Source organism: Gossypium hirsutum, chromosome A11 (assembly GCF_007990345.1).
Source record: "Gossypium hirsutum isolate 1008001.06 chromosome A11, Gossypium_hirsutum_v2.1, whole genome shotgun sequence".
NCBI classification, from domain to species: Eukaryota; Viridiplantae; Streptophyta; class Magnoliopsida; order Malvales; family Malvaceae; genus Gossypium; species Gossypium hirsutum.
In genome coordinates, this window is record NC_053434.1 from 3,638,973 (window position 1) to 3,692,501 (window position 53,529).

A 53,529-nucleotide genomic window follows, 5' to 3' on the forward strand; every position below is an offset into this window, starting at 1 on the left:
CTTACTGCTGCTGTCCCAAGTAGATTATTACCAATTCACTCTTTCACACATTCTTTGCATACATATTATTTAAGCATGTATCTCACCAATCAATTTCATCATATATATATCTATAAATTTACTTATACATAATATCAATACCACATTGTGCTCAAATCATTTTTCAAGTTCAATTTCACCAAGCTTCAACCTAACTTAACCTATAATAGTTCATAACACATTTAAAGCACATACCTTGCTAAATTTTATCATAGTCCACAATCAGCCATAGTACATTCGGCCATGGCATAGACACAATTACATTTAACTTGATTTCTTCATGAAAATTAAGGCTATAACCGAATAGTCTTTAACCATTTAAACTACAAAACACAATTTATAACTTCAATTTTACAAGCTTATATCATAAGAGTTTCTCCATTAAAATTTTCAATGTATATTCGGCTATAACACAAACACTTAATCTTTACAATTACAAATTCAAAAATTTAACATACTTTTATAATCTCAACCAAATAGAGTACTTTTATTGATTCACAACAAAACATCAACATAACATTTCTAAATGAAAAATCCTCTCATGACCGATTGCTCCTATAGCTACCAAAATGAAAATTTGCACATAGGTTATGGAGGAATTAAGAAACTATCCTAAAACACACAAGAAATTTCTATCAAAACACTTCAAACATACCTTAATCAAGGCTAGGAAGGGGTAGCCGAATGTTTGTTTTCCCCCCTTCTCTTCTTGAAATTTTCGGCCAAAGAAATCAAAGGATGAACCAACTTTGGTTTCTCCTCCCCACTAAGCCATTATTCTTTTATTTTTATTCTTTAATTCATTTAGTTTAAATTAATATTAATATAATATACATATAATATATATGAATCAACTACATGGCCGGCCATTAAAGAAAAATGGATAATTTGACATGCAAGTCTATTTTTTTTTAACATGCATTAGTAGACCATATTTAAAATTACCTATCACATTTCACAATTGTCTCACATAAGTCCTATTTAATAAATTTTACATACAATTGACAAAATTAAAGCAAGAAACTTTCACGCATGCAGGTTCACATACAATAAGCATAAGATATAACGGTTAATTATTTTTGTGACTCGGTTTTGTGGTCCCAAAGCCACTTTCCGACTAGGGTCAAAAATAAGGCTGTCACAATATTTGCCTACAATTTTACAAAACATAATTAATACTAATAAACTATGAGCTTATTAGAACTATTTGGTATTTAATGATAATTATTACCTTCTGGAATTCTTAATCCTCTTGGGCGTGAAAGTGCATCACTTAAAATACGAGAATCATGTGCACTACCTTCCCAACCAGCTAGAACATAGGAAAATTTCAAATCAAATGTAATGGTAGCCAATACATTTTGTGTCGTCCCCCCTTTACGGCTACGAAATCTTCCTTCAATGCTAGGTGGAACGGATGCACGAACATGAGTTCCATCTAATGCTCCAATACAATCTTTAAAATAAGGATAAAACCTTCGATTTTTCTGATTTCACTAGGAGTTGACTCATCAGGTGATCTAATAACTAGTTTATACAATTTCAAAATAGCTCTCAATACAATCCTAAAGTAATGGTGAATTGTCTCAGTTGATCTATAATATCTAGATCCAATCACTCGAAACCTTACATTATGACCAATTATATGTAAAAACATCACTACTTGCTCCCTAATATTCACAGATTTTGTTGATTGTAATAAACTATTCCTACTAAGAATATCACACAAATTAAAAAAGGCAATCAGTCTCATCCTTATCATATTAATACAATGTTGGTCACCACTATGTAAAATACTATTAATATAATTTTCTCTTTTATAATCTCGATTCACACGAGGGTGAGAAGTAATTTTCTTCTTAATTTTTAATTTTTTAATCCAAAGAGCCCCAAAAGCTAAAACTGAAGCCACTACTGCAGCAATTACATTTTGATGTTGACTACGATCCATCTACACAAAACAATGCCACACAAATATTTGATCACTACAAAAAAGGTGCAAGCTTTTCATAAGATCACATATATGAATAAAGCTACCATGACTAAAGTGCATACATACATATATGAAAATTGATATCTAATACACTAGTAGCTCATGAAGATATCCAAAAGTCAAGACTTTAAAGATATATATTTATTAAAATAATTATAACAACTGAAATTATTTTTTATTAATTAAAAAAGTTGAAAAAAAACCTTTAATAATGTCGAATTTTTATTAAATCTATGTTAGTATAGATTATTTTAGGTTAACTTATGGTTACTGTTTATTTATTATATTTAAATTTATAAATTAAGAATTAATATTTATATTTTAATTTGATATTATTTTATTATTTTATTTTTATAATATCATTAATTCATGCTAAATGTTATTTTATTTTATTATTTTCATCTAATACTAATACAACTAGAATTCATGCTGCCCCAATAGAGAACTAGAAATCAGCTAGCATACACCCAATATCAGTCTCTGATCAATACACGAGAGTTCTCAATACCATAGTGAATATGAAAATCTCAACACAAAAAAATCAAAGAAAAGCTAGAAATACAAGGACAATTAGCACATATTTTCACAGCTCACACATTACTACAGCTCACACATTACACAACTCGCACATCATTGTAGCTCACACGTTACACAGCTCACACATCACTATGACTCGCAAATTTAGCACATATTTTGCCAAAGCAGTTTACACATACCTTATAGTAGCTTTCTACAAGACAGCCACAGGTGTTGAACAAAAAAAAAAATACAAGCCAGCCACAGCCACAAGATACACAGAAGATTAAAATATGTCAGTAATTTTTATAAACTTGAAATTTACACTCTATACTTTTAATTTCAAGAATTTAATACTTCTCCTTTTTCGATTTAAAAATTCAAGTCCAATTATTAATATAGTTAAATTTATTAGTGTGATATATTGAAATTAGAAAAAAGATATTTACTTGATAAGCATGTAACTAAAAAAATAATTTTGACAGTGTTGAGTGTTAACAATTGGACTTAAATTTTGAAATCTAAAAAGTAGAGATACTAAATTATTAGAAATAAAAGTACAAGGATTAATTTTCAAATTTATGAAAAGTACATGGATTTTTATGGCTATTTTAACCAGATAAAAATCAGCATTGGAGAAAGTAAATGACAAAACCAAACCTAGCAAGCAAAAATCTAAAGCTCCCCCAGCAACGTGGTAAACAAATCTGGCTTAGGCCTAACTGGAAATCGTAGCATGATTGCACGATATGAATTAACAAAAACATCTTTAAAATAATATGATTTACTTTATCAGATATAACCAAAGCTTATATTTCTCCCTGCAGTGGATATTTATCATCCTATGCATACAAGCCAGAAAATACCAATACCAGGTAATAAACATTTCAAAAACATATAAATAAGAATATAACTGTTAAGAAATGGCTTAAAATTGGTAGTGGATTGTTGTTGTTGGTAGTGGGTTGTTGGTGGTAGTGGATTAGTGGATGGTTGTTGGTGTCCATTTTCAACCACAAATCTTTGCCAAAGTTTTGGACAATTATGTCCTTGAACTCTCTTATAAATAGAGAGGTTCATTAGCCATATTTATCATCCCAAACCAAGAGAGAGCAAAGCTTGTTCTTTGAAAGCTAGGATTTTAGCTTTCGGGTTTTCTATAGGGGTTGAGAGTTGTGAGGTTCTCGGGTTGTGTCTTGAGTGTAAAACACTTGTAATCTTCATCTTGTTATAGTGAAATTTCTTTTCGCCTCTGCCCGTGGACGTAGGCATTAAAGCCGAACCACGTAAATCCTTGTGTTCACTTTATTTTTTCGTTCCGGTCAATTTACTTGTAGTCATATCGGAGTTCTCGAATCGATCCTTTCCGCAACAAATTGGTATCAGAGCGTAGTTGAAGGAGTGATAATATTTTCTGAATTGCCCTGTGACTGCAGCTTTGTCTGATCTTTCACATCAGGAAGAAAATATTATCATTCATTCAAAGGTTCCAAATTATGGCTACAAGTGTTTCATCGACTAAGTATGATGTCGAGAAATTTACCGGGAAAAATAGTTTCAGTTTATGGCGCATCAAGATGCGGGCAGTGCTGGTTCAACAAGGATTGCTAAAAGCATTGTCTGGTAAAGATAAATTACCAAGCACGCTTTCGGAAGAGCAAAAGGATGACATGCTAGAAAGAGCACATAGTGCTATTCTGCTATGTCTAGGAGATGAAGTGCTACGAGAAGTAGCGGATGAGAAAACCGCGTCCGGTTTGTGGCTCCGGTTAGAGAGCAAGTACATGACGAAGTCATTGACGAACCGGCTCTACCTCAAGCAAAGACTCTATGCCCTGAAGATGGAGGAAGGTACACCTGTTTCCCAGCACCTGGATAAATTCAATTCCATTATCATGGATTTGAATAATATCGATAACAAAATCGATGATGAGGACCAAGCAATAATTGTTTTGTGTTCTTTGCCTCCCTCGTATGAGAATTTTGTTGATACAATGATGTACGGTCGTGATGACCTGACTCTAGAGGAGGTGAAAAATGCCTTAAGTTCCAGTGAGTTGAGGAAGAAAATCACTGGTAAGGTGGTCGAAAACAATGAAGGCGAAGGCTTGGTTGCTCGAGGAAGATCCAAGGCAAAGGGTGGAAGTTCAAGTAAAAGCCATCCTAGATCGCAGTCCAAGAAGAGAATACAGTGCTACTACTGTAAGAAGTACGGGCACATGAAGGTAGATTGTCCGAAAAGGAAGGAGAAATCAGAATCACAGGAGCAACAAAATGATCGTGCGAATGTAGCTGATGCAGATTCTTCAAGTGATGCCGAGATCGTTCTTGCAGTATCCGACTCTTACGCTGGTGGGAGATGGATTCTTGATACGGGAGCTACATTTCATATAAGTACTTCGAAAGATGCATTCTCAACATACGAGAAGCATTCTGGTTCAGTACTAATGGGAAATGACCACGCATGTCAAGTCATGGGGATTGGCACAGTTCGTATAAAGATGTTTGACGGTATTGTTAGAACTCTAACTGATGTTCGGCACATTCCAGAAATGAAGAAAAATTTGATCTCTTTGATTACGTTGGACAAGAAAGGCTTTCGGTACTCTGCTGAAGGTGGAGTTCTCAAGGTATTCTCGGGTGCTTTGACTGTGATACGTGGTAATTTGGAGCGGGGCCTTTACTTCCTCGATGGTTCCTCGGTTACAGGTGTTGCGGGAGTGTCATCATCAGATGATCTAGATTCTGACACCACGAAGTTATGGCATATGCGGCTCGGGCATATGAGCGAGAGAGGCTTATCGGTGCTAAGCAAACGAGGATTATTGTCTGGGCAGTGTACAGGAAAGTTGAATTTCTGTGAGCACTGCGTCTTCGGTAAGCAGACTCGGGTAAAGTTCAGCACTGGGATTCACAAGACAAAAGGCACAGTGGATTACTTCCATTCTGACCTTTGGGGGCCTTCTCCGACAATTTCTAAAGGTGGTTACAGATATCTGCTTACCTTTATCGATGATTACTCGAGAAAGGTTTGGGTGTATTTTCTGAAGAGCAAGTATGAGGTTCTCATCAACTTCAAGCAATTTAAAGCTTTGATCGAAAATCAAACAGGAAAGAAGATCAAGCGATTCCGGACGGATAATGGCTTGGAGTTTTGCTCAGGTGAATTCAATGAGTTCTGCAAAAATGAAGGAATAGTGAGACACCGCACTGTTCGTCGAACACCACAACAAAATGGAGTTGCAGAACGCATGAATAGAACTCTCTTGGAGCGAGCTCGTTGCATGCGATCAAATGCTGGGCTCGGTGAAGAATTTTGGGCTGAAGCTGTTAATACTGCTTGTTATTTGGTTAACAGATCTCCGTCAACAGCTATTGAGCTGAAGACTCCTGAGGAAGTATGGTCTGGTTCTCCTGCTGATTACTCTGGTTTAAGAGTGTTTGGCTGCCCTGCGTATGCTCATGTAAATGAGGGAAAACTCAAACCGAGGGCGAAGAAATGCATATTTCTTGGATACGGCCAAGGGGTGAAAGGATACAGGTTGTGGTGTCCTGATCCGGTTTCGTCCAAGTTCATCATCAGCAGAGATGTGACTTTTGATGAGTCATCCATGCTTCGATCCACCACAAATTCCCGGGAAAAGGAGGAGTCAGATAGAATGGGAGATCACGGTGTTGAGAAGCAGGTGGAGTGTCAGGTGGACGCTCCAATTCCTACGGAAGGTACTTCAGTCCAGGATGATCAAGTTGAGGTGCAAGATTCCGATGAAGATGAGTCACCTCAAGAAAAACCATATAGCATTGCCACTGGAAGAACGAAGAGACAAATCAAACCAAATCCGCGTTACGCTAATCTGGTGTCTTTCGCGCTCAGTGTGGCGGAGTCCATTGGTATAGAACCTTCCAGTTATAATGAGGCTGTCACGTGTGATGAGTCGGCACAGTGGGCAATTGCTATGAGTGAGGAGATAGAATCTCTTCACAAGAACCATACTTGGGAGTTGGTTAAGCCGCCAAGTAACCAGAAGATAGTTGGTTGCAAATGGGTCTTCAAGAAAAAGGAAGGCATCCTAGGGGTTGAAGCAACTAGATTCAAGGCACGATTGGTTGCTAAAGGCTTCACTCAGAAAGAGGGGATTGACTACAATGAAGTTTTCTCCCCAGTCGTAAAGCATTCTTCCATTCGTGTATTACTTGCCATGGTGGCCAAGTCTGATCTAGAACTTGAGCAGCTTGACGTAAAAACGGCGTTCTTGCATGGTGAGCTCGAGGAAACAATCTACATGCGTCAACCAGAGGGTTTTACAGTTCCTGGTAAAGAAGACCATGTCTGTCTATTAAAGAAGTCTTTATATGGATTGAAACAATCCCCAAGGCAGTGGTACAAGCGGTTTGATAGCTTCATGATTCAGCATGGTTACACAAGATGTGACTATGATGCTTGTGTCTATCATCGGAAGCTCTCAGATGGTTCGCACATTTATTTGTTGCTGTATGTTGATGACATGTTAATTGCTTCCAAAAACATGTCGGAAATCAACAAGTTAAAGTCGCAGTTGAGTGGTGAGTTCGAGATGAAGGATCTGGGTGCTGCCAAGAAAATTTTGGGCATGGATATTCACAGAGATCGCAAGGCGGGCAAGCTTCGTGTGTCGCAGAAGAACTACATTGAAAAGGTTCTTCAACGCTTCGGCATGGATAAAGCGAAAACTGTGAGTACTCCGTTGGCACCACATTTCAAACTCTCTGCAGAGTTGTCACCACAATCTGATGAAGAAAAGCAGCAAATGTCTCACATTCCATACTCGAGTGCAGTTGGAAGCGTGATGTATGCAATGGTTTGCACTCGTCCAGACATTTCACATGCAGTTAGTGTGGTCAGCAGATACATGAGTTGTCCTGGCAAGGAACACTGGCAGGCCGTGAAATGGATTCTCAGGTACTTGAGAGGTTCTGCAGATTTATGCTTGGTATATGATCAGAGTGACTGCACTAGCAGTGTCACGGGCTATGTGGACTCTGATTATGCTGGAGATCTGGACAAAAGAAGATCTCTGACGGGTTATGTTTTCACTTATTCTGGAGGAGCCATTAGTTGGAAAGCTGTGTTACAGTCTACCGTAGCCTTATCTACGACTGAGGCGGAATATATGGCGTTAGCAGAAGCAGTGAAAGAAGCATTGTGGATGAAAGGTCTAGTAAGCAGTTTGGGTTTACAACAGGATTTCACTGTTGTATTTTGCGATAGCCAGAGTGCCATACATCTGACTAAAAATCAGATGTTTCATGAACGGACCAAACACATTGATGTCAGATATCATTTTGTTCGGGAACATGTTACGCAAGGTGACATTGTTATCAGCAAGGTTGCTACCGAGAAGAATCCTGCAGATATGTTAACTAAGGTGATCCCTGCATATAAGTTCAAGCATTGCTTGGACTTGATAGGTATTCGGGATTGATTAGCGCCAGAGAGGCGTTTGGAAGAGGTGATCCAGTTCGAGGAATTCACTATGATGTTCAGCTTGGTAAATTTCAAGCCAAGGTGGAGATTTGTTAAGAAATGGCTTAAAATTGGTAGTGGATTGTTGTTGTTGGTAGTGGGTTGTTGGTGGTAGTGGATTAGTGGATGGTTGTTGGTGTCCATTTTCAACCACAAATCTTTGCCAAAGTTTTGGACAATTATGTCCTTGAACTCTCTTATAAATAGAGAGGTTCATTAGCCATATTTATCATCCCAAACCAAGAGAGAGCAAAGCTTGTTCTTTGAAAGCTAGGATTTTAGCTTTCGGGTTTTCTATAGGGGTTGAGAGTTGTGAGGTTCTCGGGTTGTGTCTTGAGTGTAAAACACTTGTAATCTTCATCTTGTTATAGTGAAATTTCTTTTCGCCTCTGCCCGTGGACGTAGGCATTAAAGCCGAACCACGTAAATCCTTGTGTTCACTTTATTTTTTCGTTCCGGTCAATTTACTTGTAGTCATATCGGAGTTCTCGAATCGATCCTTTCCGCAACAATAACATTAAAGCAGTACAAGCTTTGTCCTACAAATTTTCATTTCATTGAACTGCATCCATCAAGAGGCATTTGTTAACTTGATACTATCCTACAAATAAATGGGAAGGATCTGCAAGCAACTTGTCACAAAATATGCCTAATTTGTCCCTTGATAAACTAAAATCTGCAGTACCATACATAAATAAGAATTATACAACAACCTTCTCATCCATGTTTTGCCTGAATGATGTTATAAGAAAACATGCAGCAATGAATAAATCTTGGGATGAAATGGGCTCCAAAACACACATCGTAGCACTCAACATAAAGGTGAATGTCTTTGAAAGTTTTTTATGTTTCCTATTAACATGTTGTTAAGATATATATATAAACCAAAATTATATGGTATACCACTATATGTTATTGTTATGTTCATTTGTTTATACATGCAAAAGACAAGAGCATCTAATCTGTGAATCGTAGTGAAAGAAAGTTGAGAACATGTAGAAAGGTAAAATTAATTGTATATGCAACAAGACAACCATTGACATTGCTTTAGAGAAAAATACAATTGAATGCTAAAAACAGGGCAGTGAATCTTTCTATTTCTCTTTACAATCATCCTAAAAACCCAATGGATCAAAGATGCACAAACTTTTCTTTTGTGCATGCATTCCCTATGGACAAGATAATTTTTGTACAAAAAAAAAGAATGAAATCGATAAACAAGAACCAACCTAAGGTACAGCAACATGGGTTTTAACGAGATTACAAAGCATGGATCAAACACAAAGGAAAAATGAAATGTGTCATAAATTTATCTTGGAGGTTTAAAAACCTAGCATTATGCTGCAAAATGATTTGTGATACATTACTGAACCAAAATCAGAAACGCAAACAACCCAAACCATTTCTTCTTCCATGCAACAAGCACAAAGAAAATATGAAAAGAGAAAAAGGAAACACTTGAAACACAAAAACACAAAAATTATTAAGAGGAATCCATGAAGAAGTTGAAGACATTTACAACGATGGAGAGGCTGATACTGTAAAAAAAAAAAAACCTTTCTCTACTGCTCACAGAGAAACATGTATTTCACGAAATTTTACCCAAACCCAGAAAAAAAAAGAACAATATCGTACCTTAGAAAGAGAGATTTGCCTTTGCAGATTTGCCTTGCCTGAGAAAGAGAGAAAAAGAGGAATGTGATTTGCAAAAATAGAGAAAGAGAGAAAGAAATGAAGAATGGAAGGAAGGGAGAAGATTTTACCTGGATGAAAAGATGGAAAATGTCTTACGGAAAAATAAGGGTCTGTTTTCAGTGTAAATTATTTTCAGGCTTCCAAACAGTGTAAAATGTGGAAAACATTTTCCAGAAAATCAAATACATTGGGTTTTTAGGATGATTGTAAAGAGAAATAGAAAGATTCACTGCCCTGTTTTTAGCATTCAATTGTATTTTTCTCTGAAGCAATGTCAATGGTTGTCTTGTTGCATATACAATTAATTTTACCTTTCTACATGTTCTCAACTTTCTTTCACTACGATTCACAGATTAGATGCTCTTGTCTTTTGCATGTATAAACAAATGAACATAACAATAACATATAGTGGTATACCATATAATTTTGGTTTATATATATATCTTAACAACATGTTAATAGGAAACATAAAAAACTTTCAAAGACATTCACCTTTATGTTGAGTGCTGCGATGTGTGTTTTGGAGCCCATTTCATCCCAAGATTTATTCATTGCTGCATGTTTTCTTATAACATCATTCAGGCAAAACATGGATGAGAAGGTTGTTGTATAATTCTTATTTATGTATGGTACTGCAGATTTTAGTTTATCAAGGGACAAATTAGGCATATTTTGTGACAAGTTGCTTGCAGATCCTTCCCATTTATTTGTAGGATAGTATCAAGTTAACAAATGCCTCTTGATGGATGCAGTTCAATGAAATGAAAATTTGTAGGACAAAGCTTGTACTGCTTTAATGTTATATTCTTATTTATATGTTTTTGAAATGTTTATTACCTGGTATTGGTATTTTCTGGCTTGTATGCATAGGATGATAAATATCCACTGCAGGGAGAAATATAAGCTTTGGTTATATCTGATAAAGTAAATCATATTATTTTAAAGATGTTTTTGTTAATTCATATCGTGCAATCATGCTACGATTTCCAGTTAGGCCTAAGCCAGATTTGTTTACCACGTTGCTGGGGGAGCTTTAGATTTTTGCTTGCTAGGTTTGGTTTTGTCATTTACTTTCTCCAATGCTGATTTTTAGCTGGTTAAAATAGCCATAAAAATCCCTGTACTTTTCATAAATTTGAAAATTAATCCTTGTACTTTTATTTCTAACAATTTAGTATCTCTACTTTTTAGATTTCAAAATTCAAGTCCAATTGTTAACACTCAACACAGTCAAAATTATTTTTTTAGTTACATGCTTATTAAGTAAATATCTTTTTTTAATTTCAATATATCACACTAATAAATTTAACTATATTAATAATTGGACTTGAATTTTTAAATCGAAAAAGGAGAAGAATTAAATTCTTGAAATTAAAAGTATAGAGTGTAAATTTCAAGTTTATAAAAATTACTGACATATTTTAATCTTCCGTGTATCTTGTGGCTGTGGCTGGCTTGTATTTTTTTTTTTTTGTTCAACACCTGTGGCTGTCTTGTAGAAAGCTACTATAGGGTATGTGTAAACTGCTTTGGCAAAATATGTGCTAAATTTGCGAGTCATAGTGATGTGTGAGCTGTGTAATGTGTGAGCTACAATGATGTGCGAGTTGTGTAATGTGCAAGCTATGTAATGTGTGAGCTGTAGTAATGTGTGAGCTGTGAAAATATGTGCTAATTGGCCTTGTATTTCTAGCTTTTCTTTGATTTTTTTGTGATGAGATTTTCATATTCACTATGGTATTGAGAACTCTCGTGTATTGATCAGAGACTGATATTGGGTGTATGCTAGTTGATTTCTAGTTCTCTATTGGGGCAGCATGAATTCTAGTTGTATTAGTATTAGATAAAAATAATAAAATAAAATAACATTTAGCATGAATTAATGATATTCTAAAAATAAAATAATAAAATAATATCAAATTAAAATATAAATATTAATTCTTAATTCATAAATTTAAATATAATAAATAAACAGTAACCATAATTTAACCTAAAATAATCTATACTAACATAGATTTAATAAAAATTCGACATTATTAAAGGTTTTTTTTCAACTTTTTTAATTAATAAAAAATAATTTCAGTCGTTATAATTATTTTAATAAATATATATCTTTAAAGTCTTGACTTTTGGATATCTTCATGAGCTACTAGTGTATTAGATATCAATTTTCATATATGTATGTATGCACTTTAGTCATGGTAGCTTTATTCATATATGTGATCTTATGAAAAGCTTGTACCTTTTTTGTAGTGATCAAATATTTGTGTGACATTGTTTTGTGTAGATGGATCGTAGTCAACATCAAAATGTAATTGCTGCAGTCGTGGCTTCAGTTTTAGCTTTTGGGGCTCTTTGGATTAAAAAATTAAAAATTAGGAAGGAAATTACTTCTCACCCTCGTGTGAATCGAGATTATGAAAGAGAAAATTATATTAATAGTATTTTATATAGTGGTGACCAACATTGTATTAATATGATAAGGATGAGACCGATTGCCTTTTTTAATTTGTGTGATATTCTTAGTAGGAATAGTTTATTACAATCAACAAAATCTGTGAATATTAGGGAGCAAGTAGTGATATTTTTACATATAATTGGTCATAATGTAAGGTTTCGAGTGATTGGATCTAGATATTATAGATCAACTGAGACAGTTCACCGTTACTTTAGGATTGTATTGAGAGCTATTTTGAAATTGTATAAACTAGTTATTAGATCACCTGATGAGTCAACTCTTAGTGAAATCAGAAACAATCGAAGGTTTTATCCTTATTTTAAAGATTGTATTGGAGCATTAGATGGAACCCATGTTCGTGCATCCGTTCCACCTAGCATTGAAGGAAGATTTCGTAGCCGTAAAGGGGGGACGACACAAAATGTATTGGCTGCCATTACATTTGATTTGAAATTTTCCTATGTTCTAACTGGTTGGGAAGGTAGTGCACGTGATTCTCGTATTTTAAGTGATGCACTTTCACGGCCAAGAGGATTAAGAATTCCAGAAGGTAATAATTATCATTAAATACCAAATAGTTCTAATAAGCTCATAATTTATTAGTATTAATTATGTTTTGTAAAATTGTAGGCAAATATTATCTTGCTGATGCTGGATATGGCATCCGAAATGGATTTATTACCCCATATCGTGGTGTCCGATATCATTTAAAAGAGTTTAGTGCTCAGGGGCCTGAAAATGCAAAGGAACTCTTTAATCTTCGACATTCGTCATTGCGAATCACTATTGAACATGTTTTTGGGATTTTGAAGAAACGGTTTCGTGTATTAGATGTTGAACCATTTTGGAATTTTCAAACTCAAGTAGATATAGTTTTGGTTTGTTGTATCATTCATAATCATATCATGGGAGTTGATCCTAATGATTTACTTAATCAAGGATTATACGAGGAGTCTGAGTCTAATTTGCTAATACCAACTCTTACGGAGCGAGAAGAAAGAGAAGAAGTAAGAGAATGGTCTGCTAAGAGAGACGAAATTGTACAAACTATGTGGACTGATTATATGGCTAGAAATATTAGGTAGGTTTAGGTCTTAGGTTTGTTGTTTCTATGTTATGTATGTTTTAGTATTAAATTTTTTTTTTGTTAATGTTTGTTGGATAATGATATTAAAATTTTAGTTTGTTGGATTTTGAAATTATTATGTCTTGAATTTGTTAGATATTGATTATGTTAAGCTTGCTAGATATTGAATTTATTATGTTTTAAGCTTATTGGATATCGAAATGATTGACAATGACAATTATTAATGTAGAATGGGTAAGGGCAACAAAGAAGGGACCTCCAAGCAATTCAGGTGGACAAAACCGATGGAACATGTTTTTCTTGAAATTCTAGCAGAGGAGGCCCAGAAAGGAAATAAGCCTTCTAATACTTTCAAAACAGTTTCTATTAAACGAGTTGTCGAAGCTATTTCTGAAAGATTCCAAGTCCAATGCGATGCGAAGCATGTGGAAAATCATTTGAGGACTATAAAAAACCAATGGCAAATTATATGCAAAATTTGAGGTGAAAGTGGTTTTGGATGGGATGATAACATGAAAATGATCACATGTGATAGAGCGACATATGATGCAGCAGTGATGGTAATATATGTATATATATGTTAAGTATATTTCAATTATTTTATACTTGTTATTCTAATTGTGTATAATATCCAACAGGCACACAAGAAGTATGAACCATTTTTGAATAAAAGCATTGATCATTATGATAAAATGGCTTTGGTTGTTGGCAAAGATATGGCAACAGAGAGTTTTGCCAGAACATTTGCTGACATAGATTTGGATGATGGTAACCAAGATTCATTGCCTCTAGACTGCTACAATGAAGAGGATGAAGAGGTAAAAACAAATATATCTTCATCTGGCACATCCAAACGTAAAAGAAAAAATGTTCAAGAAAGTGTCGTTGATGAACAAGTTAAATTTATGGGTGAACAACTTGGCAAAATTGCTAATGCTTTGGAACAATTTACTGCGGATAAGACACCACAGCTTTCCGAACAAGTGATGTCGATGGAGGAAGAAGGATTTCATGATGACTTCTTGTATTCTGTGTTTGATTATCTAGTGAGTCATGAATCCGAGGCCAAAGCTTTTTTAGTTAAAAATAAGAAGCATAAAAAAATTTGGCTTCAAAAATTTTCCCAATGTTGAAGATATTGATACTTTTATGTGGTGTAATATTTAGTTTTGCACTTGGACAATGTTGTTATTATGTGGTGTACTACTATAATTATGCAGTTGGATAATATTATTAATTTCTAGTATTAATTGTGGTTTGGAAGCTAATTTATAATTATTTAATCCTTGTTTTTTTATTTTTTTAACACAATTACAAATAATTTATTTGAATTTGGTTGTTTTCAATTTATGAAGGTTAATATTGTAGCTTAATAATTGAGTATTATTATATATTTAATTTAATTTATTTATTTATAAATAAATCATTGCAATATATGTAAAAACAATTTAAAATATAAAAATTTATTAATATGTATATAAATTTATTAATATATGTAATAAAAACAACTTTTACGGAAAATATTTTCAGGAAATCTGCCAAACAACAGAAAATATTTTACACAGCTTCATCCAAACACCAGAAAATATTTTCAGTAAATCATTTTCCAAAAAAGTAAATCATTTTCCAAAAATCATTTTCCGGAAAATATTTTACTGGCAAACAAACAGACTCATAATGAATATTTTATTGTATTAAATATAAATTTTAAAATTTTATATTTTTGGTTGGGTTATTTAGTTGGATAAGTTATTTTTAGGTTTTGAATAATGAATTTAATTGTTATTTAATTAGTGATTTAATATAAATATATATAAATATAATTATTATTTAACATATATAATTAATACAAATATTTTTTATAATATATTCGGGTCAAACAAAAAAATATTACCCAAAATTAGTCTCATATAAAAAACGGGCCTTAAAATTTTACTCAAGCTTATATTTTGGGCCTTATAAATTTATTTATTTTTTAAACGAACCTTCAAACCTGATGAATAATCTAACTTATGAGCAACTCTAGTAAGATTACAAATCAATTAACTCTCTAATACAGCACTGACAACAATGGATTTAATCAGTTCATTGTACGGATGCTGGAGAGATGCTTAACCCAATCGGATTACTTTCTTTTGTCACCATTGGCATGTCTTTGTACCGAAGAAAGGCACCTTTGCTTAACAATTTTCACTTCAAATGAAAGATCCCCAAACTCAAATATTCATGGTATTCGATCCCATATTTTGATGCTTTCATTGTAAGAAAAGAATTTATCATTTCTCTCATCTGATTGAAACTTTGCTCTTTCTACTGTTTCCATACTCAAAGCATCCCAATTCCAAAGCCAAAAAAAGTATATAGCTAATATAATTTATAAAGTGAGTGTCAAATACTTATTTTAAAAATTATACCCATAATTATATCCGAATACAAGTAATCTAAAGGGGTCCTTCGTCACTTTTACATACCAAATATATTTATAGGCTTCTATTGATGTTCCATTGCATTGTTCGAAAGCATTTCTTGTGTTTGTTGTTTTAACCGAGAGAGTTTGCATTGCAGCAAAAATTCACATCAGCTAGAAGGTACTAAAGCAATGGTGGATTGGGCGCCCGTTCTTGTAGGCTATATGCTGTTCATACTGCTGTCTCCTGGCCTTCTCTTCCAGCTTCCAGGGAACAACCGAACTGTTGAATTTGGTAACTTCCAAACAAATGGCAAAGCGATTGTTATCCACACTCTCCTCTTCTTTGGTCTCTTCACTATCCTCATTTTGGCCCTGGGCATCCGCATCTACGCTGGCTAACCTCATTTATTGTTTTGACATTATCTTCTTCTTATTCTTTTATATATATATATATAGTTTGATTGTGTTTCAATTCATTGTTCGAGTTCGTTTATCTTTTGAACTTAGCCGAAACAAAACTACAAATTATGTTGTTTTTTTGGTTTTCTTTTTTGTTCATTTTGTAAAAGTTGTTACTTCTAGTAACCGAAATTTATACGTTATTCATTTAAAAGGGCCTGTGTTCATCTGTCTAATAGAAATTATCTCATTATTCATGCTAAACTTGAAAGTTGAGAGTCAATTATTGGTATCAATGGCCAATGTCTTTTTCAATAACAATTATAGATAATAAATATATTAATTTAAAAAAATTATTAGGCTAACGAATTATTAAAATTACAAATAAAAAAATAAGAGTTTTAAGAAGAGATGAAACATTATCTAATTATACAAATTATTACAACTTGTGTACTTGTAATTATCTAATGAATAGATAGATCTGAATATGGATTGCATTAACAACTTCCTATGTGTATTTTTATTATTTTTGTGTTTTACTTATTTGTGTACGATTTGATGTACTAATATCACATTTTATTATCAATTCTGCATTTTGAGTTTATATTGGGTTGATTAATTCCAATCAATTTGATTATTTTTATTTTTAATTAGAGTTGTTCATGGGTTTAATTGAATCTTAATAAAATTTTAGGTTCTTTTGATAGGTTTGGATCCTGCTCGAAAAATGGGCTTAAATTTTTGTCAAAGCTTGACTTAGATTGTAGATGCTAAATTCGAGCCTGAACCGTATTAAAATTTTAAAAAAGTATTTTATTATATAATATACACTAAAAATAATAAAATAAATGTTTTAAACAAATTGAAAGTACATTAAAAAGTCTTTATACCAAGATGTTGCAACTAAAATAGTAGCAAAATTAACAATAAAATAAATGTTCTAGATAAGTATTCGGGTCAAGCCCAAGCCAAAAAAGCTTACTCAAGTCCCGATCTGTTTAGAAAATGAATCTTGTTTTTTGTTTAAGCTTATATTTCGGACCTATATTTTTATCCAAATTCTTCTATATTTTAAAGGGTCTTTGATCCTAATCGGATGACCTAACCCGACAATAACTCTAATCTAAATTGATGTTTGATGAATACAATTACAGTGTTAATTGAAATAAAATAAATTGACTGTTTATTCTGTAATACTTTTCTTTGAAGTAATTTACAAATATAATTACAAATAAAACTATAAGTAGAATATAAATTACAAATAATACAAATTTCGTCATTTAGAACAACCAATTGAAAACCAAAACCTCAAAATTTACCAACTACAATAATTTCGAGAACCCCAAGACAATCCCAGCCGTTGGAAAATCAGAAAAACAAACAGCGGAAGCCGCTCACGTGATGTCTCGCTTGTCGTGTCACGTGGCCACGACATCCGAGAAGGATCCTGAATGGATGCAAAAACTGTCGTATTTCGTCGTCTTCTATGCTATCCCCCAATCCCCATCTCCATTACTCTCTATTCCCACACTTGCTGTCAGAATCTTCACAACAATATGGAAAGAAATCTTCTTTACTTGCATTCCACAGAATCAAATACAAGTTTATATAGCATGCAGACGTACAACTATTCAAAAACTGAAGGTATTAACTGTTCCCTAACTAATAACAACTTAGTAACTGAAACTGTTACTCCTAACATTCCCCTTACTAATCAGCTTTTGTCATCAGTAGCCATTTGTTGACTTAAATCATACACACATAACTGTTCTCGAAACTTAGTGAAAACTCCTACTGATAGTGGCTTTGTCAATACATCTGCAATCTGATCTGAAGCAGAAACGTGACCGACTTGAATAACACCATCTGCCACCTTTTCCCGGACAAAGAATAGGTCCATCTCAACGTGTTTAAACTTTGAGTGAAGGACAGGATTCCCTGCTACAGCAATTGCGGCTGAACTATCACACCAAATCAAAGACTTCTTAGGAATTGACACATTCAACTCAGTCAGCAATGACCGGATCCAAACCAACTCAGCAGTGAGATGAGCAACACTCCTGTATTCTGCTTCTGCCGTCGATCTAGAGACTACTTGCTGCTTTCTTGAGCTCCAGGAGATTGGATTTCCCCCAAGAAACACACAGTATCCAGAAGTGGATTTGCGATCATCCACATCAGAACCCCAACTGGCGTCCAAGTATCCTTCAAGAAGGAGGTTTGACGATCGAGTGAACGTCAGTCCATGATTCAACGTCCCTTGTAGATACCTTAAAATTCGTTTGACAGCCTTAAAATGAACATCCAAAGGTCTGTGCATGAACTGACAGACCTTGTTAACAGAAAAAGCAATATCCGGTCTTGTGATAACTATATACTGCAAGGCCCCAACAATGCTCCGATAATGATGATCATCCTCTACTGGGCTGCCAGAAGTAGAGGAGAGATGACACGTAGTGACCATTGGTGTTGGCAGGCTATTCGACCTGTCCATGGATGCCCGTTGGAGAAGATCCAAAATATATTTTTTCTGGGAAAGAAAAAGTCCTTGCGAGGTGTAACGAACTTCAATACCAAGGAAGTATTTCAGCTTGCCTAGGTCCTTTAATGAAAACTTCGCATGTAGGTGATGGACAAATTCTTCTATGGCCTGAGCATCATTCCCAGTGATGATAATATCATCGACGTAGACCAGCACATACACTAACTGGGACTCAGACTGAAGAATGAATAATGAGTTATCTGCTTTAGAAACTACAAACTTCATGGACACCAAGAACTCTCTCAACTTATGAAACCAAGCCCGAGGTGCCTGTTTCAGACCATACAAGGCCTTCCGGAGCTTGCAAACTAACTTCTCACCATTGGTCCCTTGTTGTTCGAATCCTGGAGGCTGCACCATATAAATTTCCTCCTTCAAATCCCCATTTAGGAAGGCATTATTAATGTCAACCTGCCTAAGGGACCAATTGAATGACAGTGCTAGTGCAAGAACAGTTCTGACTGTAGTTGGCTTAACAACAGGGCTGAACGTCTCTTGAAAATCGATGCCCGCTTCCTGTAGGTATCCCTTGACGACAAGCCTACCCTTGTATCGAGCAACTGATCCATCAGCATGTCTTTTGATCTTAAAGATCCATTTACAACCAACCGCCCTACGCCCTTCAGGTAGAGGCATGAGATCCCAGGTATGGTTGGCAATTAAGGCATTGTATTCAGCTCGAGCAGCTTCTGTCCAAGCAGGACCTTGAAAAGCTTCGGTTATATTCAAAGGCTCATTCTCCATCATAACGGATGCTAAGACTTTTGGCTTAAAAATTCCGCTCTTGGACCTAGTCTGCATGGGGTGAATATTATCTATTTCTGGAGCTTTTGTACTACACTCAGTCTGATCACATGAGGGAGACATGATCGTTTCAGGAGAACTGTGAACTAAGGAATGAGACGGTGTAGACCTTGGTTGTGCTGCAGAAAAAGGTACCTCAGTAGTGTTGCGGACCGGTGCTACTACACTGCCAGAAGAATTGTGGGAGACTACAACCGGAAGCATGGTCTGTTTTTGACAAGAATCCCTTGAGGAATCTGCAGGAAACTTTGAACAGAAGCCGTCATGAAATGGAAATCTATCTTCATTGAAGTGAACATGTCGAGTAAGGTAAACACGACCATCTTCATCAAGACACCTGAACCCTTTTACATTCGAAACACCCCCAAGGAAAACACAAACTTTAGATCTGAAATTTAGCTTGTGTTGTTGAAAAGGCCGCAAATCTGGGTAACACGCACAGCCAAAGACACGAAAATTACCATAGTCAGGCTTGCGATTATAAAGAACTTCATATGGACTTAATTGGTGTAACACAGGAGTAGGGGTCCTGTTTGTTAAGAAAACCGCATGCGCAAAGGCATAATACCAGTATTTCAACGACACGCCAGACTGAGCTAGGAGTGATAACCCCATATCCACAACCTGCCTATGCTTCCGTTCAGCAACTCCGTTCTGTTCAGAGGTGTAGGGACACGTGATCCTATGTAATACCCCTAGACGAGAGAGTTCCTTAGTTAAAGCACGATACTCGCCTCCCCAATCAGTTTGTAACATCTTAATAGATCTACCAAACTGAACTTTGACCATCTGATAAAAGTTGACAAAACAGTGAAGAACCTCAGATTTGTTTTTGAAGAAATAGATCCATGTGTATTTACTATGCATATCAACAAACGATACATAGTATGAAACCATTTGAAGGCATGTGAGCTGGCCCCCAAACATCAGTGACCATAAGTTCAAAAGGAAATTTGTATACAGTATGTGACAGAGAGAATGGAAGTTTGTGAGCCTTGCCCATCTGACAGGCCGTACAAATACGATCCAGATGACTTTGTACAAAAGGAACTTTACACGATTTCAATACTTGAGCCAAGGCAGTAGAACAGGGATGTCCAAGTCTGTTGTGCCAAAGAGTGGCAGTTGAGAATTGAGCACTGTTGACTGAACACGATCTAGACTTCAAACCCGAACTGTCAATACCAGAAGCAGTCTTGGAAAACTGAAACCTGTAGAGGCCATCATGCATGTGGCCCTCGAGAAGAATTTGCCCTGTCTGAAAATCCTTCACAAAGCACAAAAAAGGATGAAATTCAAAGAAGACTCCATTATCTTTAGCGAACTGCCCTACCGATAATAAATTTTTACACACAGTAGGTACATGTAAAACACGTTGAAGGCGTAGAAGTCTAGACCCAACCACAATAGAGGAAGAACCTATATTAGCTATAGAGGCAGACTTACCATTGCCCATAATGACTTGTCCTGTACCTGTATAAGGAGAGACAGACACTAGATTAGAATTGTCAGGTGTAACATGATTCGTGGCACCCGAGTCTGGATACCAAGTCTGACCAGAGGTTGTAGATGACGAATAAGAACATGAGCCAGAACAATGAACAGGAGAGCATGCTGTGGCAGAAGCCAACCCTTGAGCTTGATGAAAATTAACCGAAGTGTTTTGACCAAAGAAGTCTTCATCAAACCGATGATAACAGTTTTGCACAATATGACCAACTTTGCCACACAGTTGGCATTGAGGTCTCGACCGAGACCAACCACGGCCACCACCTCTGGTTCTTCCACGCGACCAGCCACGACCTGAACCACGATCCCCTTGCCTGAAGTTTTGAGAACGATGAGGTTTCGAAGCTGCTGAATCATCTTGATATTTGGTTAGGTTAGCCTGCACAGGAACTTCTGAAAGTAGAGCCAACTGTCTAGTCTCACAATCAATAAGCATGTCAGTCAGTAAATCTAAAGAGATGGAAGTGGCAGACGCAAACACTCGTATGGATTCATATTCAATGGGAAGTCCAGATAGTATAACACTAATTTGTTCCCTTTCTGTGACCAAACTACCAACAGCCGTTAAGCTATCACACAAATTCTTCACCTTCGACAAATACTCTTTAACTGTCAAACCAGCTTTCTTGATTGAGTATAATGCATGACGCAAACTCGAGATCTTGATATCCGACGTAGTGCCAAACCGTCGCTCAATAGTATTCCAGAGATCAACACTTGTTTTAGCTTTGGTAAGATGAACCAAAACTTCATCCGTGACAGTTGAAAGAAGCCAGGAAGCCAGAAACTTATCTCGTTTTTTATGAACACGGAAGGCCGGATTGGCAACAAGACGTCCATCAGCTTCAGCGATAGTCACAGGAGGAACCGAAACAGTTCCCAAGATAAATCCTTCAAGATCGTAGCCTTCAAGAATCAGCAACACCTGATGTTTCCACAGCAAGAAGTTGTGTTCTGCAAGTTTGACCGTATCATGTTTCTGAAAATAATGAACAGTCGACGACCCACCATTTTCAAGATCAGGCAACTGGGTGGCCGCACCAGTGTTGGAGGAATGACGCGGAGTCTCATTCCCTGCTTCAGTATTCATGGAAAAAGAAGAATGATTCGAAAAAAAAATCAGAAAAGAAAAATATTGGCTCTGATACCATGTCAGAATCTTCACAACAATATGGAAAGAAATCTTCTTTACTTGCATTCCACAGAATCAAATACAAGTTTATATAGCATGCAGACGTACAACTATTCAAAAACTGAAGGTATTAACTGTTCCCTAACTAATAACAACTTAGTAACTGAAACTGTTACTCCTAACACTTGCTTTTTTTTTTCTTCCCCTCCCCCCATTTTCATTACTTTTTTGTTTTCCTTCTGGGAAAAAAAAAAGAGAGACAAAGGCAGCGGTAGCAAATGGCAGACTGGGGTCCGGTCTTAGTAGCAACAGTGCTGTTCGTATTGCTTTGTCCTAGACTTTTGTTTCAAATACCTGGTAGGAACAAGGTTGTTGAGTTTGGTAACATGCATACCAGTGGAGCTTCCATTGTTGTCCACGCTATTATCTACTTTGGTCTCATTACTATCTTTTGTATTGCAATTGGAGTTCATATCTATGCTTCTCAGTGATCTTTGTTTCTCTCTTTAATGGCTTCTTTGCTTTTATGTTAGTGTTTTTTTTTTGCTTCAGCAGTAGTACTGTTTGGGCTTTTTTGCTCTTTTGTTCTATCTGTAAGATGAAATGAAACCATGTAATTGACAAGGTCCGAATCGAATCAAAACTGCAAATTTTCATTTATTTACAGCTTTTGTTTTCAAGGCAAATTAGGATTTAAAATGACGAATGCAAACGAGCTTTCAGATTCAGATTTGATATCATAAAGGAAAAGAAAAACAAATAGATCATAATAAAATAAACGACAAATATCAACTTGGTTGGGCTTGGAAGTTTACAGGGTCCAATAGTTCGAGCCGCCTCAAATGATTGGGTTTAGCCTTCCTCAGAAAGCTTCATCAAAAGTTTCGGTTTATAGCAAAAGAAAATCAGACCGGTGATCAAACAGGTCAATGTATTAGTTTATCGGTTTAATTAGTTTAATCGATTAGATTAAATAAATTATTAAAAATAAAGATGTGGTTCAACCGATTTTTAACTTGATTCAACTAGTCAAATATATTTTTCCAAATTAATACCTTGAGCAATGACCAATTTGGTTCGTTTCAAACAATAATGATTTAAATATACAAATTTTTTAGGAGTTTGTGATTATCGTTTCTAACAACGATATCTTCAAATTTTGAATAAAATTTTATTTTTAAGAATATAATGTAATTTTCTATTACATTTAATAATATTTTTTGTCTGAATTTTAAAATTCATTAGAAGTTGAATCTTAAGAGATAAAAAATGGGTTTTTTTATAATGGGTTGTCAAATTGTACTTCCTTCGCAATTGGCAAAGTAAAGTTTGCATTCCCTTCCATTATTCATAAGATAACCCTCTTTTATATATATATATAAAATATATTATTTAGTATTTGAGTTTAGTTTTCATATTTATTTTGTTATCTAATTTTTTTGTTTTAATTTAATTTCAATGTTCACTTTAATACTAAAGTATACTTGAGTTTTCTTTTGTCCGACTTAAATATTTGAGTTTGGTTTCAATTTTTAATTTGGTATCAAAGCTTTTGTTTGATCCAATTAAGTGTTTATATCTTTTTAATAGGGTATACGTGCAAAATATTCATTAGACCACATGATACTGCTTAATTTAGACACCAATTTGAATATTAAAATCAAATTTAAGTACTAAATGATAAATTAACCAAATAAAAAGAAGAGAATTTCAGTGCACTTTCGAATGGAAATTAAAATTGGGATTTAACTTTTTTCATTTTAGTACAAAAAATGATATCACCTGAGATAGGGAAAGAGTTGTGGATGAAGTTCGAACTTGAAATCTATTAAATGTCTGCCTTTAAAAAATATTGTATAAATCTATTGAGTTTTTATTTTTATTTCTTTTAGAAAAGTATAAATATATACTTTGAATTTTTCATTTTTTAACTTTATTTAAACACAAAAAATTGCGAAATAGATAAACTACCCATCAGTGGTGGAGCCTAAATTTTTTTAGGAGTTGAAACTTAATTGTATATTTTTATAATAATAAAAAATATAATTTCATCATCTTAATAACCTATATCTTTATAACTTTTTAAATGGTTAAATGAAATTTTTATTATTTTTAAGGAGTCAAAGTATAATTTTATCATTATTAATTTAAAATTTTATAAATTATAAAAAGCTTAAATTTAAAATTTAGTGTCATGACCTTGGGTCTCTACTATGCTACACAACTGACTACCATAATCATCTAAATAGCAAGGTTGCATGAAAGCGATGCTTCATTTTTCTAGAATTTAAGAGAACAAATCATTCATTTTATTAATTATTCTTAAAGGGGTTTTTTATACAAATTGAGGAGAGGATTACATTAAGAGGACTTGAACCCTGATTACTAATTAAGATATTATAATAATTTAAATTTATATTCAAATAAATACTAAATTATTGATAGTAAACACAAATATTGGGGAAAAAAAAACTATGTATTCCAATAACAATGGTCAATGAACATGTTAATATTCCTTACAACTTGGAAAGCAAAACATTAATGGTTGTACAAGGTTTCGGGTAATAAAAACCATAATGAGGGATTCGCCAGATTTCTGGCTATGTAGTGACGTTTGGGTCCTTCGATCAGCCGAATATATTTCGACACCTGTCTTACCAGTTCCCCAAAACTTCAACATCACCTTCATTATTTTTCAACTTTTCTTGTCAAAAAGGACATCATATGACGTTTCTTCACTACTCAACTTTCGATCTCCATAAAAAAAAACCCCTCCAATCCCAATTTAAATACACGGTATTCAATCAATCAATCTTACAGGACACTTGTTTGTGTCTTGTTGGATTCACCAGAATCTGTGATTGTACCATGATCCATACGTGTCGATTAGCTCATACCTTGTTTGTGAAAATGCCTAGCAGGGGACTGTTTACTCCAAACTGTCTAGCCTCCACATTGCTCGACACAGATTGCCTGTTGTACCCGGTAACTGGCACCCACTACCTCTAACTGACCAGCCCTGTAGCCTGATTGTTGGTTCATATATGTGCCACCTCACCCTACCATGGACTTTAAAAAACAAAGTCTTTTGCTTTTTTATCTTCTTTGCAAATCATTTTATAGTTGAATTTGTCACCATCGTTTTCTTCAACCATGTGTCGGCATCTCAGTTGTCTATAAGCAAATTAAGGGTAAGGGTCTTCCAACGTATTGGCTTTTTCACGATTAAAAATACATGATACATTATTTGTAATTGTAATATCTAGATCTCTTTCTCGTCATGTATATCTTGTACATATTTTATTATCAAAACATGATTAATAGAACATATATCTGCCATATTTATGAGTCAAACTTTTGATTGGAGTAACCTTATAAAAAAAAGAAACTTTTGATTGGAGTTTTGTTGTGATCAATTATAATATACTATAGCATTTGGAAACGTTTATGTTCTTACATATGCGTCATATATATACGCACTTTTTGAGGTTTTATTTCTTTGATTATGTGCTTTATTGACCAAATTCATCTCTCTTAATATTAGTGCTTTAATTGTAAAAGATAGGGTGGAAACGAGACATCATGGAAAAACTCTATCGTGTAGTTTATAAGCCGAATAGAATTTTTTTATTTAATTCCAAGTTTTAATCCAATTGCATATAAACCATTTCAATGGAGCCACGTTTTAAAAGTAAAATTCTAGTGAATTCAAATGAAACTTCTTGTTACGAGTTTTCACAATTAGCCAATTAGATATCTGGTAAGAAAAAAAATGATTATTGAAAACCCATTTATGCTTTTTTTTTTCTTTTAAGTTTGGGTGGTGATGAGGTCGGAGGGACCCCATTGTACAAGGGAATTGAGAAATATTTGGAATTATGAAAGGCAATCGAGTAGTGAGGTCATGTCACCAGAGCCGTCTCGTTCTTGCCTGACTCAAAAACACCCACAAAGCCATTGACAACGTACTCTCGACAGTCGACACCTATGCGCCAATGGATGATGGTAAGCTTGATCGTTTTTTGCTTGCTTGCTTGCTTGCATGGAATCGGAAACATTTCTTCATCTTTCATAATCAAGTCCTTCTTTTTCTTCCCCCCTTTTCTTTTTCTTGTATAAATATGGATAAACATTGAAGTTTATGCAGCAAGTTTTTACTTGATTTAGGTTGGGTTTTAAAGGAAATGGGGAGAGGCAAGGTTCAGTTGAAAAGAATTGAGAACCCAACAAACAGGCAAGTTACCTTCTCAAAGAGAAGAAATGGGCTTCTCAAGAAAGCTTTTGAGTTGTCCATTCTTTGTGATGCTGAAGTTGCCTTGCTTATCTTCTCTTCTTCTGGAAAGGTTTACCAGTTTGCAAGTCATGAGTAAGTTCACTTAATTGTAACCTGTAAAATTGTGTTCCTACTGCTATTAAAATCCTTGCTCCACCATGCATTTTCTCATGGAAGCTTGTATGTAAACCTATGGCATGAAGCTGTAAACCAATTGTTATTTTCTTAAATATAGTTTATCCTTGATCTCAATATAAAATATATATATAAATTGCTGCAGCATGGATAGGACTGTTGCAAAGTATAGAAGGGAAGTAGGGCTGCCTGATTCAAGTAACCCCCAATTTAGAACCATGGAGGTATTGTGTGATGATTTCTGATCAATCTGTTATTTTTTAGTATTTAATGCTTCTGAATAATATTGACGATTATTCAATTACAAACTACTTACATCTCCATTAGATTGAATACTCCCTTCCCTGTAAATTTCGTCTTTTCCATATTCATTTCTTATATAGCAAATAAGAGCACATCATGCATTTTATCCTGACAACTTTATTTCTGTCAAATCTTAGTGGTATTTTTAGCTATATTCTTTGAATTTGAGGTGAAGGTTGGATATGGATATACTCTCCATTTTATCTAAGGTTTTTTTTTTAATTATTATATATTTGGAGAAATTAAGTGCTTAAGAAACATGAAAAGTTTGGGGTAAGATAGATGATGACTTATATCTTATCAAGAACCAATGACATTAAGTTTGTTTATTGACATTATCAGTGACATAGAAATCTATTTAATTATTATTATTTCAGTCGTTAAGGGCTATTTGGGATTGTAACAAATAGTTTGGAGAAAGCTCTGAAAATGAGAGCTCATCAAACCTGTCATGGAGAAAAATAGTGAAAAGGACATCCAAGTTTTTTATACTTTGAATCATGAAAACCGAAAGCCAAAAAGAGAGAGGCTTAAGACTTTTTAACCTTTTATCTCGTTCTTTTTACAGTTTGAATCATGAAAACCGGATGACCTATTCTAACTTTATTTTAACACAAGGAGAGGTTAGGTTTTTGGATAGGATTGGATTGGAACTATTGCATTTAACTTTATTTTAGGCTCTTGCATTGCATCCTGGTTCGGATTTAGAATTATTGATTTCTTGGGTTTTTATTTTGTCTTGGACCAAGTTTTAATTCTGGATTAGTTATAATCCTTTGTCATTTATGCATTTGAAAAAATAATAAATTTTATGAAAGCATTTTTCAGCTCTTTAAAACAAAAACTGGACATTGGATAATCCTATGGGTTCAAGCTTTAATCTACCATGTTTAGCCTATACATGTAGGGCAAAGACCAAAGGTTAAACCTTCCATTTGTTTCAATATTATGACTGCATGGTGGTCAATTTTAAATTCGAATTTGATCATACCATGTGCTAACTAAACAGCTTCTCACTTTCCTCATGTTCACAGTTTTGGAGAAGTGAGATTGATGAGTTAAATAGATCCATAAACACCTTGGAAGCTAGACTTAAGTACGTACAACTGATCTCACAATACTTAAATATATATATATTCCATGTTTTCCGTACATCGAATGTTTTCGATTTTTGCAGGCACTTATCTGGAGAAGACATCTTAGCATTAGGCATGAGAGACTTGAAACAGCTTGAGCGCCAGTTGAAAATAGGCGTTGAACGTGTCCGCTCCAGAAAGGTAGGGTTCAAACACGGTTATACCTATATAATCTATGTTAGTTATGTTGGAGTAAATGTTGAAGATGAGTATGTATTTTTTATATATTATTTTTATAATTTTTTCATATATTTTAATGATCGTGATATCTCATATCCGTGTTCAAATATATATTGTACACAGATATCGAGTACAAATATTTATATATCGGATGGAAAGTGAAATGGCGTTGAAGGACTTGCAGATTTTTTTCATGCAGTGACATGATAATATATAGGACAAATTTTTCCTGCTTATATATATTTGTATTAAGCTAACATCCATTTTCTGCATTAAACAGAGACGCATTGTTTCGGATCACGCCACCTTGCTGAAGAGAAGGGTAAAAAAATTCATCAGTCTGTTTTTGACCCTCTGAACTCGAAAAACATTCACATTCGAGGGAATCATCTATGAAAAAACTTGAGTATAACTATATCAAACACTTACACATGATCCATATATTTTTTTAACTTTAATCTTTTAGGATGAAATATATTATCAGAAAAGCAATTCAAACTAACCATATCTTGTGTTCCAACGTTCAACACAGCACAAACAATTGCAAGAGGAGAACAGTCGCCTCCATAAAAGAGTGAGGCTTTCATTTTGCACTTTATAGAAATCACTATTTGATAATTTCCGTATATTATTTAGCTTGTTTTTACAATGAAGTTAAAATTATAACTTCTGTGTGAATTTTGAGGTTAAGTTGAAAGAGTTACAAGATGGCAATATCAGCTCAGGACTTGTGGGTGAAAATGCTTGCACCATGTTTCATCAAAGGTGATCATTACTGTTAAGCTTCAAGTTTTTCGTATGCACTTAGATAATAACCGTTTGCCATTTCAAAAGCTTTGCTGCATTAATTGGAACATTGCAGGATCGTTCATGAAGAAGATTTCCATAACGAAACAGGCCTCCCACTATGAGCGGATATATGCATCTGGATGTCACCGGCGTTACTATTGCATAATATTTAGTTGACGTACGGTGCTCATATCATAGCCCTGCCCTTTTATGTTTTAATTTGTTTTAAATGGCCTTTATTGATGGCTACCTTTATTATACAAGAAATTGTGATTCAGTATTTTTATATTTATTTTCAACCCATGCTTCCACGTGGTACAAAAGTAGTCCTTTGAATTTTATTTTGTATTTTATGCAGTCTTTAATTATATGAATTTTCTTTTACTTTTAAACCGTCCGTTCAAGTAATGATTAACAAATATTAATCAATGATGAAATTTTCTTACATTATTTTCATTCAAATTTGATATTTCTCATAAGGAGTGGATGATATTAATTCTTCAAATTGTAATAAAATTAAAAATTAGGATTTAAAAAATTACATAAAAATTATTATTTTTATTTACACTCCAACTCCAAGTAAAAGAAACCATAAAAAAATTTAGAAATTATTAGTTCTGATAATTTTAAATGACATTTAAAAAAAATATTATCTCTATCAAAATTTGTACTTATTTGATTTTTATCAAGGACCTTACTATATTTGAATATAAATATTTTAATTGAAAATTTCTATTATCCTTTGGGTCTATTGAAAGTTTCTGGGCTCATATGAAAGCCCACTAAAAGAATATGATTTGGGCTGGGCTTTTCCCTTCATAGCCCTTTCGCATTTCTTCCCGCCGTTGTTGCTTCTGTAACGATCTCTCTCTATCTACGTCACCACTAGAAATGGCAACATCTTATGTCAGCTCGGCGAATCGTGAGCGGTGGTGGCCTCGGCTTTCTCTGCTCATCGCCTCGTCATTTCTACCCGGAGATTAGCAATGGAGGCGGATAAAACTTTATCGCCGTCGTCGGATCGAGTGAATCGGGAGGGACTACAGGGTCCAAGGGACGATAATTCCTCTTGGCCAGTGGGTACCGAAGGTAGCTGCTGACGCTTATGTGGCGCCTAAATTTGTCTTGGCCGTCAAGTAACCGTCAACGATGGAGCCTCGGTATGGGACGGCTGCGTCCTAGGGGGCGATCTCAACAAGAACACCGTTGGATTCTGCTCTATTTTGCAGGAACGCTGTGTTATTCACGCCGCTTGGTTCTCAACTGCTGGTAAATCTTTCGGAGCTTTGTAATCTTTAAACAAAAAAAGAAAAGAAAATTAATCTTTAGGAGTTTTTTTGTGGGGACTTGTTTGTAATCAAAATTTAGCTGAGACCATCCAGTTTAAGCTTCAACTGATTTAAGACTTGTACATTATGTTTTAGTTTTTTTCAATGCAGCTGAAAAATAAGCAAGGAAACAAAATTTTGTAGATCGTTAAATTCTGGTTCATAGGAGCTCTTGGTGTCTGTATAATATGGACTGAGCTAATTTACTCAATGAATTCAGATGCAGAACAATGTGTATTAAGCTTTTATTTTGAGATTTACAGCCATCATTTGCTTCATTTTTCTGGTGAAATTTGTCATATGAGGTCGACACATGTTGATCCATTAGTTGATGGCTTGAAGGATAGTCTATTACCTGGGCATTCAATGCTTTGCATTATGAAAATATACCCATACCTCGAAGAATATCTTGGTTTTTACTGCAGCTTGATATTTGTTAATACTGTAAATTTTGGTGCCAAGAAAAGTGTATTTATTCTAGATAAACGAGGCAAGTGAACAATAATCACTTTAGTATGTGATTCCTTACACAAGACGTTTTTTGAACCTTTCCATTGCTAGTGAACTGAATTTCATTTTGGAATCCCTGCCTTGAACAGCAGAAATGCAGAGGTCTAATGGCTTTGAATAGAAGGAAACTGATAACATTTAGAGGGATATCATTAGTGCTTTTCGCTTTATTTCATCAATGTTTTTGGTTTTCTGCCTGATTTGCTTAGATATATTAGTTGATGGTAGGCACGAGTAAAAACAAGTAAATGTACGTTAAGAACTGGTTCATTCTTGAATCTTGTTTTGCTTCTCTTTTTCTACCATTGTTTTCTAGTTTTGCTCTTGGAACCTGCAATCCATGCTTGATTGCTTGCAAGTCAACCCTTATTTGTTTAGGTATAACTTTATTTTATCCATGCCTCGTCACTCGGGGTCATCTGTACCTCTTTGGCATCATCATGTGAACACTGTTTTTGAATCTGGACTGTGTTTTATTTAAAATGTTTTTATTTCTTTCTATATAACAGGGTTTCTGGCAGAGACATCAATTGGCGCATACTTGTTCTATTCTTATGGAAGGTTCCCTGGTAGAGACACACCCTATCCTTGAAGCCGGTTGTGTAGTTCCTCCAGGTCAGAGAATCCCAAGTGGTGAGCTTGGAGCAGGAAATCTGGCTTGGTACACGAAGAAACATTAGAAATCTGTAAACTTACGGTGGCAATAAGCAATCTTAGCACAGATCGTTTGATGATGTAGTTGTGAAGTCCATTGAAATGGGAGATAGTTTGCAACTGAAAGATTTTGTTGGTTAATTTCTTTAAATAAACCCAAAAACGAAAGTCTGTTTGAAGAAAATTTGTGTGATTCGATCTAATCAAAAACCAAATGCAGGAACATCCATGATTGAAACTCAAATGCTGATAGACCATCAAACCTAAATTAATATAAATTCTGAACAATCTAAATCCAAACATGATTCTCTCCACTACTAAAATGATTGCATGTATCATTCCAACTAAATGTCTATTATTGGGACCCAAAGTTTAATCAAAGTAATACTCGCATCTACTTTTAAGAGTAACATTCAATAGATTAACATCTCCAAATTAAAACACACCTGAAAAAAACCCCGAAACTCGTGAGTTTAAATTCGAATGTACCAATATTATAGCTTTGGCAATTTATTGTTACGGCGACTTTCAAATTTCCTACTGCCAATGAAAGCCAAGATTTTCAGGGGGTTCACTTGCAGATGATCCACCAGAACCCATGTGAAACATTCCTGAGCCATGGACCGTAGTCTCCCAGCCATTAGCAACGACCGAACCCATAGGCTCTATAATGTGGTCTTGTAGGCTCGGACCCAAGGATTGCACCAAGGGGAATGACTGAGGCTGCACCATGTTACTCAACCCAATCCCAGATGTATGCGACAGTGGAGATGACAGAAGAGAGAGAGCACAATCCGAATCCCGAACTTGAGTTGTTAGCCTGTCACATAACATGCTCTGGCAGCCCCCATTGCCTTCCGAGAAAGGTGCAACACGCCCGAGGACTGGCTGGCAAATGGAAGCTTTCGCAGGTGTTTGATTCTTGCCTTGCAAGAATGAGCATTGCTGCTTACCTTCTCTGTAGTTGCTTGAAGAGGATCCTAGAAGAAGGTTTTGTTTCGCAGGTGGTTGCTTCAGGTTGAGATACCGAGATTCGGGCCAAATAGTTTTCACCACACTGGTGGATGGATATACTTGCAAACTAGAGAATGGCAACATTTGGGAACCTGAAATGTTGCATTTGTATTGATTCAAACAAGTTCATTACATATAAAAGCAAAGCAAATTGAATGAAAACATCATAGGATATATGTCCTAATTGATTTCATTCAAGCATCATAGTCATAAGCTAACCTTGGTAATTGGAGAAATAGCTTCGAGAATGTGAGAGGGGATCCGGTTGAGGCTTCCTTCGTCTCCGGTTGTGTCTATCGAGACGTGCCCTGCAGCTTCTCTTCCCATTATCGAACTCCTCCAGTGAGTGAAACCTACAAAAAAAAACATAAGTTACCGTTGAGGAATCCGGGGAAACCACAATGATCCAGCCTCTAAAAACAGATGGAACTCAAAACACGAGTAAGGACCTGCTGCATTGTTGACAGAATCTTTGTTTTAGGCCATTGATCATAACTTCAGCAGTCTTAGAATGGAGCTCACACACCTTATGTCGCCTATGGTAGTCCCGACAATTACTAAGGTCCGTATTACATTCGTCAACGAGGCACACAACCGGATGAGTCCCGATATTAGTAGGTCGAGCTTTCTTCGAACTCGAAGAAGAAGATTCCATCTTTAAAACTCTGGGTTCCTTCCATTTGTTAGAAGGTAATTCACCTGAATTTCCTACTTGGCCAAGCTTCAAATCAACTCTAAAATCCCCTATAGAGTTAACAAGTTTATAGCTATTTGATTCATTGCCATTGATGATATCAGTGTCTGCGTTTGATACAGTTTCCTCAACAAATTCAGTAAAATCCCATGATGTAGCTTTCAAGTTCCAGTCCATTAAAATAAAAAACCCCTTCGCTTCAACACCTTGTTTGTTAAGCTTCTTCCTACTGTTTTACGCTCACCTAATATAAAACTCCTTTTAAATAAGAGAAGGAAAAAAAAAAGGAGTCAATATTGCTATAGAAAATAGCTAAAAATGCCAAAAAAACAATTATTGAAATATTATGGGTATTGAACTATAAACTCCACAATGAAATCCCCAAATCAGACACACCCTTTGCCAGATCCGACATTAATATAGTTTAGATGAACAAGAATAAAATAAATAGCAAAAAGGGAAGAAGAGAAAATACATGTTTTTATATAGCAACAAATACAATTCCAAGAAGATTGGAAGTAAAAAAAAAAAAGAGACAGAGAGATAAAGATATAATAAACAAATAAGAAAGATTGTAAGAAAGGGGGCACTTACAGTTGCAGACAAACAAGAAGAGCTGTTTTCTCTTTTCAAGCCATTGAATCACTGACAAAGACTCCATTAAAATACAATTTAAAGTAGCTGAAAAGCAAAGAGAAAAATTTTAAAAATAAAATGTAAGAAAGGGAAAGGGGTTTTGCCTTAAACAGATTTGTTTTACAATATAATAAATATACTATGTATATGAATTTTAGAGATTGTTTGAAATATGAAATGATGTTGAGAAAGAAGGGAAAATAGGGAACAACCTGTTTGTTGCTTTCAAACTTTTTAAAACAAAGATTAAAAAAAACCAAAAGTACAAAGAAGAGGATGCTTAGGACAAAATGTGTTTCATATTTCATAACATGTTTCTCTTCTTTCTGAGTTATCTTTTGCCTTTTTAAACAAAGAATTATTATTTTATATACCATTATAATAAAATTTAGTGTTGAAAAATTAATAAAAAATTTATTTTTGTCCTTTTCCATTGTAACTAAATTTTAAATGCAAATCTTTTATTCTTATATGATCATCTTCCATGTTGGGGCCCTTAAAATGTAAAATTTGTGGCTGTCGTCTTGGATTTAATAATTATTATTTTTTATTTTATGCATGAAAATGACCATTTATTTATTACTCTCCCCAAAAAAGACCCACCTTCAGTCTATTTTTGACTTGGTTTTTTTTTTTCCCTAGCCGACACTGTCCTCTACGCTATTGGAAATTAAATAAAATCTTCATATGGAAGCTTGACTTGGCTAATACAGAAGAATATTAAATTATTTGAAATTTTATTATGAAATTGTTACAAATTTTTTTTTAAAGAAACATATGAGCTTACAAGTTATTCAAGTGACTTGGAAAACTTTTTAACCTCATGACACGTTAAGCTTGAATAATTCGAGTGTCTCAATGTATAATCGATAAGTTGAATTTTGTTTTTCAAAATAAATTTTTAATTTTTTTAATTAATATAAAAAATTCAATTCAAATAAAGTTTGAAGCAGGGGCGAAGTTAGAATAATTTTTTAAGGGGTTGAATGAAATTTTAATTTTTTATAGTTTATATTTTTATAATTTATAAAGGATTAAATCAAATTTTTATAATTTTAGGGGGCCAAAGTGTAATTTTACCTTTACTAATTTAAAATTTTTAAAAAAATTTAAGGACTTAAATAATAATTTTACATATTGGGAGGGCAGGGGCCCATGCCAACCCCTGGCTCAGCCCCCTGGCTTTGCCCCTCGTTTGAAGTTAAGTATAAAAATAAAGTTCTCAAAACCGAAGCAAAAGTCACATTAGAGAGTCTAAGCTTATCTTAAGGGAAAGGATATCGATAATTGAAATTAAAATGTAATAATGTCCTTTTAATAGAGATGATTTTAGCTAGTAGATCTATTGAGAGTAATATGGTGGAACTACATCTTATCTATGTCTTATTCATTATCTATTAAGTTGTAACTGGAAGATCCTTATTCGTCACGTTTCGAGGTCTCAAAATACAGTTGTTAATCGTATAGCTAAGTTTACGGTAATAAATTCACAGGTCCACAATCAGTACTAAATTTAGCCAAACATTTCGGTTCTTTGAGCAATTAATGTAATCTTTGTTTTTTGCTTTACGCTGATTTTACTATATAAACAATCATACCAGATAAAAAAATCTCTAGTAAAATTTAAAGTTTCCATAGAAAAAGTCAAATTTAAACTTAATAACTGCATATGGATATATTGTTTATTTAAAAAAAAGAAGCTACATATAGAGTCTAGGAATCACCGGCAAGTTGAAAAAAAATGCATTAATACTTATGTAATAAACTCTTAATTCTATCTATTCTAATAATTAGATTAGGGTACTTTCAGTGAAATATATATATATACAATAAATTTATAAAAATTCGATATAAAAACTAAATATGTTTAGTTGAAATAGTATATCTGTAATATTTTGAGTTCAAAATTTATTATTTAATATATTTTTTAAAATTTGTTACAATATAAAAATATAAATATTCTAAGAATAATATTTTTAATTTTGTGAAAAAAAAAATATATTCTACGGTGCTGGATGTCACATCTGTCCTGCACCTGGTTGCACCTGCAGTGTATAAATATGATGGTTATGAAACTTTAAACTGCTCATTTATGATTCTAGCTGCTATATTATATCACCCATTGATGATATTCACCCAATCACCTCCTTCTAAGTCTTAGACAACGGTCATTTTAGTCTCTTTGATCCATCATCCCTTTGTAATATGAATTGATTTTTACACTCCACCCACTAAATTTTACTTGATTCCATCGGCTAAATTAGTTAATTGATTTATTGTTTTTATTTTCCTTTTTAAAATTGTAATATTATATATTATAAACAATCAACTTAATCCGCTAACGATCATTAGGGAAGCGGAGGAGTACATCAGAACAACGAAGACAACTCAGAGGGTATGGGTTCCAACTAGAGGTGTGCATGGGTTGGGCTATCCAGCCCGGCCCGAAGACCTGCCCGAAAAATGGGAGGGTTCGGGTAAAAATATAGGCCCGAAATATGGGTTTAGACAAAAAAATTAGGCCCGTTTAGAAAATGGGCCGAGCTCAGGTAAATTTTTTTGGCCCAGCCCGGCCTGGCCCGAATTAAATACTAAATATATATTTTTTTTATTTTTAATCATATTTCTATATTTTTTAAATTTTAATATAATTAATTTTTATTATATTTTCAATTTGTGTATTGTTTTAAAAATTGTTTTAATATATTTTTATTGTTTTTTGTTTTAATATTTGTTTTAAATGTATTTAATTATTTAATATATTTTAAAATTTTTTATTTAATGAAATAAGTTAAAAAAATTAATATGAGTCAAACCGGGCCGGGCTAGGGCTTAACAATTTTATTTTGAGCCGGGTTTAGATAAATTTTTAAGCTCATATTTCGGACCAGGCCCGAGCCTAAAAAATGGGTCTAAAATTTTTTATGGGCCCAGCCCAGCCCATGCACACCTCTACCTCCAACTAGCTTAGTAAGAGATAGGTAATAACAGCGCAATGGAAGAAGTAATTTCCTACCCCGTTTTAACAGTTGGCGGCTACAAGGAAAACGAAGCAATGGCTTGGGTACTTCATATTAGAGAGCTGAGCGAAAGACCGATGGAGACTCGTCAAATATAACAGGTATAATCACTTTTTTATGTGAAGATTGAACGCACGCGTACATATACAACAAAGAGGTGAATAATGTATTCCTCGAGTCGCATTGGCTCCTCAATTAAACTAGCTATGGTGCTTATACTGAAAATTTCTTCTAATAATAGATTGATAAAAAAGACGAAGTTAATAACAAGTAAAATGTGATTATACCTACAAAATCAAGCGAAAAATCACATTAATAAAGCAGTATTCTTTGGATAATTCGGGGATCAAACGATTCCAAGCTAAAATTAGCTTGAAAGCAGTCAAGATTAAAAGATTTGCCTTGTTATATTCACAGCATTCAGAGTCACAATTATCCCCCACAACTGCAACAATACAGCCCTCTTCAAATCATCAAAAACATACCAACAGAGGCCACAACTTGACTCCACTATCCACATTCCCACCGCCATTGTTCTTCCCCTTAACAACCGGCCGTAAAGAATCAGAAGTGGCCAAGATCCCAACAGCTTTTGGAGTCCCGTCTTCAACCTGAACCCTATCATTGGTCTCAGAACAATAGTAGGGTCAAGGCGGGGCAACAAAGTTGACCAATTCATGAAAGCCCCAAATACCAAAAAAGTATACATAAACATCTCATAATCTTATATAACATTAATCAGAAACCAGGACACAAAACTCAACAGAAAACCTTTCCTAATAAGATGAGAATACAGTTCAATAAGAAATATAAAATGAAAGGCGAAGTTGAAAGATGAACTTCTAATGACAATTCCATCAAAATCAATAAAGGGGAAAGCAAATCCACTTAAACACAAGTTGCAGCTGACTACTCAGGGCCACTTAATCAATCAAGAAAAATAGAAAATAAAAGTAAAACCCAAGCTGCCTTTGGGAGAAACTATGGTATTTCTAAGTCATCCTCTGTGCAGCTTCTTTTGCAAGAAGCTTCTCCTTTGCCTTGGTTCTGGCCTGTGACTTGGACCCCATGATACCACCTCCCCACTTCTTCCGGTACTCATCGTATTTGTCATTGAAGTTTGCCTGCCACATTAGTTGATTGTTTTTAGTGTTTTGTAATTATTTTTAATATCTTTTAGTTAGGGTCAGGGCAATTTTAGTTAAATTCTGCCGATCACAACCTGGGTATATTACTAAAATATTTAATTCTTTTACTGATTTTGTAACTCATTTTACTAGGTTAAGATATGCTTCAAATCCCTATACACTTCATATATTTGGAATTTGGAAAATATTGCAGGTAAGGTTCAATTCGTACCTTGATAGCCTCAAGGATTTTGCTGAAGTCCAACTTATCCTCATTCTTGACAGTAGTCAAGCATAAGACGGAAGCAGTTTTCTTGTGGACAATCTGCCATGGTAGCATCAACACAAATAAGTAACCTACTAGCTTTAAACTCTACATACGGCAAAAATGCAGAAGACAATTACCGATCCCAAACGTGATTTCCCCTTCACAATGCAGTATGGAACCTCCATCTTTCTGCACAATGCAGGGAGCCATACTACCAACTCTATGGGATCCACATCATGAGCAATAACTACCAATTGTGCTTTGTTCTGCCAGGGCATAATAAAAATAGAAAAGAAGACAATTGTTTTTAATAATTTTGCGATAAACAGAATACATGGTACACTCCAGATAAACTGATGAAAATATGAAAAACCAGGAAGGCAACCTGCTCAATGAGGTAGGTAACGTGGTTGAGTCCATATTTTACAACAATTGGCTTCTTTGTTTCGGGAGCTTTTCCTTCAGCCTCAGCTTGGGCTTTCTTCAGGAGACGTTCCTTCTTGGCCGCCTTGTCCTCCGGCCTATACTTGAGGAGCAACTTGAACAGACTTGTTGCTACATTTGGACATAAAATAACCAGCTTATAATCACAAATTCATGATCAATCATTATAAACAGAAAAAGGAATTCTGCAATAGTACAGGCAAATGAAATAGAACAGGAATGGAAGAGGCTACAAAAACAAAGAACATATGATGGCACAACACAAGATAAAAGAACAAACACGGCAGATTTTTCAGGCTAACACAAATAGATTTAATAGAAATGTAACCCATTCAGCTTACAGGAGAAGATTTTATCACGTACCAAGGTTTTTATCAAGAGTCTTTGTAAACTGGTTCAGTGCTGGTGGGACTTTCAACCTCTGCTTAAGGATCCTCTTTTTCCTTTGAATGCGAACAACCTTAGGCCACTTCACAAAACGGTGCAGATCCTTCTTTGGAGGTAAAGCTCCTCCAATACCGAATTGCTTTGGACGCTTCTCAAACAATGGATTCACAACCTTCTCCTAATTTCCAAAATTGAAAAGAACAGATAGTGAGAAAACCGTAATCAAGTTATTTAAGAGATCATCCATATGATAAAAACTAATGAAAAAATTGAAAATTACTTGTTTCTTCTTGGCCGGCACAACTACCTTTCCTCCTCTCTTTGGGGCCTGCATTTAACAACAAATCAAATAAGAAATCCCAATCCCTTTTAAAGGAACACGTCAATTAATAACGAGGATCAAACCATTAAACTAACGTACAAAGAGCCACTGTTGAATTCTTTAAACATTAAACACAAATAAACTTCACATGTTTAATTTCAATAACTCGACATTGACCAACACAAATATCAGTCCTTTTAACTAAACAATGACTTACACTACTCTTTCAATGAGATCACTTTTAACAACACTATACCAATAGCTGCATTGTATTTGTAAATTTATAATAAAATGAAACTGTTCTTTTTTTTACTAGAATTTAACAAATAACATTTAAACCGAGTATTTGCGATAACCTTCTAAGGTTCTAACCCATCAATTAAATTCCACACGATATTTTGTCCAAAAAAATAGCTCAAATAAAAAGCTTAGTGAACTGAATCTAAAGCAAAAACAAGCATAAATGAAAGAGCATTCGCGGATAGAATTTAATGAAACAACACAACAAAATTAAAATTAAAAAAAATGAAACGGAGTTTTCGGATTTACCATTTTTGGAACCTCCTGAAGCTTTTTCCAAGGTTTTTTTTGGGTTAGACGGAAACGGCGAAGGAAAACCCTCAGTGAAGGAGAAAATTCGAAAAATTAGGGTTTATAATTATATAAGAAAAAAAGCCCAAGTTTGGGCCAGTTGTCGAAAGTTTTGGGCTTGTTGGACCTTTCTACATATAAAAGAGAGAAATCAAATATTTCATGTTATTTAAGATATTTAATATGGTATTTCATTTTGTTTAAGATATTTAATATAAAAGAGAGAAAGCTGTAGAGCAAAGCAGGTCGGTTCACTCTCACCTGGTAGAAAGCAGAAGAAGGCAATTGCTAGTTTGCTACGGGAACAAAGACTGTAAAATGTTGGATAGGTTTACTTAGCCCCCTCCTCCTTAAGTTTGGAGGGTATTTATAGCATGGTGGGATCTGTTCTCCCTTGTCTCTTAAGGGAGCATGTAGATGCCTTGAGAAGCGGGTAGCTGTTGACAAAGATAGATTGACGAAAACTTTTTGAAGGAGGCGAGAGGTTGAATGAAGACAAACCATTCGGGAGGTAGGTTACCCAATGAGCAATGGATAACTGCTTATGAGCGTTTCTCAGGTGACTTATCCTCTTTAAACGTGTCCAAATCTGAAGAGGTATAACATAACTATAATTGTAACCAACATATACAAGGGCCCATCAATGATTGGTTGAATTTTAAAAACTAAAAAAAGATGTCGATTTCATAACTTTTTTACATTTTTTCTTTTGAAGTATTCCATCGGCATAATTAAACTATCAGTTCAGGATTGAATGCGATTCTTTATCCTTTGTTTTACAAGGGTAAAAATCATAAAGCTGCACCAAAAAGAAGCATCAGATACTTCACCCAAGCTGCGTGTGTCCTGTTTGGTGTTATTCCATTTTGACGTCTACTTTATACGTCTATGATCACAGGTACTAAGAACAACTGATCTATATACTTGGCTTCTACAATGCTCTTCTTGCTTGTAATCTTCTTTTTGGAATATTTTTGGTCTAATGTGATATCATCAAAATCATAATTCGTTAACGCTATCCTTGAAGTTTATAAAATTGGTCTTTTATCAAGTCTATCTGTTTGATTGTCTTTGTCCATTATGGCATTTTTTTGGTGGCCGAGAGTGCTTGATACTATAATCTTCTTACCAAGTAACACCATCTCTGGTCTTAACAGTTGCAGAACCAAAAAAAAAAAACTTTGTTGTTCATATACTTAAATGCCATTACGTCATGGCAGTTCAGGCGAACAAAAAGGCCATTGCAGGCAGCATAACATTCCAAGAACATCCTAGCATTGATGCGTCAGACATGAGAACCAGATGCTTGTTGAATTTAGTATGGTTCGGAAATTTTGTCACAAGAGCCGATGCAAAGCAATTCCAAACTTGGCTCTCTTATTTATAGGAAGGCTTAGACTTGATGGTCAACACTCATGCAAGCACCAGAGTAGAGGGCCAGGGGTATGAGATTCGTCGTCAATTTTGTTCTTTACCCAGGGATTAAACTATGTACTTTTTTCATTTTATAGGGTCAGCATTGAATTTTAAATTTTCTGAAGGAACAAGATGCAATTTTATCAAGTTATTTAGAAATTTTATAATTTTTAAAAGAACCATTTTATAATGGGATAATATAATTTTCGGCTCTTGAATTTAACAATTAAGTTCATTTTAGCATGTGTACTTTTTTGGGTTCTACTTTGGTATGTGCAACTAAATCCATTTTAGTCTCTGAATTTGGATTTTGTTAATATTTGATGATGTGACCAATATTACTTGAGTAGGGTTGGATCAAAAACTGATTGATATAATGATCCAAACAAATGGATTGAATCGATTGACTTGAAAACTACTTGAAAGAAGTAAAAATAAAAAATCGGGACAAAAATTGATAGTTTAACCGATTTAATATAAAAAATTGATAGTTTTGGATTTTTATGATATTTAAATTATTTAGTTAATTATTGTTTGTTTGACAATGAAATTGATCGAGCTGGTTGAATCGGGAATTAGTACTTTAAGTCTAACATTTTCAACCATCGATCCAATTATTAGAATACAGAATGTGACAATATGTGATGGAACTGCACCATCATCTGAAGATTTATATATTTTTTAAAATTTTCAAGTGATGATGTGGCATAATCTCAAAATGCCACATTGTCAAACTTTTATATTTTTTAAGTTTAAGGACCGAAATAAACGTAGTTGTCAAGCTCAAGTGCCAGTATAAATACCAAATTAAATTTAATTGTCAAGTTCAAGGGTCAAAAAAATATATTATCCCTTTTATAATTGAAGGCCAATAGTGGCATCACCTTTTTTAATCCTCTATCTTTTAGAAAAGGAACAATGATAAATTTAGCTATCAATGTTTTTATTTTTTGTCAATTGACCTTATTCTTTTTTTTAGGTAAATTGATATTAACCTTTCAAAAAAAAGTTAATTTGCTTTTATTTTTAACGAAAATACTGACTAAAATATTATTTTTTAACGATGTTGGTATGAGAACCCTTATAATAGTTCACATGCACTTTATGCAGACATGGATGCCACTATTTATCTTATATGCCACATCAACAAACACACGTGGATTGCCATGTGAGTTGTTATGTTTAAAAATTTAATATTTTAGTCAATATTTTTGATAAAGAGACATTAACTGGACTATTTTTGAAAAAGTTGATGGTCAAATTTAACCTTTTTAAAAAAATTGAGGGTCAAATTTAATTAAAAAAGAATAACGGCTGAATTTTAAAAAAAATTGTTAAAAACTAAATATATCATTATGAATTTAAAAAATTTATTACTAGTTTGATGATTCAAGGTATGGCAAATTTTGTTAAGTAGATTTATATATGAGTCGAGTGAGGCAACCAAAATGTTTGAATACATTATTCATTTAACATGTAAATAATTGATTTTTTACAATTAACATTAAATAAAAAATATAATAAGGGTAAATTACGGTAGAGGTCACCCAATTAGGTTTTTTTTTGTCAATCAACTATGAAAAGTTATAAAATGGTCACTCAATTATTTAAATTTATTTTTTTGTCATCGGCTGGCTAATGTAAATACAAGAACACCAAAAAATCCAAGATAATTGAATGATCAAAAAGACAAAATTAAATAATTAAGTGACCAAAAATAAAATAAAACATAGTTAGGTTCCTTCTAATAGAATTTACCCAAATAATAATCACTACTTTGGGAATCACTGAAAGATTTGTTCAATGCTTGAATCAAGTGGGTGGTCCCATAGGTAACCCCAATTTTTTTACCGTAATAATCTAAAAAGAATTAAACAGTATCCCCTTGCCAAGGGCGAAATCAGGAGGTTGGCAAGGCCCTTAACCCCTCTAAAATTAAAATTTTTTTATTTAGGTCATTCGAAAATTTTAAAAATTATAATTAATAAAAGGTAAAATTAGAATTTGGCCTCCTAAAAATGATAAAAATTTAATTTAATCCTTTAAAAATCATAAAGATAGAGTCTATTAAAATGATGAAATTAAATTTTTACTATTATAAAAATTATAAATTAATTTTGATCTCCTTAAAAAAAATTTCTGCCTTCACCCCTACTTATGGCATTATTTACCATGGCGTGAAATTAATAGTGCCAAGGAGTGGAGCCTGAGAAGGTGACGGCACCATCCATTTTTTTGTTGCTCAATCATTAGGCTATTATACAAAAAAATTTAATATTTTAGCGGTGGATGGATCATATACAACGGCACCAATATGCTTATACGGGTTAAATATGAATCTTTGAAAAAATATTTTTTAGTGGTTGGAGGATAGGAGTCAGACAACACCGAATGCTTACCCTTCTATCACTATTCATTTCATCCTATTTTGAAAAATAATGTCATAGGGATATCATTTTGAAATATAATTAATTTTTTTAGATTAATGAGGTGAAAAACTGTAACTCTCACCATCTAATTTTTAGATATTTATTGAATGTCTTTTCTAAAAAAAGAACTTTTTTTTGAGAATTTATTTTTTATATTTTAATTAATAAAAAATATTTAATATATTATCAATGAAATTTTTAGACTTCACAAAGTTATATAGTTCACAAATATCATAAAAGTATAGTAAATATTAAAAATATATTTAAAAAAAAGACACTTATAATTTTTTTAAAAAAGTATTTATGAAATAAAAAATATCGTTAATATACTAAATACTTACTTTTAATTAAAATCTTTTTAAAAATGCATGATTTTATAATATGTATTTCTTTTAGTATTATAAAAGTTAATATAATATAAAACATTATTAGATAGTTATATGAACTGTAAAATGAAAATAAAAAATATCATAAAGCATTAAACAAAAATGGTTTTAAATTTAAGATTCCAGTCTTAATAATAAATTGTGCAAAAATGCGAACAACCTGTTATTATTATTATTATTTTTTTTTTTACATTGAAAATGTCGTTCATCACTTGTCCGCCACTGTATAAAAGTTTTAGGCAATGGGTAAATGTGGTAAGTGGCTAAAAGCCGAGGCTTAGAGCGCAGAGGCTAACAGCAGTGGCAGTGGCAGTGGCAGGCTCTGGTTTCATGTGGATGTTTCCGACCAGTGTTTCTGTCTGTGTGGCATGGTGTCCACATGACCCTATTACTAGCCAATTGATGACACATTTCTGATCCTCAACATGAATCAGACCTTACTATTTCTTAAATAATTCTTTATTTTTATTTTTTAATCCCTCTACTAAACATGAAAAGAAACCCAAGGAAAACCCCTTTCTCAGAATGTTTCTCTGTCTCTCTAGTCTCTAGGATTGCTGCGAAATACCTCTCCACTTTCTCCCTAGTTTTTCATCTCATGGTCCCCATAAAAACCCGCTTAATAACCCCCATGATCCATTACCTGTTTACTCAGCTTATATTAATATATATTTTTTTCTTTTGAAGATTATTCTTATCTGTATTTTTTTACAAAATAAATTACACTATTATAAAAGTATTCTTATATTTTTATATAAAATCAAAATATTTTTTCTGAACTTAAAAATTTTAAATTTATTATTGTATCTAAAATTTCATTTTATTTTATATAAATATAATTTATATAAAAAATTTCACCTATATGCTATAATACAGTGTATATAACTTAAAAAAACACTTTCGATCCTCTATTACTCCATTGTTGTTTTGACCTTTTTCCCTTTTTTAGTGTATCATCACATCATGTCAATCCAACATAATATTTCTTCTGTTAAAGGATGTCTCAACCCTCAAAAGAGAATTTTTTTTTTAGGGATATCAAATATCTATATTTATTTTTGAGTAAATATTTAATATAATATCAGGAAAGTTTTTATCTTATAAAAATATAATTATATATTAAAAATGAAAAAAATATTATCATAGTATCAAATACTGTCTTATTTTTAATAAAACAATCAACTTAGGAGTTAAATAAAAAAGGAATCTAAGAACCGACCTGATTGGAGAACAGTTTTGCAGCATACAAAGAGCAAATACAATACATTCCTTATAGAAGGCGCGCGTCAACGACTCTTACGCTTTAATAAATTCTGTATTTGGCCGCACGTGACTTTGTCCGCACTTTTTAATCTAATCAACCTTTTTTTCCTTTCAAAACGCCACGTGCACTTCTAACCATGGTTCATTTAAAAAAACACAAAAACAAAATAAATTTGAAAACTACATAAATTACCCCGCTGCTCTTTCCTTCGTCTTCTTCCTTTTTCTCATCTCGATTTCTCAAGCCAAATCAGATTAAACAACCCACCCCTAAAACGCACGCGTTTCGTAGTTGATTGTACTCTCCGATCCATCCTTACTATATCTCGATTTCCCAAGGTAAGGTGAAGTCAAGAAGCTTTCTCTTTGTTTTTTTCTATGCTTCTTGGTTCGAAAATGAAAAGAAAAGGGGATTATTTTATTGAAAATTTGTATTTTAGTTCAATAAATGCGAACGACTTTTTTGGGATTTTTGCTGTTTTGTCATTTCTGTCTTTCATGATCTTCTTCTGCAATTTTTGTCGTTTCAAATATACTAGCAAAAGAGGAAACAAAATCGATTATTATTATAATATCATGCAATTCTATATGGTCTGGTGATCTGCTCTCTCTCTCTCTGTTTCTCTTGCATCTTTTCTGTAGTGCAAGTCTCTGCTTTGTCGACTGCTCTCAGTGAATTCACCACTTTCCTTTTTCTTTCATTTTTTTGTAGTCTTGGAGTCAATTCTTTTTCTTCTTCATTGCAAACATTTCTTTCGCCTTCTCTCGAGAAAACTTCCATTTTTAGCACTACAAATAAAAAAAGGCTTTTAAATTTTTTTGAAATGAAATGAAAATGGGTTTTTGATTTTTTGTTTAGAAAAGAGTTCAAGTACGAACCGCCGTCGTTTTGGTGTTACTGTTTTCGGAGCCTAAAGTTGAGCTCGTGAAGCGTAGCTTTTTGGTAGACTTTCTTTTTTATTCTAGTCAAATCTGAACCGCCCTATTGATGATCTTACGGTTGTTTTCTCATCTTCGATTTCATTTAAAAAATTTGATGGATGGGATGTTCTTATTTGATCTAATATATAAATGATCCCTCGTTGTTTTTGAAGCAGATTTTCAAGTATCTGAAGCACTCACCACTGCTTATCTTTTTCAATGGCGTTTTAAGGCCACTCCACTCGTTGACCTTTTGACTTGGTTTTCCAAGTATCGGGATCTGATGTCATATAGGTAACTTTGACCGATGAATCGGCGACTCCTTTTGGTACTACTGTCCTCGGTTTCCACCGCCGTATTATTCCTCTTCCTCATCGTGCAATTTCCAGGTGCTTGATTTACGTGCAAAGATACACCCTTTTGGGATTCTCCATCATCTTCCCCTTTGTCTCTTTATGTTCATTTTATACTAATTTTTTATTGGTTTTTGCTATTCATGTTACAGGTGAGAGTGGTTCATTCGGGTTGAAGTTGATGGGACTGAGGATCAAGCAAGGAAACAACACATTTTCTGCACTACATCGCAAGCTTCTTCATGGTAAAGTTATACAAAGAAACAAAATAGAATCCACCCATTTGTTTTTTTTCATAAACAAAATGACAAAAAAGTTAGGATATGGAATGTTTTATTCTGGGTTTTTGTCACTGTTTTTGTATGAGGGGGTCCGGGTGGCTTTGATTTTTACTTACTACAACCCGAAATTTCTACTAAAAGAACCGACCCTTTTTTTTCCGAACCCGGAAAAGTTTCCAGCGTTTGTTAACTATGTCTGTCGTCTTGCCATTGATGATACAAGTTACTGTCGATAGTATCTTTGAATATGGGATCTGATAATGATATCCCCATGAAAGCTTTAATAAGAGATTGCCTTTTTTTCGTAATAGAAACTTGAGAGCCTTGCTTTTTCTTTAAAGCCTTTTAGCTCACCGTGATCGATGCTAAATTTGGGCACCAACTTTTTTTTATGCTAGCTTGTCATTTTTTTTTGTAATGAAGCCAGCTTGTCTTTTTAAATCTCTTTTGGTTGTGTAACTCGAATTTTTGTTTGAGCCGGTAAAATCATATCAGAAATTAGGGTTGGATTCGAATATTGTTCGAATTTTCATTTCTCATTGAACAGTAAGAAAAGGTTTGAACATGTAAAGGAATTTGTTGCCGTTGTGTTCTCCTTTTGAACCCAGTCCTTTTGGGGTTAAATACTGTCTGTTTCCCTTTTCCCCCTTTAGAAAGTGTATTTTGTCTGCAAATGTTCTTCCCCTTATTGGTTGGGTTACTTTTGTGTTTTTTTATCGATATTTTATTGTAAAAGACAAGTTGACTAATTTATCCTTTCAGAATTTACTCAAATAAGTCCCTATACTTTCAGGGACAACAATGAAGGAACCGAACCGACTTCCAGGGGAGAAGTGTACCAAGGCAGATATAGTGATCAACCAGGGAGCCACTCGGCCACTCCCCACTGGCATCCCGACCTACACCGTCGAGATCATGAACATCTGCGTTACCGGCTGCGACATCTCTGGAATTCACTTAAACTGCGGCTGGTTTAGCTCCGCCCGTCTCATCAACCCCAAAACGTTCAGACGCCTTCGCTACAACGACTGCCTCGTGAACGACGGGAAACCATTGATCAATGGTGGAACAGTCTCCTTTCAATACGCCAACACCTTCCTTTACCCTCTTTCTGTCTCCCGCGTCATTTGTTCTTAACCGTAAAGATTCAAGAGCTCAACCTATACATGTTGATATCTCTCTCTATATAATCCCACTTTAAAGCAAGAATAGGTTAGTGATTAGTTTACAATACTGGATTTTCATACCTTTAGTATACGTATAGACCCCTGTGAGCTCATCCATTTAGTTTAATTTGGAGAATATGCTTTTGAACTTGGGTGTAAATACGAGGTATGAATCCGATATGAATGTCTATTTGGAGGTACTGATTTTGAGATTTGATACTATACCTTAAAAGTGTTTGAACTGGTTTTGTAGTGAAGATCTACCATGAATATTGGTTGTTGCTGTTCGTGAGTGTGTATATATCATTGCTAGCATATTATCTTAAATATAGTAAGATTACTAATTCCTATATTCATCCCATATAACATATGGTAACCTTACCATATATTGGACGCAGTATGCTAGTAAGTTGAAAAAATTGAGATAAATTACACCACGAGTCTCTTAATTTTTAGAATGTTTTTGTTTTGATCACTAAACTGTGCTTTTTAATAACATTTTCCTACTTGTTTTGTTTTGTTCGTTCTTCACTAAATCGACTTTCTCTTTTTATTTGCAATATTTGAAGTTGATATGTTAGATACAGAAAGATCATATCTTGTAAATTTTCTCTACTTTTCTTTTCCCAAATGAGCCCCTCTCCTTTTATTCTTTCTTTTGTGCTCCTTAAGAACTAAAGAACTAAACAAGTGGATTTCTTTCTTATAATATAATGATAAACGTAATGCTAACTTTTCTGTCTTTTTTTGTCATTCATTTTTTTATTAACATAATATTTTTTCTAATTTTTTCGACGGAAATAAAGGTGTGATCTTTTCTATTTGATATTATAACACATTTAATTTTTAATATTTACATATTTTATCAATTTAATTTTAATTTTAAATAATTCAACAAACTTAACTTTTTAAATTTACAAATTCTATCTAAAAATTTAGAGCATAAATCAAATGCAAATATATATATATATATATATTCTAAAGCAACTTGATTTAATTAAAAATAAATAAATTTTATCCAATTTGGACTCAAATTTATGTTGGAAAAACTTTGGAGTTAGGAGTTTGAGCACAAATAGCTAATTTAGAAAGCATGTATTCAAACTTTTTTTAATATATAATAAGATCTCATTTATCTCAAAACAAGATTAATCAATTAATCAATAATATTATATTTGGTAAGAGTATTATTTTTGCATTGTATTTTAATAGGAGTTAGCAATAAACAAAATTTAATTGATAATTTTTAGCGCCACGCCTGACTTGTTTTTGAAAAAGAGAGAATATTTTTCTTTTTATTTTGAAGATGTCTTATTTTTTTTTACAAGATTTTTTACTCATCTTTCTAATTTCAAGTTTAAATTTATACTAATTATCTTTTATTTTATGTGTAACTATTATAATAAATGTGTATTAAATAAATTCTTTTCCTCATATTATTATACTATTAATCAAATGTAACATAAGATATTAAGTTTTAAATTTCCAATCACTCAAATCATTTTACGACTCCACTCAATTCCTTGCAAAATTTGCATATATGTAGCATAATATTGTTAAGGGATAAAATAATATTTAGCCTTCGAATTTAGCAATTTTTTTTAATTTAAGTCTTATGAATACTTCACAATTTTTTTTTTAGTTTTGGTACATGTAATAATACAACAATTTAATTTTGTGCCACGTCATCATTAATGTTTTAGTAAAAATTAATAGTTTTTTAGATAATGATGTGACATAATAATAATATGATAGTGACTAGTAATCACATAAATCAAAGCTATCAAAAGTTACCAAATTTCAAGGCTAATGTGAGAAAAAAAATTAGGGACTACATTAAAAAGGGTTTTCAAGTTGGGGGACTAAAGTTAATTTATCCCTATTATTTACATAAAAAGAAAAGGGCCCAGTGGGCAGTCATTTATGAGTCGATGGGCACGGTCTGAATTGTGATCATTACCAAATAGCAAGATGTTGTGGTGGTGCCTTTGAAACCAATCACATGGAATTCTTACTATAAACATCAATAGTCATTAAAACTTCTTGCTATTAATATTAATCACTTATTTAATTGAGAATTTATGTGTTAATTAAACCTCTTAGATTTTTCATTAAATAAATAATTATATATTTTTTAATTTATTTTAACTTATGTATGATGGTAAACCAATACGACTTAAAAAAACAAAAAAAATAACAATAATAAACAAATATAACCAGTATAAAAAATTATAATTATGTGAAAATTTTAAAAAGAATTCAAGAGTGTGTAAGAGTCTAATGTTTTTCTTAATGAAATTAAAGTATTTTTATGATTTTTGAAACTCATACACCTATATGAAAAATAAAAGCATGAGATGTTGACATATACCTATGCTACACGCATATATGTATACTACAGAAGTCCAGGGGAGAGAGAGAGAGAGAGATACGTGCATATAATATATATACTGCATGTAGCCATCAATAGAGAGATTTATGTATACAACTTCCATCAAGCTTCACATGTTCCTAGCAGGTTAGGATTAGGGTTAGGGGAATCCATGATTTTCTCCCTTTGATCACTTTGATAATTCTGTGATTTGCAGGTCATCCCAATCATTCTATGATCATGAACTTGGGGTGGCTCGGATGAGCTCACGGTTTCCCGCACCCGATGATTATCGGAATCCGTAACCGTGCTCACGTTTGTAACATCGACACAGTGTTCTGGTAACTTGACATCCTCGGACACTGTCTTGTGCTTCCTATATACTGCATGTAACACCATTTGAAGCATCCCGAAGATGAAACCCAGAACATTGGGAATCTGTCAATAATTTACACCAACTTCTTTTTAGCTGTTAACTAAAGCAGAAATTCAAAAGCTTTTAAAGGAAAGGTTTAAGGGATTGTCTTTTTCAATGAATTACTTACCGCAATATATAAATCTTTAAGGAATATGCCATACAAAAGCCACATAATAGCACTTAGAGTAAGCATAATTGATAAATAAAATGGCATGAACTCCACACTTTCGGTACGAATAACCTGCCTCTGCAAAATATTGTTATAAATTTAAAAATAATAATATTAGTGAGATATTCAGGTTTAGCAATACTTTTAAATATAAAATCCAATTAAATATATGCTTACTATGATGCTTAAAGGTGCAGCAAATACACTTGTAGCAAACACTACACTGATCCATCCAAGAAGTTGGACTCGATTGGAACCTTTGGCTAAAAAGTGGGTGATTAGAAGAATAGCACAAAATACCCCAAAATCCAGCAATAAAAGTATCCTTAAGGTAAATATCTGTACATCATTTTGCAAATTGAAAGAGTTAATGAACTTTTACAAATACAAATAAATATATGTAGGAATGATGAGACGAGTGTTGTACCCTAGCTTCCTTTGGAGCATAAGTAATGTAGAGAGCAATGTAAAGGGTCTCAATGACACAACCGAAGGAGTTAATGGTAATAAGGAGGAAAGCTCCGGTCTTGACATAGGCATAGTATATCCAAAGCATAGCACTGAAGAGTGAAACTACGTATGGGATTGATTGGAAGCCTTCTGTTGATTTCTTCTTACAAACTCGGATAAATGTTGGTCTGAAAAGATTAATCAATTTAACTACATCTTTTGTCTTTAACTATGTATATAAAAAAGAGAAATTAAACCATGAAAGAATCTTACAGTGGAGCAAGGAAAACCACCAAGGAAGAAATGTTACCTATAACATTGATAAAAAGAAGAAGAAGAAGAAGAAGAAGAAGAAGAAGAAGAAATGAATTATTGTAAAACTGTGAAGTTGAAAAACAATGGAATATTGTGTAAATGTACCTAAGAGACCAGAGATGAAAACCCAAGGATTATCTGCAGAAATTAACGCCATGATCTCTATATGTTTCTCACTCTCTCGCACTGGAACAAGGCTGGGATGCAAAAACCTAGCACAGGGTGATGGCGTTTATATAGAGAAAGGGAAGCCCATCCCCTTTGCTGTTGCATCATAAATTCTTACTTTTTCATCAGTTGGGTATATATGTTGTGTACAATTCCATGCACCCAACATATCATAATCACACCAAGTCCTATGTGTTTTTTATATTTAAGGTTGTTAAGGAATGAAACTTGAGCATTGGAATTATGAAAATATTTTCAACCATAGCATATATGTAATTAATTATACCGAATTTTTGCAACTGCAAAAGACAGGTGGAGGCATGTATTTTAATCACATTCAATGTGGTTTCAATAACTCACAGACTAAAATAATTATCACAGTTCTTAATTAAAACTACATTATTATATACCCTACACTGTGGGCTATCCACAATCATTACATTATAATTTGCCAAGTATAAATAAATAAATTTTAAAATAAAAATTGATTATATTATTCTTTACAAGAAAAAAAAACATAACTCTAATTTATATTATTTTTAATATATATTTTAAATTTTTAAATAATATTATTAATTAAATATTAATTATAAATTAGTAATGTGGATCGGACAAGGCTCCAATAGTGGAACATATATTTCCAATTTTAACTCTCTTTATGGGTTTAGGAAAAAAAAGAAAATATGTCATATGACATAAACATAAACATAAAAATATTGTATAATATATTACAAGTTTTATTTCCATACGAAAGTTTAATAAATATATAATTTTAATTACTAATTAACATCAAATAATTTTAATATATTTTATTAAACATAATTTTAATAATATGCTTATTTAAATGTAACTTTAAAATTATATAATTTTTATATTTTATCATTTAATATAATATATTATGATTTTAGTTTTTTATTATACACATACTTAAATTTAATGTTTTTAATGATAATTTTATACTTCCATCTTAAAACTACTGGTTGAATCTTTGTATATAACTTAAATATTATGTTGTTTGTATTTTTTTTAATAATTTGATGTCATTTCACCTTTAAAGACATTAAATTATTAGAAAATAATATAAATTAAAAATTTTAATTTATATGAAATAGAAAGGTCATCTTTAGAAGTAGGCCGACAATTACAACATATACGAATTTGACATGTCTACCAATATTAGTGACGTACGCAAAATCCCCCCACTTAACGACCTGCTAATGTACGGAAAGTTCCAACCTTCCTCAGTTTTTCGACAACAGTGCATTAAGCCGATCTCTACCATTCAACCAATTATTTCTCTAAAAAGAAACCCTCCCACTTTTTAAATCACTATTATAATCATAATTATAGTCAATACAATATTAATATTAATATACTGTATAATTATGATTAAAATCAATCATTATAATATATTAATAAGTAAATTTAAAAACACATATAATAAATTTAAATAAAAGTTGTTGAGTATTTTTTTCTATTTTTCTCAGGCAGTGATATCTGTATATTTATATTACATGAGTATTGT

The 53,529-nt window shown here is 33.4% G+C and overlaps 7 protein-coding genes and 1 long non-coding RNA gene across 10 annotated transcripts; 5 read left to right on the plus strand and 3 right to left on the minus strand.

The window, feature by feature from the left end:
- Window positions 1-15,748: 15,748 nt before the first annotated feature.
- Window positions 15,749-16,320, plus strand: LOC107923743 (uncharacterized). Its single transcript, XM_016853909.2, has one exon. It carries the CDS (start codon window positions 15,891-15,893, stop codon window positions 16,098-16,100), a length of 210 nt encoding a protein of 69 aa, XP_016709398.1. The 5' UTR covers window positions 15,749-15,890; the 3' UTR covers window positions 16,101-16,320.
- Window positions 16,321-22,297: 5,977 nt separating this feature from the next.
- Window positions 22,298-22,747, plus strand: LOC107923783 (uncharacterized). The gene has a single exon (XM_016853944.2). The coding sequence runs from the start codon at window positions 22,366-22,368 to the stop codon at window positions 22,576-22,578; it is 213 nt and encodes a 70-aa protein (XP_016709433.1). The 5' UTR covers window positions 22,298-22,365; the 3' UTR covers window positions 22,579-22,747.
- Window positions 22,748-25,743: 2,996 nt separating this feature from the next.
- LOC107923320 (MADS-box transcription factor 23-like) lies at window positions 25,744-29,202 on the plus strand. 2 transcript variants are annotated; one of them, XM_016853524.2, is made up of 9 exons: window positions 25,744-26,092; window positions 26,255-26,453; window positions 26,641-26,719; window positions 27,833-27,894; window positions 27,976-28,075; window positions 28,395-28,436; window positions 28,647-28,688; window positions 28,806-28,879; window positions 28,977-29,202. In XM_016853524.2, exons 1-9 carry the CDS (start codon window positions 26,083-26,085, stop codon window positions 29,023-29,025), a joined length of 657 nt encoding a protein of 218 aa, XP_016709013.1. In that variant the 5' UTR covers window positions 25,744-26,082; the 3' UTR covers window positions 29,026-29,202. The 2 variants fall into 2 exon arrangements, with proteins under 2 accessions (XP_016709013.1, NP_001314152.1); NM_001327223.1 differs by having other exon boundaries at window positions 26,083-26,092; window positions 28,800-28,879; window positions 28,977-29,025.
- A 399-nt stretch (window positions 29,203-29,601) lies between these two features.
- LOC107924241 (uncharacterized) lies at window positions 29,602-31,579 on the plus strand. Its single transcript, XR_001691740.2, has 2 exons — window positions 29,602-30,172; window positions 31,251-31,579. It is a non-coding gene; the product is annotated as an uncharacterized lncRNA (long non-coding RNA).
- Window positions 31,580-31,647: 68 nt separating this feature from the next.
- LOC107924238 (squamosa promoter-binding-like protein 13A) lies at window positions 31,648-34,070 on the minus strand. Its single transcript, XM_016854588.2, has 5 exons — window positions 33,952-34,070; window positions 33,698-33,784; window positions 32,859-33,361; window positions 32,629-32,762; window positions 31,648-32,501 (listed from the first exon to the last, which is right to left on the minus strand). Exons 3-5 carry the CDS (start codon window positions 33,278-33,280, stop codon window positions 31,933-31,935), a joined length of 1,125 nt encoding a protein of 374 aa, XP_016710077.1. The 5' UTR covers window positions 33,281-33,361; window positions 33,698-33,784; window positions 33,952-34,070; the 3' UTR covers window positions 31,648-31,932.
- A 3,393-nt stretch (window positions 34,071-37,463) lies between these two features.
- LOC107924240 (60S ribosomal protein L7a-2) lies at window positions 37,464-40,406 on the minus strand. The gene is made up of 8 exons (XM_016854589.2): window positions 40,160-40,406; window positions 39,857-40,029; window positions 39,266-39,313; window positions 38,962-39,163; window positions 38,540-38,709; window positions 38,292-38,420; window positions 38,119-38,211; window positions 37,464-37,883 (listed from the first exon to the last, which is right to left on the minus strand). Exons 2-8 carry the CDS (start codon window positions 39,857-39,859, stop codon window positions 37,752-37,754), a joined length of 777 nt encoding a protein of 258 aa, XP_016710078.1. The 5' UTR covers window positions 39,860-40,029; window positions 40,160-40,406; the 3' UTR covers window positions 37,464-37,751.
- Window positions 40,407-45,572: 5,166 nt separating this feature from the next.
- On the plus strand, window positions 45,573-48,440 carry LOC107923313 (TPD1 protein homolog 1). 2 transcript variants are annotated; one of them, XM_016853519.2, is made up of 4 exons: window positions 45,573-45,736; window positions 46,490-46,702; window positions 46,819-46,911; window positions 47,741-48,440. In XM_016853519.2, exons 2-4 carry the CDS (start codon window positions 46,621-46,623, stop codon window positions 48,082-48,084), a joined length of 519 nt encoding a protein of 172 aa, XP_016709008.2. In that variant the 5' UTR covers window positions 45,573-45,736; window positions 46,490-46,620; the 3' UTR covers window positions 48,085-48,440. The 2 variants fall into 2 exon arrangements, with proteins under 2 accessions (XP_016709008.2, XP_016709007.2); XM_016853518.2 differs by having other exon boundaries at window positions 45,573-45,731.
- Window positions 48,441-50,222: 1,782 nt separating this feature from the next.
- Window positions 50,223-52,139, minus strand: LOC107923749 (bidirectional sugar transporter SWEET12). The gene is made up of 6 exons (XM_016853916.2): window positions 51,942-52,139; window positions 51,795-51,831; window positions 51,499-51,709; window positions 51,249-51,410; window positions 51,030-51,149; window positions 50,223-50,922 (listed from the first exon to the last, which is right to left on the minus strand). Exons 1-6 carry the CDS (start codon window positions 51,991-51,993, stop codon window positions 50,608-50,610), a joined length of 897 nt encoding a protein of 298 aa, XP_016709405.1. The 5' UTR covers window positions 51,994-52,139; the 3' UTR covers window positions 50,223-50,607.
- Between the last annotated feature and the right edge of the window lie 1,390 nt (window positions 52,140-53,529).

Coding starts and splice junctions, on each gene's coding strand:
- LOC107923320 (XM_016853524.2), top strand. Junction 27,895..27,975: donor ACCTTGGAAGCTAGACTTAA/GTACGTACAACT, acceptor CGATTTTTGCAG/GCACTTATCTGGAGAAGACA. Junction 28,076..28,394: donor AACGTGTCCGCTCCAGAAAG/GTAGGGTTCAAA, acceptor TGCATTAAACAG/AGACGCATTGTTTCGGATCA.
- LOC107923743 (XM_016853909.2), top strand. CDS start 15,891: ATGGTGGATTGGGCGCCCGTTCTTGTAGGCTATATGCTGTTCATACTG.
- LOC107923313 (XM_016853519.2), top strand. CDS start 46,621: ATGAATCGGCGACTCCTTTTGGTACTACTGTCCTCGGTTTCCACCGCC. Junction 46,703..46,818: donor CCTCATCGTGCAATTTCCAG/GTGCTTGATTTA, acceptor TTCATGTTACAG/GTGAGAGTGGTTCATTCGGG. Junction 46,912..47,740: donor ACATCGCAAGCTTCTTCATG/GTAAAGTTATAC, acceptor CTATACTTTCAG/GGACAACAATGAAGGAACCG.
- LOC107923783 (XM_016853944.2), top strand. CDS start 22,366: ATGGCAGACTGGGGTCCGGTCTTAGTAGCAACAGTGCTGTTCGTATTG.
- LOC107924238 (XM_016854588.2), bottom strand. CDS start 33,280: ATGGACTGGAACTTGAAAGCTACATCATGGGATTTTACTGAATTTGTT. Junction 32,763..32,858: donor TTCTGTCAACAATGCAGCAG/GTCCTTACTCGT, acceptor TTTTTTTTGTAG/GTTTCACTCACTGGAGGAGT. Junction 32,502..32,628: donor CTATTTCTCCAATTACCAAG/GTTAGCTTATGA, acceptor GCAACATTTCAG/GTTCCCAAATGTTGCCATTC.
- LOC107923749 (XM_016853916.2), bottom strand. CDS start 51,993: ATGGCGTTAATTTCTGCAGATAATCCTTGGGTTTTCATCTCTGGTCTC. Junction 51,710..51,794: donor GTGGTTTTCCTTGCTCCACT/GTAAGATTCTTT, acceptor TAATCTTTTCAG/ACCAACATTTATCCGAGTTT. Junction 50,923..51,029: donor TTAAAGATTTATATATTGCG/GTAAGTAATTCA, acceptor AATTATTGACAG/ATTCCCAATGTTCTGGGTTT.
- LOC107924240 (XM_016854589.2), bottom strand. Junction 39,164..39,265: donor TGCCGGCCAAGAAGAAACAA/GTAATTTTCAAT, acceptor TTTGGAAATTAG/GAGAAGGTTGTGAATCCATT. Junction 38,710..38,961: donor GACTCTTGATAAAAACCTTG/GTACGTGATAAA, acceptor GTCCAAATGTAG/CAACAAGTCTGTTCAAGTTG.